The sequence below is a fragment of the Lygodium microphyllum genome, unplaced genomic scaffold (genome assembly GCF_053477565.2).
Source record: "Lygodium microphyllum isolate KBCC unplaced genomic scaffold, Lygodium_microphyllum_v1.1.10 scaffold_51, whole genome shotgun sequence".
Classification (NCBI taxonomy): Eukaryota; Viridiplantae; Streptophyta; class Polypodiopsida; order Schizaeales; family Lygodiaceae; genus Lygodium; species Lygodium microphyllum.
In genome coordinates this window covers 59,604-131,692 of record NW_028229534.1, presented here as the reverse complement: position 1 = coordinate 131,692, position 72,089 = coordinate 59,604, and the positions used below count along the sequence as shown (strand labels likewise).

General features: G+C 40.4%; 1 protein-coding gene across 4 annotated transcripts; it reads left to right on the top strand.

Moving 5' to 3' along the window:
• The first annotated feature begins 16,628 nt into the window (after positions 1 to 16,628).
• Positions 16,629 to 43,989, top strand: LOC148008888 (uncharacterized). Of its 4 annotated transcripts, none has more exons than XM_087673949.1 (4): positions 16,629 to 16,940; positions 22,732 to 22,781; positions 22,862 to 22,939; positions 43,889 to 43,909. In XM_087673949.1, exons 1-4 carry the CDS (start codon positions 16,694 to 16,696, stop codon positions 43,892 to 43,894), a joined length of 381 nt encoding a protein of 126 aa, XP_087530075.1. In that variant the 5' UTR covers positions 16,629 to 16,693; the 3' UTR covers positions 43,895 to 43,909. The 4 variants fall into 4 exon arrangements, with proteins under 4 accessions (XP_087530075.1, XP_087530072.1, XP_087530074.1 ...); XM_087673946.1 differs by having other exon boundaries at positions 16,634 to 16,940; positions 22,858 to 22,939; positions 43,889 to 43,989; XM_087673948.1 differs by lacking the exon at positions 43,889 to 43,909 and adding an exon at positions 42,517 to 43,168 and having other exon boundaries at positions 16,636 to 16,940.
• The last annotated feature ends 28,100 nt before the right edge of the window (positions 43,990 to 72,089 follow it).

Here is a 72,089-nt window from a genome sequence, read left to right as displayed (position 1 = left end):
TACCCATGAGGAAAACGTGGATAGCGAGTGAGATATGGGAAAAAATAGAGGTGACCCTTTCCCATATTGAAGTTTGTAAAGGGATGCACAATCTGACTTGAGGAGGAAATTTTGATACCCCTCAAGTCTTGATGCCCATGTAGGGAGCCGAGAATGCTAGTTTACCTCTCACACAAATACAACATGTGGAGCATTCAAGATACAAGCTTGGACAAAGAATCAAGCTATTTGTAGATCCCTATAAGGATTTTATAGGTTACCATAGGCATTGGATAATAAGGTACATGTGAAACACGAAATTTCAAACCACTTCAAGGTGTTTCACAAGTATTGTAGGGTATTGCAAGGTATTATTGAGCCCATAGAGGTGGGTTGAAATTCGTACAAGATTTCATTTATTGTTTACATGCCCTATAGTGATTGGTACAAGGTTTGGAGACCTTCAACAGGACTAACAAGTGGTTTTACCTATAAAAGAGGGCATTTATAGGGTGTTGGACTGTTCCATACAGCCAAAAAAATAGTTCCAAAATATTCTGATTTGATTTTAATGATAAGTTTGATAGCTCATTTTGAAAAGAAATACTTACCTTTGATTTCAATCAAAAAGTGCATTATTTGAATATTGATATCAAAAGTTATTGCCATTTTTGTGACAGCAGGTCTAGTTGGACAACACTTAAAAATGGCAAGGAACAAAGCTAAAAACAATGCAATTGATTATGTACATCAACAAATCAAGGATTCTATGGTTGAGCACCATCATAGGGAGTCATAAGAGTATAGGGCTTATAGCACTCTTGATGCAACTTTGTATAATCATGAGACCGGACATTTGGTGAGACATCTTGAATTGGTGTCAAAGATTGACCAAATGGTTGAACAAATGGCTCATTCAAGTGCACAAAGAGGAAATCAATCACACGATTCAATCCATCAGAAACTCTTTGGATAAGCTAGTAGCCATAATATCTCAATTGGTAGCAATGCAATTGGCTGATAAGGAGAGCAAGGATAAATCTAGAGTAAGATAGTCATTTTAGCATTTAAAGTGAAACTCATACCTAGGTATAATTGGAAAAGAAGGGATTTCTAGCTGTAGCTACAATGTTGGTGAACCTTCCTACGTAAATGAAGAATCCATTGCAAGTATTAGTGTGTGGGAGCTTTCGCTCAACCACCAAGACCCACAAACCGCTTATTGCTTCAAGCATTCCAAGCCGAGTACTAATGGCTACCTCTCACGTAACCGATGCACTACCTATCCATGAGTGTAGTGAGCTTACCTCTATGCCGATCGAGTTACCTCCTCTCCCATGCACTCAGGTAGCTCCAGGATTCAAGTGCAAGCTCCAAGCAAGCTCAATCCTCAAGCTCCATTGCCGCGAGCAAGACAAGAGAAGAGAAAAGAAGAGAAGAAGAGAGGAGAAGATAGAGAGCTTCTCCTCCCCGGTCCCTCACCCTCACACACTCACTCCCTCACACTCTCACACTCCCTCTGTCAAGCACAAGCTCAAGCTAGCAAGAACAAGAAGAAGAAGAGGAAGAGAAGAGCCACTTTTTGCCACACACAAGAATGAGCTTCTCATTCACTTTTCAACTTTATATACAAAACCCTAAATCCCTTTTGGGTGGTCATCCCCTCATCCCCTTTTTTACATGGCCGTCCCATCTTACCCATGCAATTTGTAAAGGTAGATGGGCGGTAGGAAGGAAGCTAAGAAGATAGGAGGACAATGGGAAAAAGGGGATAAGGGGATAAGTGTGTGGGCCTTTTTTCCCATTGTCCTCCTATCTTCCTAGCTTCCTTCCTACCGCCCATCTACCTTTACAAATTGCACGAGTGAGGCCCAGCGCTCTTTAAATTAAATCATGATGCCTAGCAACCTAGATGCAACATCCATAGGTAAGAAAAACCAAAAGAAGAAGAAGAAAAAAGTAGATGCAAAATTGAAACTCAAATCTAATGGCACCACAACATTGATAAAATGCAAACATGCCCTAGACATAGAGGCAAAAACATATGCCCCAAAAACAAAGTGGAAGGGAAAGGCAAAAGTTGGTGAGTACCCTAATCCAAATTAGTAATTAAAGCTTGTAGATAAGGTCAAGAATTGGGTGCAAGAGGCACAAGCACACCTTCAGTATGCCATACCAATTCTAGAAGATGAACTCTAGGAGCTCTCAAGCATGAGCCCCCTATCTCACCCAATGATCATAAGATTAGGATGCAATCGAATGCCACATATACCACCTCTCAAACCAAGTCACACCCCTATGAGTCAACAAGATCGCGAGCATTGGGAGCATGAAATAGAACATAGTCAGGAAGGAAAGCAAAGTGCTAGCCTACCGATTGGTCTAACCTCAACCTTGATGACTCTACCACTAGAACAATTGCTAAAGCAAAGCCCTACCCTTTGGGAAGCTCTGAGGAAATGGGTGTAAGAATCAAGGAAGCTAGAAGTGGCAACCGTGCAAGGCCATGATGCAAACACACATATTCCCACTAAACCCCATGTCAGGAACTTTGTAGATAAATGATTTTTGGGAAGGCACAGAAATGCATGCAATACTTCCATTCATAGCCTTGGGCATAGGACCAAGAATTAGTATCCTTAGTCATGTAGTCTTGTAGGCCTACGACAACCCACATATGGAGGCAATATGTTGTAACATCATGTTGGCTAACGAACTAAAGTGAGATCATTTAGAGTAGTGAAGGACTAGCCAATCAAAATTGTAGGAGTCTAGTTCTCTATAAACTTCATTGTCATGAAGGGGGTGGACAATGATATCCTGCTAGGCGGTCCCATCGAGGATTTTCACAACAACCTGATGTTCTCTAGCAATCGCTCGAAGGAGGTGAGGATTGACATGGACACCTAGAAGACCTCACTTGTCAACTTGGATGCCATCTCGACCTTGCTAAGAGGTGACACAAAACCCATGCCTAATTATGCCCCACTCACTAAATACATCCCTTGTCCTAATGATGAGCAAGACTAGATGTATACCCTTGCTACCATCATCGACTTGCCCTTCTTGAATGATGAGGTTGATTATAAGCAAGTGACCAATGTAGCCAGTAATGTGGAGAAATGAGAAATAAAGAATGGCATAGACTAAACCCCACCTTCAGTTTTGATTTGCATGATGACACCACACACTAAGACAACCCTTGGCATGTCCTACCATGTGCTTACAAGCAATTAATGAAGATCCTAGAATTCTTGAAAGAGAAGCTGCATAATGACCTTGGCATAAACCTAAAATTTCTCAAAGAGATTTTGGAAGCTCAACATTTTTTGAAGTGGAACAAGGTCCATGACTTGAATTAGCTATATAACTAAATTCTCTGTGAAAGAGACAAGGACTGGCGAGAAGAAGCAGTAACAAATGATGAGGACTCTAATGAAAAAGACACAAAAAACACATACATGGATTGTAAATCACAAGAAGAGGCCTCAACCATTGAACTCAAAACCATAGACTATGACACTGCCAAGTTTGCAATTGAGTAAATCACTGCCTATTCCAAACCTAGGGAAACACATGCACTACTTGTTAATGGAGTAGTCAAGATGGATCGTGACTACACTTGGCTAGAATATTTGAAAGTATTAGATTATGCACAAGAAACAAGCCAATTCAGTAGCATTATATAAAGTCAGAACCTCTTTTGACTTATAACCACTAGGAGAAACACCCTTGTAATAGTAAAGGATGTGATTTTAACTCCGAATTGGAGGCCACCTCAGATAACAACCTAGAAATTCCTTCTCTACCTAAAATTTGATGCACCAAGGGATCTTTTAGTCCACCAACAATGCAAAGGATTCACTAAATTCAAAAAAGGGGATCAAATACTAGTATTGCTGGGAGCCAAATGTCAAAGATAAGCCAACGAACCAATTGGGACCACGGGAATCAATTTAGCTTTGGAGGGCAAGAAACCTAAACAAGTTTGCATTGCTAACAACCTCATCAAAGACAAAGAAACTAATCTCATGAATCTCATAAAAGCATTCAAGGATGTGTTTGCCTAGTCACTAGAGAAAATGAATCTCCTAAAAGCATTCAAGGATGTGTTTGCCTAGTCACTAGAGAAAATGAAAGGAATAAACCCTAGCATTGTCACTCGCAACACCTCCTAAAAGCATTCAAGGATGTGTTTGCCTAGTCACTAGAGAAAATGAAAGGAATAAATCCTAGCATTGTCACTTACAACACCTCCATGGTGTCAAACACAACATTGGTCAAATAACCACAATACGCCACGAACCCCAAGCATGCTTATGCAATGAAGAAATTGAGAAACTCTTGAATGTCAAATTCATTTATGAAATTGAGCACACTGACTGGGTATCACCAATCATGATAATGTTGAAGAAAAATGGCAAGATCATCCTATATGTCAATTACAAGAAGGTCAATGCAGCAACAAAGAGAGACAATAACCCACTGCCTTACATAGAGCACATGCTAGAAAGGGTCATAGAAAAAGCAGCTTACAATTTTCTTAATAGATTCTCCGGCCATAATCAAGTACAAGTCTATCTAAATGATAGACACAAGATGGCGAAGGTGGAGTGGCGTACTATTTTGTGTGACCCATTCGAGATAGGAGATGCATTGCGAAATGATAAGCCAAGTGAGGCATTCTCTTGATTAGTAGAGGCATTAGAGGAGGTCAACAAACACAAGATGGTCAAGGTTGACGAAGAAACCACAAACATAGCATGCGATATCATGGTGGTTCATCTCCTTGAAGATAGTGCCATGCACGGATTGGGGGATAAATTTCCGTCATGGAACTCCCATATTGAAGCAAAGTCGGTCAGTGCCATGTATCTGGCTGATTGTGTTCTCAAGGACATAGAGACGTTACTTTTCCTTGCCACAACACACTCCATGGTAGAGCTTGTCGAGCAGGTTGTGGAGGGCCTTCTCTTTCTTCACTTCATTACACAATTGCTCTAGCACTGGGGATGACTTCCTCTTGTATATACCAATTGACCACTTTATTCATGAGAGCCAGTTGTGGAGTCATTTGGTTGCTGCCCATATTTTTTGGAGAAAGTCTCCTATACAAATCACCATTTCTTGGAACTTTGCTTGCATTATTTAAAGGGTAGTCAAAATTAACTGTAGCTCTAGTTATACTTCATTGACTTTCTTCTTCCCCATGCTAGTAGTTTCACCTCTTTTGGCCAACTATGCGCACCGATCTTCCTTGCTAATTCCTCTTCCCTCCTATGCAAATCTTCCTCCTTTCTATGTTGCTCTCTCGTTGCAAATTCATCAGAGCTTCTATGATAGTTGGAGTGAGATAGGATTTTTCTTGCCTTGACCATCGTGCTGCTAGCTAATACACTGGGTTTGCAATAAGTGAACATAGATTGGAATACTTGAGCTGTGACTCTTAAGTCTTCATCCTGAATGGTGCTGAAATAACAAGTCATTATTATTTGACCCTATATGTTCATTCCACATAGCAGTCACCAACGTTACCTTTTTTTGTTGGTTCATACTTTTCTTCTCTTTTATGTAGGCCTAGGGCAAGCCCCACTAATTTTAGTATAAGGGAAATGAGACAAAGTCCTCTTCTAGCTTCTTCTCTAATATAGATCCTTCTTGTCTTGGCTTGTTGTGTGAAGGTTTAGATGAAGGTAAAGCATCCTAATAATTGCGCTGATCCACACATTGCTTTGACATAAGTGGCAAGCCCACAGTTTGCTATGAGTTTCTTGGAGATATTGTTGCTTTTGATCATTTATCTAGATTTCCCAAAAGGTGAAACTTTAGATCCCCCACTCTCCATTGTTGTAGCTGACATCCAAACTATTGTTGTTGCTCTAGGGTGAAGACACTATTCTTTTCATTATATTTGTCATCCTTGATTGCCTTGACTCCTTGCTATGGCACATGAGTTTCCATCTGCACATGAAAACATTTGCATGAGGGCAAATACTGACAATGACAATTCAATTTTAGAGGCATGAAAAGACAATTGTCCTTAGTATTTCAATTTTGGTGAACATTGATATTTCAACTTTTGTGTTCCTAGTGTGCCCCCTCCCCCTTCTCTATGGTATGGAATACTTCCTAGGACTGCTAGGGTTGCAAGTGGGGCATTTTCAAGGTGTGCCTAGCACATTATTTATCTGCAAGCTCTATGGTACACTATGCTACGAGTTTTGTAGGAGCTAGTTGTAAAAATGAGGATTATATTCCAATGCTACATAAAGATCCATATCATGTAGACATATGCCAACATGCACGGTGTAGGTTAGGACATCTCTTAAAAAATCCCCTAAGTCCATTCAACTAGTGAGATGAAGTTCTTTCTCACACAGAATTCTATCAAGGTAGGGATGTAGCAAGATGTTCTCCTCAACTGGTTTGTTGCGAGTCATGGCAAGTACACAGAATGAAGTGGGTGTGACATAAGTTGGATCACATTCTACTGTCTTAATGGCTCAATCTTCTTCATCATTGGTCATGATTTGGCAATTAGTACGTTCCCATTGCACACACAAAGTGAACCATTTCTGTAAGAATCTAGACTCAAATTTAGTGAGGCAATCCAAGTCTACAAGATCTTTAGGTGTGGTTTCTACACAACTATGTTTGAAGGAGGTAAGGAGATGGCCCTTAAGAGCTTACTCACGTGAGATATGAGTGGCAATCAATTCCTTAGCAACTAAGGAGGCCTTTGTGAAAATGAGCTCAAATACCTCCCACTAGCATGGTAAAGAATTCATTGCCTATGTCATGGTCTCATCCAAGAGGCTGAGGTCTAGTCTATTGTAGTTGTGGGGAAATAGGGTGATGTTATCAAGGTGGCGAATGCATGAAACTATATCCCCACCTATCTTAAAGCCGTGTTAGTAGCTTTGTAGGCAAGTCTTAAACCAGGTGGGGGTTTTGGCCTTTCTTGGCTTCTCTCATAAATGCATGTAACTAGTTGGGTCAAGCTATTAGTAAGAGCTACAATAGAGACTCCATTGGAGGTGGTTTCTATGTCCTATGATTTGTAGGTGCCTCATGTATTTGAGCTAGAGGGGTTGCTATTAGGCATTGTCTCACTCTCTTTGGCCTCTCGTGAAGGCGAGGAACATGTAGGCCTTGTGACAGTTGTGGTTCTTTCATGCTGCTCTTTGCTTGGTTTATATATGTGTAAGAAGAGAGTTTTGGACTTGGATTTTCTATTGGGCTTTGTTGGTTGTCTATTATCGGGCATAAAGGGTAGAGGAGATACTTTTCTTCTATAGACTAGCTAGGGCTTAGTAGCTTGGGGTGGGCTTTATGTCTATCATTGTTTGGGCAACTTACATGAGTGGGGTGATTGATGTGGTGTTCAAACTAATCGAGTTTCAGGGAATTGTGGTGTGGTAGCATGGGGGAATTTAGGCAGCCAAATCCACGTGTTGCTAGCATAATAGCCTTGCGCCTATAGCAAGGATTTGGAGACCCACCTAGCTTGGTCGTGGGTAATTTAATGATGTTTTTTCCTTGATTTTGACCATGACTAGAGGATTGTGGCCATTGGATACAAGGTTGTGCAGCATCCATGTGTGCTATTTTTGGAATCCATTTTTGTTGTATCATATTTGGGTACACAATCTCACTCACTAGCCTACGTTATTCTGCTTGCGTTCAAAGCAGTTGGTTGAGCACGATACAACTCTCCTCCTTGGAGGTTGTGCCAAGGAGCTTGTTAATGTCCATGGTGGTGTACCCTTGCTAAAAGTTGTGATGATGCGTACATTGGAAAATTCTAAGTGTATGCATTGACTTTTGAAACCGACTATACACTTGCTTTGTTGCTTAAATGGGCATCCTAACAATATCTCATTTCCAACCCCTCTCTTGTTAGAGAACATGTAGAAGATGGTTGGAAAACTTTTAGTCTCGACAACCAACATTACTTGGAATTTTCCTAAAAATGCGTAAGGTGTGCCCCTGTATGGGTTCACCTTGGCAGTTGTTGGGACTAGCGTGGGTTTCCCTAGGCTAGGTCCAATCAACATAGGTCATGACATTACAATCTGTGCCTTCATCAATGAGGGCATTGACTATATGTTCTTGTTTGGCTATTAGTTTGACTTTAAGATAGGTAGCTAGAATTGGTTCTTCATCTTCAAGGTTGAGTTTTGTGATGGTGATAGCTTGAATGGCAATTGGTGGCAACTCCATCGATGGTTCATGCAATGAGTGCATTGGGGTGTAATATTTTTTTATTCAACTACCATTAAAAAAGCATATGCCTTCGTTGTCAAGTGTTTCTAGTTTGACATTACTATCCAGCTAATGGCATGCATGTGAAAAGGACCTAGCCCTCTAAATTTCATCTTTTGCTTATGCCCTTTGACAAAGTAAAGAAGTATAAGATCACCCTTCTCAAATTTTCATTGCTTGACATGTTTGTCAAACCAGACCTTCTGTTGTGTTTTTTGCAAATAAGAGCATGTCTCACCATAGTAATTGTGTTTGGACAATCATTCCAATTTCAACAAGCACTTGGTCCAATCCTTTTGACCTTCCCATCTTTCTTGAATCGCTATTCGACACAAGCTTGGAACAAAAACTCTATTGGCATAATTGCATCAATGCAATATGTCAATTTGAATGGATTTTAGCTAGTAGCAGTCTTATAGGCTGTTTGATACACCTAGAGCAATGTGATGAGCTTATTGTCCCAATCACTTTGTGAAGCTGAGACGATCTTGGTCAGCACATTGATTATGATTTTATTAGTAGCTTTACCTTGGCTGTTTGCTTGTGGATAATAGGGGGTGGATTTTCAATGTATAATCATGAATGTGGACTTACCTCATTAATGAAATGTGTAGAGTGATTGCTTACAATGTCAATGGGGCATTCGAATCAAGAGATCACTTGCTTCCATAAGAACTTGGCTATTTTTCTAGCATCGTTTCTTCATGTAGTCCTAGACTTGGCCCACTTAGTCAGGTAATCGATTGCAACGATAATATACCTTCTCTACAAGTATTCATTGTAGGACTTATAGGCCTGTGACAAAATCTATTTCCCACTTTTCAAAGGGTTGTCATGTAATTATTGGCATGAGCTCCATTTTGTCCTTCCTTTGGGACCTTTGTGCATTTGCATTTGTCATAATGTTTCACAAATTTCTTGCTCTCTACCTTGATCAAGAGGGCTATTAGACTTCATGTTTGATGTCATTCAAGCTTTGGGCATTGGTCTTGATCATTTGGGGCTGATTTCTTCAGATTTGGGACTGTCATAAACTGTCATAACAGGCTGAAAACAGGGCACCACACTTGGCATTGGCATTTGATGCTTATACTCTACTCCGGTTACCTTGTTTGATGCCCATATGCGGCCTACATGATGCCTAGTGCCTTGGGAATGTATGCACATGATTATGCCATGATTTTGGCCTGAAATATTGGTTGATTTGGGACTGCCATTTACTGTTATACAGTGCTGGAAACAGGGCAGCCACACTTGGCATTGGCGTTTGATGCTTATACTCTACTCCGGTTACCTTGTTTGATGCCCGTATGCGGCCTACATGATGCCTAGTGCCTTGGGAATGTATGCACATGATTATGCCATGATTTTGGCCTAAAATATTGGCTGAATTTTCTCAATTTTGACAGTCAAACTTGGCTGTAATAACAGTGGGCTGAAGGTACTTTGGATGCTTTGTCACTTACCTATTGGTACCGAATGTATGCTTTGGGATTTGCCATCATGTATCTGACATTTGGGGACGACTTTGAGCTCATGTTTGAATCTATGGAATGTATTTGAGCTACGCATAAGCTCCAATGGGGTTGGTATTCACTGGCATTTGGACCCACTTGGCATGCTCTTGGACCACTTATGCCTCATGTCTATGCTTGACAGTTAGGCTTCATACATTACATGCTTTGGTTCGTGATATATGCCGCTTGGTTCGTCTATGCTTTACCAACATTGGGAGCTTTGCCTTGGATGTATTTGAGCATTTCCGACTCAGTTTGATCATTTACTTGGTTGCTTCCATCAGTTGCTTCATGTATGTCATGCTCTTGGGATGCATATGACGCATTGACTTGGTCACTTGTCACTGGTACTTTGTCTTGGGTTTCTTGAGCCCTTGAGCTCGTTTGTACGCCTTTTGTGCCAATGGGAGCATCTTGCATGCTTACTTGACCTTGAGCAGGGATTACATGCTATTGGAGCAGTTACATGTATTGGAGCAGTCTATGTCATTGAGCAGTTACAGATGTATTGAGACTTTGGGATTATACTCTGACAATTGGATGTTGCATTGAGTATATGTCTTGGTTCACAAGATGCTTATGAGCTGAGTCTCAGTTTTGGATCCGCTTTACTTTGAGCAGACACCTATTTGTGTCAGGTTTTGGCAGTTGCAAATACATTTTGCCTGGATTGTCTGGGGGTGTGCCTCTTACTGGCATATGCTATTTGACATCTCTCGGTGTTATGCTCATGTATTTTCACTGTCATTTGGCTTTGCTTTGTCCTCTTTATGCCCGCTTTGGACCTAGCATTGTTTAGTTGACATTAGATCCAGTTTTGGGACAGTTTGCTCTCATTATTGCAATTCTGAAATTTATTACAGCAAGCATTCATTGGTGGACTGAGCAGTATTTTTTATGCTGAAATATCTTGATTTGGTGTACCGCATCTAGTAATAAGTGGGCAGCATCTTTTGGCACACTTTTCTTGCCATTTGGAGCTCATTTCAGCGGATTTTGAGCATTTTCTGCAGTAAAACAGCCAGCAGTTTTACATTGTCTGTGCATTTCTAGCCTGCATTATGGCATCCTCTTCGACTGATAATGCCATATTTAACATCACCAAGTTGGATGGTACCAACTACTCTTATTGGAAGAGTCAAATTTGGTAGGTCTTGGTGCAGAAATTTCAATTGTATTGTCTCTCACTGAACAGGTACATTATAATGTATTTGAGGAAACACAGAGTGCATGGGATCTATGGAATAATATCAAGAATCTTTATGATAAGAAAAGTCCAGCGAGTCAGATGTACTGGTTGAAGCAACTTATGGATCTACGCATGAAGGATAATGTGACTATGTCTGCTCACTTGAGCCAGTTCCATGCTATACTGAAGAACCTGACTTCGCAGGATATCACCTTTAGAGAGGAAGTAACTCCTCTTTTCTTGCTTGGGACTCTGAATGAGTCATGGGATGTATTCCGCACTGCCCTATATGCCTCTAGTGCTACTCTGAAACTGAATGATGTTGAGAGTGCTCTTCTGCAGGAAGAGGTTAATCGCAAAAACTTGGATGCCTCTCGTGTTTCACATGCTTTGACAGTTAGAGGCAGGAATGACAGGAATGATCGTGGTCATGGCCGTGGCCGTGACTCGCAAAAGGGTCGGTCTAAATCTCGTGGAAAGTCGCATAGTAAGTCGTGTGGGCGCAATGCTAATGTCACTTGTCATCATTGTGGGAAAAAGGGCCATATCAGACCACAGTGTCATGAGTTGCGCAATGAGAAGCACAAGGATAAGGGAAAAGAGAAAGTGCAGGAGAAGTCCTCTGATCGCAGCATAGTACCTGCGAAGTCCAGCGTCAAGATTGAAGAAATTACTGTCACGCAGACCGAGGATTCCGATGGTAGTGATGAGTTCATACTTGCAGCTAGTTCTTCTGATGCCTCACACTTGACTGAGACACCTAGTATGTATGCACAGTGCTGGTTATTGGATTCAGGTGCGTCCTTCCATGTGACGCCTTACCGTGAGTGGTTTCACTCTTACCGTACTATATCTGGATCAGTCAGACTTGGAGATGATAGGTCTCTTGATATTGTGGGCTGTGGAGATATTCAGTTGCAGTTTTCCAATGGCAGTTCCTTTTTGCTCAGGGATATACGTCATGTACCTGCGCTTACGCGCAGTCTTATGTCTGCAGGACAGTTGGATGATGCAGGGTTTCATGTCTGTTTTGGGGATTCTGCCTGGAAGATTACCAGAGGCAAACTTGTGCTTGCTAGAGGCGCCAAGGCTGGCAGCCTCTATCCTCTTGTTGTATCTGGGTCTTCTGTAGACCATGTTTTGGCAGTGGGCTCTATCCCACATGTATCACTTTGGCATGCCCGTTTGGGGCATATGTCTTTGAAGGGAATAAAAATGTTATTTGGTTTGCAATATCTTCCGTCTTTGGACTATGCACGTTTTGACTCATGTGATCATTGTCTTTATGGTAAGCAGAATAGGTCTACGCATAAGAAATTGGGTAGGCCATGCATGAGTGAGCCCTTGGCTTTGGTGCATTCAGATGTTTGTGGGCCCATGCCGTGTATGTCTATGGGTGGCGCGAAGTACTTTGTTACCTTCATTGATGATTTTTCTAGGAAAGTGTGGGCTTATCCCATAAAGCAAAAGTCTAATGTCTTGGCAGTCTTTCAGCGTTGGCTTGCTCTTGTTGAGAACCAGACTGGGTATAGGCTGAAATGCCTTAGGACTGACAATGGGAGAGAATATGTCTCACGTGCTTTTGAGCAGTTTTGTGATGACAGGGGTATTAAGCGCCAGTTGACCGCCCCTTACACCCCCGCCCAGAATGGTTTGGCTGAGCGCATGAACAGGACTATTCAGGAGCGTGTCCGCTCTATGCTTAGCCATGCAGGCCTACCACAGAGCTTTTGGGCTGAGGCAGTTAGTACGGCAGTGCATGTCATAAACCGATTGCCTTCTAGTGGATTGGATTTCCAGGTTGCAGAGGAAGCTTGGGCTGGTAAGCCACTCTCTTATGCTCATCTCCGTGTCTTTGGATGTGAGGCATTCTGCCATGTGCCCAAGGACAAGAGGAGTAAGTTGGATCCAAAGAGCATTAAATGCATCTTTCTTGGTTATGGTGATTCAAGAGAGATGGGCTATCGCCTATGGGATCCGCAGGCGTGGAAAATAGTACACAGCCATGATGTAGTCTTCCATGAAGACAAGATGCACAGGCAGCCTGAGAAGGTGGTTGAGATCCGCAGAGTGATCTTTCAGGAGGAGCCTAGAGCTCCTGCACAGCCAGTTGAACAGCCTACAGCTGCAGCAGATGCTCATGGTCAGGGTGTTGGACAGGCAGCTGGGCAGGCAGCAGAGCCTGCAGTGAGACGGTCTGCTAGAGACAGACGTCCACCTGATAGATTTCAGCCCTCTATGCATTATGTTTTGGTTACAGATGCAGGAGAGCCTTTCACTTATGATGAGGCTATGCGCAGGGGTGGCAGTCACTCCTGGGAGAGGGCTATGCAGTCTGAGATTGACTCCTTGCATAAAAATGAGACTTGGGATTTGGTTGCCTTGCCTAAGGGCAAGAAGGCTTTGCCATGCAAGTGGGTGTACAAGCTGAAAAGTGGATAAAAGGTGAAACACAATAGTTTTAATAGGTTGTCAACTAAATTAGTAGATAATCCACTTTATCCTTAAGAACATCATTAAATGTAGAACATCAAGTAACTTAAGTATGTATTGTGCCAAAGGAGCTCATTAGCAGAAGGTGATCTAGCTAAATCCAAACAATCTACAGTATGGAACTTGGAGTCCTCAATGGTCAGCTATGAAAGAATTTGCAACATCAGATAGAGGCCAGTAGGATACTTCATCTTGAGCTATCACTAGATGGTCTTGTCATCTATGACCTCAACCATAGTCATAGTAAAAAAGGTAGCTCACCCTATGAGGAAAAGTTAATGAAAGAATATGAGATTGACCCCTAGCTAGGGTAAATAGTAAACAACATTCAATGTAGTGAGATGTAGGCCTTGGTTACTATCAAAATTTGCTTCTACCTTTGCATTAGTCCTTGGTAAGGAAGCTATTCCTATAACAAAAATTTCTTACGACAAATACATGTTATTTGTAGATCCATTGTCCACGATCCACTTGGTTTGATGGCTACATGCAAGACTGGGCAGGCCTCTTTGGAGGAAGAATCATCTAGAGGCATCTCATACGCATGGCCAAGCTTGCATCTTCATGTGTCTCCAAAGAGCTAGGGTGGGCTTGTGCACTCAAGTCCATCGATGGTCCAATTATGTGATACCCCAAAAGGCCAATGAATGAATGCTATTAATGTGGTATTCTATCTCCAAATATGGCAAGAGAAAGCTTGTGGAATGTGGGGGAATTATCTTTAGGTCAAAAAGCTCTTAGAGTTGAATATATCAAGGCTTTGAAAGATGTGGATGGAAATATGCTTTTCCAAGATGACAAGATATCTAAGCCTAACTACAATTGTAGGTTCTAAATTAGAGTGTGTCGAGGGGTGCTAAGACATGTTGAAATTCCTAGTGGTGTGTATGGAAGAAAAGTTTCTAGTTGTTGTGGTCTTAATAGTGGATTTACCTTTCTTTTTAGGTGAGATTAATTATGTGGTTTTAAAATAAAGAACTGCAAATATTCTACCCTTGTAGAGTTTTTCTAATAGCAATGGGATGTTTGTAGGTAAGACTTGTAGGAATTATGCAATGCTATATAGAATTAGGATGTAATCTTGACTTAAATCGAGCAATTGTAGCAAAGATGACTATGGAGATCAAGATAAGAGATTCCATACGTGAGGAGAGATAGGGCACATCCGTAGGAGATGTCCCTACCATCAATGCTTCCATTGTAATGAGCTAGGACACATCCAAGCTGACTGCCCTGATCTAAGTCCAGAAGACATTGAGCCTCGAAGAAAATGAAGCTACACAGGTGCAGTCTATGGATATATAGGCGGATTAGATGAAGACGAAGATCCACAGCCCACTAAACCTTATTAGGAGGACTAAAACTCCTAGAAGCTTAGTCGTCATGTAACACAATTGAGAATAAATCCTCCTCTTGTACCTATGGTTAATTCGAATAATATGAGTGCACTACTTGAAACATTAAGAGTAGCATAGCGGATGCATGGTGGGTCTTAACCCACCCTTGAGAACCCCCCCAACCAAGGGCCACTTTCACAGCCCTTAGACCCCAAAATAGGTATCCCTGATAACTCCCACACCTTGCAACTTGATGAATTGTGCCTTGAGTTGCAACCAACATAACTACTCTATCTAACCCAAAGGCTAGATCCACAAAGGTCACCTTTTTGCCATCCGATCACATAGACCTCATCTGACATTCAAGTTAGGACCCACCCAATGTCTATACTCACACATGGCTTCTCCTCAGAATGGGGGCCTTACAACTTAGAGCACCATGGATCATTGGTGGAACCTTATGAGGGTGGGGCATTTAGTATATCTAACAAGCCCAACCAAAGCATCAATATGTATGCTAAAGCCCAACTGTTGTGATTTGTTGTGTCCTTTGGGCAAGAATATCAACACTTCAATAAGGGTATGATTGGATGTATGCCAATGCCCAAAAGAGGATGAAGATTCCATTGAGCTTGGGAACTTTAGAGAAGGCAAACAAATTTTGATACCCCATTTCTTATCAAGTTTTGACTACATCAAAACTTTGAGGGGCCATTGGTCTTGAATCCTTTAGGAATAAGACATATAAGTTGGGTTTTTCTTTGGTTTTACCCTTGGTCTAGCATCAAAGCTTCTAGGCGAAGTATGTCATGATATAGATTGGGAGGACATAGTCTTCTCAAGGGGGTGAAAGTGGGGATCAAAGGTTCAAAAGCTACAAACATGGTTGTGTAAGTGTGGAAAGATTTGCTAGATGGCTATGAGTGGATTGGGAATGCAAATCAAAATCAGAGATGCATCTTTATCCCACCAATATGGTTGACTACATAGGCCTATGAAAAATCTCAATTTTTTTGTTTTTCTATGACCAAGACTAGAAAAGTCATTGCATAATAAAGGATTCAAGAAGTGGTTTCACTTGTGAGATGAAAATGCATTCATTAATGAGCGTAGAATGAATTACTTAAGAAGTTAGTCTTAAAGCTTGTGAGGCTGGTTGACTAAGGTCTATGGTGGATAAGAAAAAGATACTTGGCTAACGTCACCTTTTAAGAGACATAATAGTTATGTAAAGGATATATAGGTTGCCCTTCTAGAGAAAACCTATTAAAGGATTGCAAATGAGATTCCAACACTCTAGAGGAAGCTAAGACAATGGATGGTAGTAGCTAGTTTCAGTTGCAACATTAAATCTAAGCGTGTGGTGTTGGATGATCAAGTCAAGTTGCATGATGAATCTTGAAAGTCAAGCAAATCTTGAGGATATTGGTAATTGGGTCAATCTAGAGGTGTAGGAATAGAATGCTTCAAGGAGGGGTAATGCTTAGTAGTTAGTAGTAGAGGAGTTTGATGGTACAAAGATGCAAGCCTCAACCTCCTGAGGAAACTTTGAAAGAAAGTGGCATGGTGCCAAGGTTTTATGTAAAAGGCTAAAAGCCTTGCAAACTTTTGTTTTCACTTTCTAAGATTCCAACTTTGATGTTGAAAATATTATATAAATATGAATAACCATTTTCACATTTGAAAAAAATAGATAATTCCTCCACTTTCACTATTAACTTTTAGAATTAGATAACTGAGACCTTCACTATAACCGTTGAAGCTAACCTCCATTCTTGTAGGCCATTAGGATTAATCTTAACCTCTATTGTTGTAGGCCGTTAGGATTACGTCTTTTTGTTAAGTATATTGTAAAAAGATATATCTTTTTTTGAACCTGTGGTGTGAATAGTCCTTTGCGTACTCGTTGTAAAATGTCAGGAGTCATGGAAGCAGCATCGTCTCTCCGGATTACGATGAATCATTCGCAGGGTGGCGGAAGAAGGAATAGTTCTCTTGGCCTCCCACCTTTTCTAAGCGCAAACAGGTTCAGACCTCTTACAAGAAGAAGACACAGCGTCAGAAAGCCTGGACTGGACGCAGCGCGAGCCTCATTGGACTTGCCGAGCTTATCAGCACAGGAGCCTGGAGTATCCTGGCAGGTCATCACTGGTGCTATCTGTAAGTGCCCTCGACTGCTTTTCATAGCTCCTGCGGCCCCAAACACACACACATACACATATATATGTCTCGTTTCTACATGTATCTGGGTCCAAGTGTTTTGCTGATAGGCAGGCACATTGTGGAAAATAACAGTATTAACAGGTGGTCAACTAAATTAGCAGATAATCCACTTGATGCTTTAAAAAATGTTACTAAATGCACAACATCAGGCAACTTAAGTGCATATAGTGCTAAAGGAGCTCATTAGAAGAAGGTGATCTAGCTAAATCCAAACTATCTATATTATGGAACTTGGAGTCCTCAATGCTTGGCTGTGATAGAATTTGTGACATCAGATAGAGGCCATTGGGTATTTCATCTTGAGCTATCACTAGACTTGTCATCTATGACCTCAACCATAGTTATAGTAAAAAAGATAGCTCACTCTATGAGGCAAAGCTAATGAATTAAACCCTAGTTGAGGCAAATAGGAAATAGCATCCAACGTAGTGAGATCTAGGCCTTGGTTAATGTCAAACTTCACTTCTACTACTACCTCAGATCTTGATCAAGGAGTTATTTTTGCAAGAGACATTGGAGGTGTTTTCTCTCGTAGCAAACAACGTGCTGTGTGGCAAATTTTGCATTCTAATGGTTGGGATGTTTTGTGTGCGATGGAGTATAAGAGTCACAGAGAAGCTGGAAGAATACTAATTTTCATGGTTTCAAGCTCTTCTACATTGATGTTCCTACAAGGACTTATTCTGTGTGTTGTTAATTGTCCATGAGAAGTTTCAAGTATAAAGAAATACTCGACAATGGAAAATAAACACAATTGTATGACAACCAAATGCAAAGACTGATAAGAAAATAGAATTAGAGTTAGGGTCCCAGAGACAATGAACACTATGAATAATGAAATGAATGAATTTGAATATAATACGATCCTCACTCCCCCTAGACATGCATCTATGGTCGCTTAGACACATGGATATTCATCCTTTGCTTATGATGCACCTCTCCACATTCCATTGACTACTTATATGCAAGGATTTCCATCCTCTACTTATGGTGCATCTTTAGAGACTCCATGGGCCACTTCGACGCTTGGATTTCCATCTTCTACTTATTGTGTGCCTACCCATCCTCCCTAGGCTAGTCATACAGTTACCATGCCTACGCCTAATTAGCCGAAACACACAAATGGATACACACATCTTGTATGCATGGTAGGCAATTTGGGGTAAGTTCCCAAGTGTACAATTCCCACTTTACAATTCTAGAGACCCCTCGGTCTCCTTCGCAACAGGATCAACCTGTTATTCCACCGTGGTTCAGGTAGCTTATGCAAGATTCTGGAGCCACTTCATTTCTTGAGACATTGGTAGATCAATGACGATCAGCCAGGATACAAGCACAATAGGGGTGTTCACTTTGTGCAAACTATGCCCTTATGTCATAGGTCTTAGAGGATAGAGAGCCTACTACCATTAGGAGGCTTTGGCACAAGATGTCTGGTGCCGTGTTATCCAAGAGGAGCTTGATTCCATCAAATGTAATAAGACTTGGGAGTTGGTTTTGTGTCAAGGCAAGTGGAAAGTGATGGTTGGTGTGAAGTGGGTCTATAAGACCAAACACTTGGTTGATGGCACCCTAGACAAGCACAAAGTTAGACTTGCTGCCAAGGTTTTTGCACAAAGGGCAGGCCATGTGAGAGCACATGATGTGAGAATGGAAATGCAAAGAGAGAAGGGAAGAGAGAGATTGATATGAACACAGGAAATAGGACAAATCTGCACTGATTTTGACATGAAATGCTGAATACAATGTGGATTGATCAGTCCTTGCACGCAACCCAGAGCATCAATGAGGGCACTAGATCAAGCTGATGACAGAGAAATGCATAGGCTGATGGAGGGAGAGTGTTGAACCTGCAAAATTGAATGAGGCCAAAACTTTTTTTTTTTTTTGGGGGAAGGGGGGCTACTTTAGACAGAGAAAGCAGCCCCAAATTGGCCAATCTGTTGTAATGATAGCTGACTGCAGCGTAAAACAGGCAACAGCCCAAAATGGGCCAATTGCTGCTGGGGGGGGACTGCAATTAATGCAGCCGCCTGCCCCAAACTGGATCTTCATCCCACATATGTGAACGCAAGCTAGACAGCATAAAAACTGAAATGCATTGGCCTAGAAAAGTGGCAGCTAGTGTGAACACACTCACAAACATTCTAAAACTGAAATGCACACCAATGAAAGGGCCGGAAACAATTAGAGCTCCTACATCTCCATTAGACTTTGATGGAGCTCACAATTGGGAGATGACCAGCGTGAAATAAAATAGGCTAACATCCCCTCTGAGATCCTTGGGAGTGTTTGAAGACCCAACACCTCATAGTGCTTCATTATCCTCCTTAGGACAATAGACCACTACTAGGTTGGAATCCACAATTCTCTCTTGAACATAATGGTACCAAACCTCGATGTGCTACGTGCAGGCATGAAATATGAGGTTCGTGGCCAGAGCGAGGGTGCTCATTATTCATACATAGCTCTGTGGCATGGAGATGTTAAAACTCACCGCTCCACTACATGTTTTGCCTTCTTTGTAAGGTCAAGGAGCTATCTCATGGAGCAACAAGAAGCAACCTATTGTGGCCTTATCTTCTATGGAGATTGAATATTGTGTCCTTTGCTCTACCGCTCAGGAGGCAATTTGGCTCGTCAAATGTTGGTGGAGATTGGCTTTCCACAAATGATGAACCCATAGAGCTATGTGTGGATAACCAAAGTGCCTTGGCTTTGGCTAAGAATCTCATATTTCATGCCCGCCCAAAACTCATCGAAGCTCAGTACCATTATGTTTGGGGGTGGATTGTAGATTTTGAGCTAGTAGTGGTCTACTGTCCCAATGTAACTTGCCTGCCTATCGCCAGTCCAGGCACATTTTTAGCGGTCCATCAAGAGATGAATCTAAGCGATACTGCCCAGCACTCCCATGGAGTATTACGGGGATTGTCGCCTAGGGTTTCTCGAGTCCACCTCTCGCAATGGAACGTTCGTGGCCGAACTCATTGGGATCGACTTGAAAATTTGGGTCCGTAGTGGTCAAGGTCTCCTGATAACATTCTAGCGTCGGGTCTTGGGCATCCTACTTTTCGCAGAGATACCCAAGCCGAAGCAGATCCATGCCACACTTGGTTCAAAGAGAATGGAAAACGAGAGGGATGCATTGCTCAACCTCTCTACCTGTAGGGCATAGTCCCATTCCGGTCCCCTAAAACGGTATGAACCAAGGTTCTAACCTAGTATTTTTCTAAGAGTCGGATGTCAGTAAAACCTTGTGAGAAGCCTTTAGTTGTTTGGGACCACCCTCCCGTAAGGCGGACCTGTCAGGGGTTTCGCCCATTTGCTTCCCTCAATAGGCGTTCTTTAGTTATTTAATTAGATTCTACCACAATTATGTGTGACAATTAAAATCAACTTCCTTAATTAAGCCTTTTAGGGAACAAGGTTCGTTCGCGTAATTTATAGCACGGACACGAATACAGAGCAAGCAGTCCTTTGACAAACAAGTTCAAAAAAGTTCCTTAACCTATCTTCAAGTTAATCTTTGTCTCCTACCCATATAGGAGAAAGTATATGTTCCTTTTGCCTTGTTGAAGTAGTTGGTCCAAATCACATGGCACCACAATTTCTATCCTTTATCTAGAATAGGATCTTCCAACGCCACAGACATTGGGGCCACGGAGGTCTTCAACTCCATTTCGGACTTGGCAAGGGGTGTTCAGAGCTTCCCTGACTCGCAAGCTGCCTAGGAGTGAAACTTTATTCCCGTGGTTAGCCTTTTCACCACTCAACTTTCGGCCCATGAATCGAGCAGTGCCCTTTTCGGGTTGATCCGCGGTGCGATCATGGAGCTGATCCACCCATCCAAAGAACCTTTCCTTAATTAATTAATTTAAGAATCAAGAACAGTCAAGGAAGTTAACCCTAATATTATCTTCCAAGAAAACATTCCTTTATACCCATGGCAATTTGTCATCATAGACCCCTGCCATGAATTTACCATCAATCACAAGCACTTGGAATAATCATCCAAACGACAATTCAACAATCAGTTAAATGTAAAAGCATTTAGGATGTTGTTTGATCAACCAACAAAACCAATTGTATTTTTCCAAACAATGCAAAAATAGACGCGATAATATTTTCATCTGCATATTTGCTCTCCCCCTTGGGATCTAAGAGCAAGTTTTGCTTTACGCTCCCTTCTTTTGCCTAGGGTATCAAGGCTTCATACAAGCATTACCTAGTAAGATCTGATCAAGTGAGTACGAGAGGATACTTATCCTTATTTTTCAATTGAGCATCCAAACATTTGAACTTAGGTTCAAATTTCAACATCTACCAAAAGTTTACCTAGTCTCTTAGATTAAAGTTTTGTACGAAGCTTAGGTAAGTCAATCCAAGTTTCTAATCGGCAGGGTGATGGTGGTGCCTCACTTCACCCACCACTCATAGATACATGGCGGCAGGGGTTCTTAGTCCCCCAGGTGGCCCGTGAACTGGGCGAGGTGGCCGGGGGGATAGTAGACCATGTGGCCTTCCCCCTCATCATCGTCATCGTTGTTGTCTTCTCCTCTTTCTCCCCCGCCACCTGTTCGACGTTGATAGGGGGGAGGAGATAAAAAAATTTGCCTTAATTTTAGTGGAACATTATAGAAGGGGTTTCTATGGAATACGCGAAAGGAGGGGGGGGGGGGGGGTTATTACATCCTCTCCTCCTTAGAGAACTCGAGATGTCCTCATCTCGAAAGACACTGGGGGCTTCATTTTGGAACCTGTGGGGTAGGATCCATCAGACATTCGTTGCGACACTCTGATCACTCATAAGCATATGGTCTTTCAAAACACCAACTTATTGTATTTGAAATATTTGAGTCTGGTTTACAAGAGAAAAGTTTATTGTAGTTACATCTCATGAATATCTTCTAGGTTTTTTCCTAGGTATATGATAATTTCCTGGTAGGTTCTGGATCATTGAAGCTTATACAACTTCATTTCTTGTAAGTTCAAGTTATCTTTGAGTGTTGTTGGGACAATTGACATGGATATGTCCAATGTTGTGGCACTAGGAGCATTGATATTTAGGATGCTTTGGACATTCCCTTTTGAAATGACCTAGCTCCTTGCCATAGAAATAGCATGGAGCTTTATCACTTGGGGTCACAAGATTCTTGGTTGTCTTTGGCAGGATTTTCTTCTTTAGACCAAATTGCCCTAGGATCCTTTTAGCGGACCGAAGTAGTTCTTTATCTTGGAAACTCTGTTTCCAAATTGTTCTCTTCTTAGATTTGGACTGAGATCCATGGACAATCGGCTTTGCTTGTAATACTAAAGAATACTCCCAAGCTTCAACATTCTGGTAAGACCCAATCTATATTAGTTGAGAAGAAACATAGTGCACTACTGCTTCTACATACCCATTCATGAGATTGTCCTTTAGTTATGTGCAGGCTGGTTTCACATGCCCCCCAAACCGTCACCCAAAACACACAACCATCAAAACCACCCCCTTTCCAAAAGAGAACAGCAGCTAGGTGGGTAAAATCTATCAATAACAGGGTAGTCAAACAACAGCTGGGCATGACCAAATGGAATTGGGCACTTTTCAACTTTGGGTTTTTGAGCACCATCAATTTTTAATTGTTGTTTCTTTGTGCAAGTTTGCTGTCATCTTCACAATTTCAAATAAGCTCGTTTTTGCTGCTTAAATATAAGCAAACCTCATCTCGCTGATTATGTGCAGTTGGAGTAACTCCTTTTGTGATAGCTGGGATCGAATTCAGCAAAAGGATTGTACGTTTACTTATGCCAATTATTTTTATTTTTTTAAATTGGTTGTATGAACTGAAAGAATGTTCAAATTTTGTAGTTAGCCCAAAGAAGATGCAAGGTCTGCGGAGGTTCAGGGTTGGTCAAAAGAGATGAATATTACTTCCGCTGCTATAAATGTGGTTAGTTGATAATTTCACCCTTTGAAACTTGTGAACCATATCAATGAGCATATATAAAGCTGGCAAGTTTTGTTAAGAATAGGTTGCCTTTTCCTTGCAAAGAAAGATATGAACAGTAACTTGTAGACAGACCATAAGTACAGTTTTGAGGAATTTAAATGTGAGGCAGGTTCATGATTTTATGCAATTCTTATTGTTTTCTTAGGAATCAGCTCATGGATGTATTTTGCTCATTACCAGGACTTGAACAGTGCATGGTGAATGTTGAAATCAATATGTTTCATTATGAATGTTTTTGCCAGCAACAAAGTTTGTAGTGATGGAGGCAGACTGGGCTTCCAAGAGAGAGGGGGAGAAAGGGATAGAGAGCTGTAGCATCAATCCAAGAGCATGCACAACAATTAGTAAACAAGAAATGAGAAGTAGGAAAGAAATTAGGACAAAGGGAGACCATTTCAATTATGATATAGGTATACAAATGCCACATGATGGAGCTAGCGATACCTCGTCACAATAAGGTGTGATATAAAAGAGTCACCCAAATGAGTCACAGTTATCTCCTCGCAATATGATATCAAGAAAGCAGCAAGGTACAAAAGCCAATTAAAAATGATCGAGAGTGTGATAGTGTGATACAAACAATATATATAATGGCAAGCAGTGGGATGGTTATAGGCAAAAAAAGGAGAAGTGGGAAGGCCAACGAGAGAAACTTTAAAAATGCTTGAGTGTCTTCCCACCAACCAAGTGGAATACATAGTATGCACAAGAAGGTTTAAGTGCTTTATATTAATCTAGTTTTGAAGACTCCATTTTGATTGCAGCTTGTCAGTTGAGTGTTGTGCTAAGTGTTTAGGATCCATGGTTGTGAGGTATGAAAAGTACGATGTGGTACGGTACAATAAAATATGGTACTAATTGGTATCTTAAGTTTTTTAAAGGTACAGTACGATAAAAATATGTTATTCTCTCCTAAAAGCTACTTAAAACCTTATTTTTTCGACAAAATAGGTAGAGAAGTTGCTTGATCTCAAACAACATAATCCCATGATAGATCATACTAGTACAAGAAGCATTGAACTCACCCCAAAGTTCGGATCGGACTGGAAAAGAAGTATCTGTTAGGTTGGTACCTTATGTTATTAATACGTGTGGTACAATACCTATAGTATGGTATCGTATGAACCCGTTCCTATGTGGTACTGGTGCAACTATGTTGGGGTCCCAAAAGCAAAGCGAGTGAGTGAAAAATAGGGTTTTTATCAAAACTGTACAAATGTAGACCAAATTGAACAAATGGAAACATGTTTAAAGAAAACTCCAATTTGGTCAATTTTTATATAGAGCTCCTAAAGTACCTCATTGGCTCATTGTAAAGCACGTAAGCAAGAGATGACTATGATTGCTAGCGTCCCCTCTTAGATCCTGGGCGTGTGTGAACTCCAAAGGAGCACAAATGAGGAAGAAGTGAAGGAAGTGGAGAGCCTTTGTCCATTGTAGGATAATATATAGGTTCCAACTCTAGATCTAAGATCCTCTCTTCAACTTAGCAATATTTGGCTTCAAGTTTATTTGTGTGAGTATGAAAGAGAGGGTTTGTGGCTATGGTCAAGTGGGCTAGGCAACCTTGAGTGTCACATCAAAGAAGTATAATCTAGCATCCACCTTAACCATTAGAGCATCTTGAACTGCAGAACAAGCAGCTTTGTATTTTGACTTTGTAGAAGAATGAGCAACAATGGGCTATTGCTTGTTGCCCAAACTATCGCACTTGATCCTAAAGTAAATACAAAAATGTATAGTGTATCTCTTTGTGTCTATGTGATTTCCCAATGTGAATTTGTCCAACTAATTAGTGAGATCTACTCTCTATACATGATCCATGTGTCGAGTGCAAATACCACAATACCAATAATGCGGCGTGCTAGAGAAAGTGGAGGGGCCTTCACAAAATTGAATTGATAGATGGTGGCTAAAGTGTAAACATCCAATTATGTATTGAAATGAGTTAAATTGGGGACTTACTAGTCTATCATGCCTAGTGACATCCACTAGTATATTCAATACATGAATGGGATGACTTGGACATCGGCTCTAAGAGGTAAGAAAGGTGGATAATAACTCAACTACATATCACTATTACAAGATGAATATGCCCTTAAGAGGCTAGGATCTATTGTCTCAAACTCCTTGTAGAATGGTGGCTAAAAGTGTATTGCATGAGAAATCTAATGAAGTGGTTTTTGGAGACCACTCACCCAATCCTTCAGGGGAGCGATAAGGCTGGGGAGGAGGGGGTTGTTCTTATGTTACATGTCCAATGACATGCCATTGAGCTAATTGTGTATGAGGAGGAGCAAGTGGTGCAATCATTGGAGGCATAGCCCCGTTGGATTGTCCAAGGAAGTACTGCTCGCGGATGCAATTGTGGCATGTTGTGGTGTTTTAGCTGGAAGACTGTCATAAGGACATCTATTTTTGAAACCTCACTTAACATGTGGATTAATTTTTAATCACATGATTAAGTAAATGTTGCACATGTGAGGTGCAATTGGGGTTAAAGTAAATTTACGAGCTCGGGACCCAAAGAAATCACGGGATGTCAAAGGCAAAAGTTGCTATAAGTTATGCCGCACATGTTGTTGGTGGTATCTGGTGCCAATTGTTGGCTTAGGTCATTCGTTTGGCCATAAGTGTTAGTTGGTGACACTAGAGAAGTGGCGTTTAATGGTACCTAATACCAATCTGATGGTTAAAGATGGCGCAGAGACACTCGGGAATGGAAGTTGCCTAGCCAATTTAATTATTGGCCAGTCAGATTATTTTTCAAGGCACCGAAATAATTATTAGATTAATTTTCAGTATTTAAATACTGAAAATTAATATTTAATTATGGATAATACTGAAAAAACCATTTGGGAAGGCTGCCACTTGTCAAAAATGTCCATGCAAGACTGAAAAATGTCTTTAGAGACTTGAGAGAGGCATTTTAAGTATATTCAGCTTACAAGAGAGAGAGAGGAGATGTTGCTGGTCTGATTTGCAGCCATTGGAGGACCTTCTGAGGCAGCCAAGGGCAGGAGAAGACCAATCAACAACAGGTGACAACATCTATAAGCTTTTGAGATAGGGCAGCAGCAGTAAATGACTGATTTTTTTCAGTTCTTTGCATCTAAAAACTGTTGTGGCAGGGCAACAGCTGCATTTGACCGATTTTTAGTCATTCTTCGTGACAAAACTCTGAATTTTCTCTCTCTATAGCTTTCTCTCGCATCTCTCAGCCATTTCACAGCCTTGCTCCGAAGATCTCAGCATTTGGACCCTTGGAGGCTGAGAAATCGCAAATTTCTCTGTTGTAAACCCTAATTTACATTAGAAATTAGGGTTTAGCAGCAGCCTTGGGAAATGTGCCAAAAATTGGAAGCTCCAAGACTTGGATTAAACAAGGCTGAAGATGAATTTTAGCTAAATTCAGGTGGAGGACTAGCCAGCCATTGAATTTGGGGCATTTCCATCGTCTATGAAGTGGGTGAAGGCCAATCAAGTACTTGAATCAAGGGGCAAAATAGATTGAAGACTTGCTAGTCACTTTGGATAGCAAGGGGTGTTTGAATTGCGAAGGGAATTGGGAGAATCCCATTGTAAATCAACTTCTTCTTCAATAAAGCTAAAGAAATACCGAAAGGGGTGCCAATTTTGGGGCCAATTGGGTGTGCATTGTCCAAGATCAGTAGGTAAATTTGTATTTTCAGATTTGCATTTATTGTTTGCTGCTGTAATTAAGTTGTAATAAGGGATTTACTACCCATCCACAGAAGGAAGGCTGGTTACAAAGACCTTGGGTCTTAGTATGGCACTTCTCATCCACATGGCCCGAAGGTTGGCAGTGTATGCAAAACTTCTTTAGGGTTGTTGCAAAAGAGGTTTGGATTCTTTGGTTTCTTTGGTTCCGTCTATTGAGAGTTATTGCCACCTTTACTTTTCCCCTCAAAGAAGAGGTTACTAGAGCTCCCCTTTGAAAGTAAGAACAGAAAATAGGACTCATCCAATTCTTCAGGGGAGCGATAAGGCTAGGGAGGAGGGAGTTGTCCTTATGCCACATGTCGAGTGCCATGCCATTGAGGTAGTTGTGTACCAAGAGGAGGAGCAGGTGGTGTAACAACTAGAGGCATAGTCCTGCTGGACTGTCCAGGGGAAGGAGCCTGTTGTGGTGTTTTAGCTGGAAGACCTTGGACCTTAGTATGACATTCCTCGTGTACATGGCTCAAACGTTGGCAATGTATGTAAAACCTATTCTTTAGTTATTGTCACGTTCGGTTTTCCGGGAGTAACCACCTATATTGAACCTACTTAACTTTCAAAACTCCTACAACTCATAATCAAGATTGATTTGTTGGGTTTGATCTCTTGCCACATAGTAGTCAAGGAGATGGCTCCAATGATTGGATGCTAGAAAAAGATGTTGTAACTATGAGTGAAATACAAGATATAAACCCTACATTAACTCAACATTTTTTGGAGCATTGTGAGCTTTCCATTGACAGATATAGTCAAGGTGAGCTAGTTGAGGGTTTGGTATAGACGTTAGGTCAACTATGAGGTTCCAAAGACCTTGAGACTCTAACACTTGTTGCATAAGGTTAGACCTGTTAGAGATTGTTATCCCCTGGACAGGCATTTTCCTCAGTTAGGCTGTGTACATATGTATTTTTCCAGCTGGGCAGTCATTTGAGAGTGTTTCGATGTGTGGAGCAAGTTTATCATCTATCAGTGCCACGTCAGCAGCGAGATATGCAGGATGCAGTTGGACTGTCATGTGGCAGTCCAGTCGGACAGTATGCAGTACAGTCGGCTGCAACCTGATAGTTTTTTGGCATTTTCAGCAGGCTATAAATAGGCTATAAATAGCCTGACACCAGCACACTCTCTGATACTTGCAGTTGCAGATTTCAGGACAAAGATCGGGCAGATTGCAGCAGACTTCGAGGTGTACAGCAGAGAGACATTGTCAAGGTCGAGACACACAAACATACGCACTGTGCCTGTGTACATATCTGCATTCTTTTGTATACATCATACTTCATATAGTAGATCTTCTTGTTCTTTTGTCTCTCTCTCTCACCCTACTCTCTCAGTCTTGGTCCCACCCTTCCCCGCATCCCTGTACTCTAACAAGACCAAGTGGTAAAATTCGTCCCATTAGAACAAGTCGAATCCGTAAAGGCATTCTTGGCCTTAGCAATTGGAGTGGTAGTGTTGAAAGAGAAATAGGATGGATAGGGTGGTTACAGTGGGGGAGTGGAGTATACATGGGGATTAACCTTGGAGTTGCCACGATGCAAGTAGGATGTGCGCACAACGGATCCATAAGTGGGTGTGGATTGATTGGGCATGGGCGTGGTAGCCGCATGAGTAGCCCAAGGAGGATGTATAGGCACACTATAAGGAGGATGGAAATCCTTGCATCAGAGTAACCCATCGAGTGTGCGCGACAGTGCACCATAAGCAAAGGATAGATATCCCTATGTTTGAGAGGCCGATGGAATGGATGATGCATGTCTAGTGGGAGTGAGGGGGATACCCAACACAACCATCCTAGGATAGACGGGAGTGATCACTTGTGGGTGTGTGTAAGGTGCAATGTTAACAGGGGGGATTCTTGCTAATGATGTACTAGGGTACAGAGTGGTATGCACTTGTAGGTAGTTGACATGTGTATTGGGTTTTCTCACTTACGCCGACGCTCACATAGGAGTGTTGATGATCAATAGGACACTGGGGCACTTTTTACTCGGTAGGAGAGGTTTTTTCCCCTAGACTTATGGTATTAGTTCGTATGTGCTTATGACACACACTTACGGGCTCTTATCGTGTTCAGGTGTGAACACCCCCTACAACCCTAAGGTTTAAGGGTTGTATCTGGTTTTTCAGTTTACACTCTTTCAGTCTATTGCATTGGGTGTCGTACTTCACTCTCACATTGTCTCCTGATTTCTGCGCTGAGTTTCGATCTTGCCTTCATCTCACATTAGGTATCAGAGCATTGGCTGTGTTCATCTCCGCTCAGCTTGTGGGAGCTCCCTACTCAGTCTAGTTCTACTCCACCAGCTGCCTCACCAACAACGCCTCAGTGGAAGACCACAAGAGTCCTCTGCAGCAGCTCAACTTGCTTCTTGGAGCCACCTAGCCATACGCCAGCTGTCCCATCAGTCATGTTGCCTGTGCCTACACCGCATGTACCCTGCTCGTCACACCTAGCACTAGTGCTCTGCCAGTCTTCAACTGCTTGCGTCTGTGGCAAACGTAGCCCCTGCACCGCCCATCAGTCACGTCCCCAGCACCTCTCATCTCTGGAAACGCCGCCTCTGCAGCTCATAGCTTCCTCAGGCCGTCCGTTCGCCATTTGCCATGCCCTTCTAGATACAAGCAGTCCGCTCGCTTGTGGCATTACTCGCCACATCAATCGTTAGCCTTCTACGCCTGCAGCCTGCAGTCACCACGCCTGTGTGCAGCTGCCACACGACTGCGATTGACGAATTTGCGCCAGCTCGCCACAGTTCTAATGCCCGCCAACTCACTTGTCCATGTGCTCGTGTCAACCCGTCATTTGTAAGGTAAATTTAAAAAAATTCCAAAATAAATTTCTGGAAGAGAGGGTTTCTACGCAAGCAGGCATATACTTCTAGATTTTTGTCTGGGACACAGAGATGCAAATTTCTAGGCACATTCATAAAAAAATTTGAGGCTTTTGTTTTCTTTTAGGACATTGGCACATGTACTGTAGTTACAATCATTGATAGATTGTTTTGAATAAATCTAGGGCAAGAAATTTCGGGGATTTTGCTGATGCAATGTTGTTGAACACTGATTGCATCTTGGATTGCGTGCATTAAAGACAGTTTTGACAGAGTGCACCTTTGTATAATAATTGCAGACAGTTATTTCCTACAATTTTTGGAAATTTTCAGATTTCCAGTTTGGTCCGCTTCGGCATTGCTCTTTTGCCTCTTTTGGTAATTGATTATCATGGCAAATCAGGGAGGAGATGTCTTCACCTATGTATCCAAGGAGGACAGATTGGATGGAAATTACTATTCACTTTGGTCCTTCATGATGAAGAATGTACTTGTGGCGAAAAATCTTTGGGATTATGTCAATGGAGAAGAAGCTAGATTTGGAGTTGCGGCTGTAGCTACTCCTCCTCTCCAGGAGGACATGCACAATGGGCACCTCAGCTTGCTTTACTTCAGCCACTCCCACAAAGATCAGCAACTCAAAAAGCATGGGATACACAGGATGCACAGGCGTTGTTGCTGATTGCATTGGCAGTTCAGCGGTCAATCATCCCCCACATTCATCAAGCAGCTTCTTCACGAGAAGCTTGGCTAACTTTGGAGCAGATGTTTGCAGGCAAGAATGAGACTCGCATCTCTTTCTTAAAGAAAGTGCTAGAGACATTGAAAATGGATGAAGGTGATTCTATTCAGGATCACTGGAACAAAATTCAGAACTTGTGCGAGCAACTCATGAATGTTGATGAGTACTATTCAGATGCACAAATGATATCTACCACTTTGAACTCATTATCTCCTTTGTACTTGGCTTTTCATATAACCTTAAACCTCACCATGAGGATTGTTGCACAGCCAATCACTTTTCTTCAGTTAGTCAATTTGCTTCTAGAGGAGGAGCAAACAAGAAGAAATAGTGGTGTGGATGCCATAGCCTCTGAGCAGGCTTTTATGGCTAGATAGAAAGGCAAAGACAGCCAAGTAAAGAATGCTCCGCAGAGTTCTAGGACTTCTGGCACATCACAAGCAAGTCAAAACAAGGGGGCACGTAAGCCAGAAAGGACAAATGCCATTATTGCAGGAAGCTAGGCCTCTACATCACCAAGTGCAGGAAGCGCATAGCCAAGGAGGAGTCGTCAAGAATGTCTGTTTCTGATGCTCCTTCCACTGCTACTAAGTCCGCGCCCTTTGTTGCAGACAAGGACTATTGCTTTTGCACATGCAATTATGACACTTCTTGGATTGATCGAGCATTTAGCTCTACTGAGGATGTAGGCACTTGGTTTTTTGACAGTGGTGCTTCTAGGCATATTACATCTCGCAGAGATTTATTTGCTTCTATTGGTGCAACTCCAGTTGGCAAGTCTATATAGTGTGCCAACAATGTATCATACCTTGTTAGAGGTATTGGGAAGATTGTGCTCATAGCCATTGATGGCTCTATTCTCCACCTTAAGGATGCTTTGTTTGTGCCAGGCATAAAAAAGAATCTACTCTCTATTTCTTCTTTGGCACGTTGTGGATTGCAGGTCACATTTGATGATGACAGATGCATGGTGAGAGACAAAGAACACATGACTTTGGTCTTGACAAGCACTTTATGTCATGGGTTATACGAGTTGGATGCTCTTTCAGTTGATTAGTCTTACTCTTGCTATGATACAAGCAAAGTTATGGCATGCTAGGATGGGGCATGTGAACTTTGGCAGCTTGATGCTCTTACAGCGTACACAGATACTAGATGGATTACCTCTTCTGGAGAGACCTCCTGAGCACTTGCACGAAGGATGTATTTTGGGAAAAGTGCATCGTTTTTCGTTTCCCTGTGATGTTGCTTTTAGAGCAACAGCCAAGTTGCAGTTAGTGCATTCAGATGTATGTGGGCCTATGCAGACAAAGTCATTGGAAGGATGTTACTATTTTGTGACTTTTATCGATGACTTTACTCGCTTTTGTTGGGTCTACTCTTTGGTCAAAAAGTCAGAAGTGTATGATGCATTCTTGGCTTTTATTGCACTTGTTGAAAACCAGTCTGGTTGTAAAATTAAGACTCTCCGTTCGGACTGAGGGGGGGAATACATGTCCTCTATGCTGAATTCTTTTTTGAAGCAGAACGGCATTGTCTATCAGTACACTATTGCTTATACTCCACAGCAGAATGGGGTTGCAAAGAGGAAGAATTAGTCACTCATGGAGATGGCCATATGTATACCGAAAGCGAAGAGCTTGTCACAAAATTTTTGGATGGAAGCCGTCATGTGTGCTTGCCATGTTTTGAACAGATGCCCCACCAAAACTTTGAAGAAAATTACACCTTTTGAGGCTTGGAACAGCTGGAAACCTTCTATTGGACACTTTTGTACCTTTGGGTGCCTTGCATATGCACACATTCCAAGGTACTCAGAAAAAAGTTGGATAACAAGGCTGTCAAATGCATTTTTGTGGGATATAGCAGTGAGAGCAAAGGCTATAGACTCTATGATCCTGTTTCTAAAAAGGTGTTTGTCAGTAGGGATGTACTATTTGATGAAAAATCAGAATTGTCCCTGGTTGGTTTAGACACATATCAGGCTGCCCGTGATGTATTTGAAGGGCTGTTGCCCATTACATTTGGTGATTCAGCTGGAGTTTCAGCAAGTGAACTCAATTTTCAGTCAGCTACTCCTTTGGAAAATGCAAAAAATCAGCCATTGGCTGATCTGAACATTCAGCAAAGTGCTAAAACTGAAATTCAGCAAGAGCTTATGCACAGTCAGAAGGCAAGACAAATGCCTTGATGGTATTTATAGACTATGAAAGATAGTCATCTGGATGCACTCATGGCTGGTCGTACTAGAAGGCAAGCTCGTATTCATGATATTACACATACCATGGAGTTCGTTATGGCAGCAAGCACCCTTGATGATGAGGAGCCTGAATGTTTTGAGGATGCACAACAGAGTGTGCATTGGATGGTGGCAATGCAAGCTGAATTGGATTCTATCACTAAGAATCAAACATGGGATTTGGTGTCTTTGCCCTTTGGGAAGAAAGCCATTGGAACAAAATGTATCTACAAGCTGAAACGGAATGCAGATGGATCCATTGACAAATATAAGGCAAGGCTTGTAGGTAAAGGTTATGCACAGAAGAAAGGCATTGACTATTCGGAGACATTTGCTTCTACTTCCCGCATGATGACCATCAGGTCTATGGTCGCTTTGGCTACCCATTATGGATGGACTGTGCATCAATTGGATATTGAAACTGCATTTTTACATGGGGAACTTCATGAGGAAGTATATGTACAGCAACCCATTGGTTTTGCAGTTAAGGGATCGGAACACTTGGTTTGTAAGTTGAAAAAAGCTTTATATGGTTTAAAACAAGCTCCTAGAGCTTGGTATGCAAAGATAGATGCTTTCTTGCTTAGCCAAGGGTTCATAAACAGCTCATCTGAGTCTATCCTTTACGTATGTAAAGAGGGGGGATCCATGTTGATCATTTGTCTATATGTTGATGATCTCTTGCTTACAGGGACACATGTTGATCAGATTTCAGCATTTAAACAAAATTTGCAGCAAATTTTTGATATGTCAGACTTGGGGTCTTTGCATTATTACTTGGGCATTTAGTTTATACATGATGCTAGAGGTATTGGTTTATCACAGTCAAGATACATTGGTAAGCTTCTTAAGAAGTTTGGCTTACAGGATTGCAAGTCAGTCTGTACACCAATGGAACTTGGACTAAAGCTGTCATTACATGATGATAGTGATTTGTTTGATATACACACATATGCTCAAGCAGTTGGATGTCTTATTTACCTATGCGACACTAGGCTGAACAAACAGTTTGCAATTTCAGCCCTAAGCAGATATATGCATCAGCCACGCATGTCACATTGGCAAGTTGTTAAGCGTGTCTTCCGTTACTTGCAGGGTACTAGATCTCCTAGATTGCTTTATGCCAAGGGGAGAAAACTGCAGTTACATGTTTACAGTGATTCTGATTGGGTTGGTGATTATGATTCATGTCACTCCACTAGTGGCGATTGTTTCTTTCTTGGCTCGTCTTGCATATCTTGGCTTAGCAAGAAATAGTCCAATGTTGCCACATCATCATGTGAAGCTGAATACAAGGCAACTTTCACTACCACAGTTGAATGCGTATGGATTAGACGCTTGCTAGCTGATCTGGATGTACAAAGCCAACTCCTTTGTTCACTGACAATCAGAGTGCCATTGCAGTGGCACGGAACCCGGTGTCTCATGCATGCACGAAACACATTGAGATACATTATCACTTTGTCAGAGAGAGGCTACATGCAGGTGATATCAGCCTTGTCTATTGTCCTACCATGAGTAATGTGTAGACATCTTTACCAAAGCTCTTCCTCGTGACAAATTTGAAGCATTTCGCAATGCTTTAAATTTGATCTCCTTTGGTGGCGGATGATCCTTGTACTCTTGATCACTCTTCACTCCAGGGGGATTTGTTGGGTTTTCTCACTTACGCCTCACTTATGCCTACGCTCACATAAGAGTGTCGGTGATCAATAGGACACTGGGGCACTTTTTACTCTCGGTAGGAGAAGTTTTTTTCCCAGACTTACGGTATTATTTCGTATGTGCTTATGACACACATTTACGGGCACTTATCGTGTTCGGGTGTGAACACCCCCTACAACCCTAAGGTTTAAGGGTTGTACCTTGTACTTTCAGTTTACACTCTTTCAGTCTATTGCATTGGGTGTTGTGCTTCACTTTCACACTGTCTACTGATTTCTGTGCTGAGCTTCGATCCTGCCTTCATCTCACAATGTGGTGCTAAAAAAGAAAGTGGTAGGAATGGAAACAAATGATCCTAATCCTATTGTGCTGGATGAAGATGTGGAATGTAATCTTAAGCTATTGAAAGGAAATATAAGAAAATCTGCAAAAGAGGGCCAGATGGGAGGGAATTGAGAATCAGCCATACCAATTCCATGCTCAAATGGAACACAGGATACAATGTTAGGTATATGAGCAGATGTATGTTTGCATCTACAACCTCCTCTATTAAACTTAACACAATCTAACATTTCATGATCCGGATCCTACATGCTAGAAGAAACAAGGAAGGCTTTGTTTCATATGACTCAGAAGGGTTATATGAACCTGATACCAAGCCTAGCTATGATGAAGAAGATGTGTCGCTAGTCATCTCTAATGCAACATGTTCTCCCTGAGTGGAGAGGTGGCCAGCCTCACCAAATTGATTTGACTGATGCGCAAGGCTCCTAGGAGTGTTTGGAGAGTGGGGTGAATATTTGGTATGCAATAATTCATTGAACTCCGCTTCCGTCATGAGCCTTGCATTTGGCGAGAAGAAGAAAGAGATGATGTGTTGTCCTCCTCGTTGAGGCCATAATGCCTCCTCAGGACCTCCAATTGATGAAGCCTAGAAAGACACTGTGGGATCCCAAGAGGAAGGATTTTGAGACATTGTGAATTGGTTACATGTTGCCCATGTATCTCGAACAAACCAAGCCTCCACAACAGCTGTAGGATACTTTTTAGAAGAGCACCGGCTTTGATACCATGTGAAGATATGCTAGGGTTTGCGCAGAGAAAACACACAAACACGAGCAAAACACAATAACTCGGACAAAAATGCAGAATGCAAAAAACACAACACAAAAGCAAGATAACCCTGAAGTGAATGAATGAATGAATGTTGTAAATTCAAGAAAGAGTGTAGAAGATGCTCAAAGGTAGAACTGTCCAACAACTGACTCTTGTGGGAGTGGCCTGAGGGAGTAGTTAGAGAGTGACATCCATTGAAGATGGATCCCAAGGCCTATAACCACCAGTTGGAGCCGAGATGATGCTGGAAATGGAAGGACAGCAGACTGGAAACCGAAATGCAGCAATCTGGAGGAATGGAACTAGTATACGCAACAATGTACTGCTTGGAGATGATGGTAGCTGATCACATGCAACAACCTAGAGCTGGGTGAAAGCTGGAAGTGGAAGATCTGATGCAGGGTGGCCTGATCAGCTGTAGAATGCATGCTGAGCAGGTGACTTTGATGTGCTGGATGCTGACATCAGCTGGCAACAGCGAATGCAGCAGATGGGCATCTCTTGAAGACTGGAGGGCAGCTAGAAATTGGACACCTTGAGGCTGGACAAGGTGTGGCAGCAGTCACAATGGGATGGACAGCCATTGGATGACGTGGGCTGATGGCTGAACCTGCAAAAAAGGATGAGCAAAGTGGCTGGGCAGTCTTCTATTCAAAGTTGTGGATCCTCCCAAAATTAGGGTTTTAGCTTATAGGACACAAACTTTGGTAATCAGTGAGTATTGGGGCTGTTTTAAAGAGCTAATGAAGATTTAATGTGTAATGTATCTTTTTAGCTTAACGCTTGGATGCTGACGTGAAGGTTTTGTTAGCAATCTTGTTTGTCATGCCTTGTCATCCCTTGCCTATGAGCCTCAATCAGACGAGGACTTTTGGAGCTTTGACAAGTTTGTCATGTGTTTTGACTAGGGGAGGCTACTCATTCTAGAGTGGCTATTTGGGTGCATTTCTTTTGTTTGTTGGGTTCTAGTGTGTTTTCCATGGGCACTTTTTGCATTTCCCATTCTGTCCACATCTGAGAGACATTGTTCTTGCTTGTTGGATTTTTTGGTGGCCATATGGTGTTTTCTAGGCATTTATTATTCCACAACCAGCATTAAATGCTGTTCGGCCAGCATTTATGGAATTTTCAAATTTTAGTAGGCCAATTTAGGAGTTTTGTGGATATTAATAGCCATTCCCCACTTGGCAATCATTTGGAACATCATCTTCCTTCCTTGGCAGGTGCACACTCCAACTCCATCATCTTCCTCCGTCTCCAGTGCAACCATCATCATCAGCCCGATTTGGTGCCCTCATTGACACTATGGGCTGCATGCGGGGATTGATCAGTCCATCATTGTATCAACATTCTTCTTCAGTCAGTGCAGTATTCTCCTCTCATTTTTTGCTTCCTCTCTCTCTTTGCTTTTCTCTGTGTTTGTGTTTCTCTTTCGTGGCGCACTCTCACATGGTATCATCGCCTTAGTGAGGGCACAATCTAGAGATTTCTTGCAAAACAACAGGTTTTTATCACGGAGGAGCAATTTGTGGTATTGGCACTTTGCCTTTATTTCTTGACCGTGCTTTGAGCTCCCTTTCACAGACCCATTATGTTCTGGACTTGGGGTTTCCACTCCTCTCAGTTTATGGCCTTACTAGGCTTGGTACCCGGGTTGTCTTCATCGAGCAAGCCGTTTGTATTGAGGATTCTACTATAGGGGCTATTATCATGATAGGTTGGTAGGAGAGCGGGCTTTACAAGCTCCATTTCCCTTCTCTTATGCAGGGTCCTCTGAGGTAGTTGTCTCTTGTTACACCCATTCTTGCTTGTGCACCTTCTTTTCCATAGGTTCCTTCCCATCCCCCACCCTCTCCTTCGGTTGCTCCCTTGTACCCCCATCCCTTTCAAAGGGGGACGATCTCGGTAATGTGGCTGTGGATTTCCTAGCCCCTAGTGTTTCAGAGAGGGCTTACCAGGATCGTGAGGAGCCTCTTCATCAATAGTCTTCATCGATAAACTTCATCAACATTGGCATTCCTCTTGCCATCCGAGGATCCATTACTTCCTTGGCCTTCTGCCACATCGAGGATCAAAGAGGGGGTGTTAGCAGTCTTGTTTGTCATGCCTTGTCATCTCCTGCCTGTGAGCCTCAATTTGAGTCAAACAAGACTTTTGGAGCTCTGACAAGTCTGTCATGTGTTTTGATGGGGGAGGCTACTTATTCTAGAGTGGCTCTCTAGGTGCATTTCTTTTGTTTGTCGGGTTTTCCATGGGCACTTTCTGCATTTCCCATGCTGTCCACATCTGCTGGACATTGTCCTTGCTAGTCGGATTTTTTGGTGGCCATCTAGTATTTTCTAGGCATTTACTATGCCATGGTCAGCATTAAATGCCAATCAGCCAGAATTTATGGCATTTCCAGATTTCAGTAGGCTAGTTTAGGGGTTTTGTGGCTATTTATAGCCATTCCCCACTTGGTAGTCATTCAGATCATTATCTTTCTTCCTTCCTTGGCAAATGCACACTCCTACTCCATTATCTTCCTTCGTCTCCGCTGCTGCCATCATCATCAGCCTGATCTGGTGCCCTCACTGAAGTTGTGGGCGGCGTGCAGGGACTGATCAGTCCATCATCATTGTATTAGCATTCTTCTTCAGTCACTGCAGTTTTCTTCCCTCATTTTCTACTTCCTTTCTCTCTCTCTCTTTCGCTTCTCTTTGTGTTCGTGTTTCTCTTCCGTTGCACACTCTCACAGGTTATAGATGCCACCATCAGACGGACCTGACCTGTCTGGCATGACATTTCAGAGACTGATGTAAGATCTGCCTGATGTCATTGTAGCTTAGATGTGTGATGTAATGCTCCAATGTTAGCACTCAATGCGCGAGGTCTGATGTTTAACGGAATGTCTAAGTGAAAGTGACTGCTTGTCTTGTCACACATTTGATTGGTCACATGAATGCAGTTGTAACTCTGCCATTGATGCCTTTTTAACATAATGCTGTTGTAACTATTCCTGAGCTAGACGTGTTGTGACTCAGGCAGATCTTAAAGTAAATGCAGTAACCTCAAGAGTGACACCTATTATAACTGGACATGAGGTTGTAGATACTCAGTGTGAAATCTGCTGTTACAGTGAATGCAGCCCTGAACACTGCTGCATGGAACAGTGAATGCAATTTAAATGCAGTAGGGACTGAGTATATGCAAATGCAGCAGTGTATGCAGGAGTGATTGGGTTGGTTTATTGGCCTGTTTTAGATGTAACTTGCTGTGGAGTAACATAGCAGGGGCCAGTCCAATAGACTACCTCATGGATTCTCTCAATGTACTGCAGAATGTTCAAGAGTTCACCATGTCAAGTAGACCTATTAGACTAGCAGCAGACCAAGCATACTTGGCTTTCACCCTATGACTTCACTTACTCAAGATATGACATGCACATATCTCTCTCTTGATACCCAAAATATCACTTCACTGGAGATACATCCGGCAGATATGGCAGTAGTGTCTGACAAGCTGTCCACTCTGGATCCAGATGCATCACTTGAGGAACTCTCTAGAGATTATGCTGGCATTCTACATGATGCAATAGTCAACGTACAAACACTGGGTAGACAGCCCTCCCCACACCCCTTGGCTCCCCAAAGTAGTTGGTATGATGATGATTGCCGTAGCATGTGAAACAGATTACAACAAGAGATTGCTCTTGGTCACATGATACAAAAATAAGCAAAAAGGTGTAGAGGAAAGAAGTGTAATAGCCTTACCTATTTGAGCCAGTTATGTCAACTATTTTTGGGATAGGACGACAAAAAGGCACAGAACATGCTATAAGAAAGAGGGCCACCATCCCTCTGCAACTCCTGAGAGCTCGCATGTGTATGTGAGAAAGCTCTGTCATGCTCAGGGGCCACCAATGGTATCACACACCATGACAGTCAGAGACCAGTTACATGTACTTTTTTCACACGCAATATAATTTCTGATGCCATTGCTGGATTGCAAAACATGAAAGGTCCAAGATACAAGATGGCCTAGTGGGTTCGAGCGTTTCTCATGTGCCCGGATACACTGTCTCCACTCTTTGTTCACATCTATAATAGAGCTAGTTGTGAGGGCTCCGCAAGCAGCTGGACTGACAACACTATTGTATGCTCTTCAGGAGTGGAGACCAATGATCCTCACTAGTTACAAGACTACTATTATGATTGGTCTCTGCCAGCAAAAATATACGCGCTAGTCATTGAAACTGAATTGAGCCACTGGGCAGATTGGAACATACATATAGCTATGGGACAAGCCAGCTTTAGCCTTTAGGAAAGGTTACATGATCCTGGAACGTGTGCTTACACTTACAGCCACCGTCAAGGAGGGACAAGCACATGAAGAGAGAATATACTATTGCTTTATAGGTTTCAAAAAAGTGTCCATGGACCATGTTGACAAGAAGTATATAAGACCTTGGAGTCACAGAAGAGCTATAGTGGGGGGTAGATGATTTATACGAGACTGCTAAGGGACAGTAGGGGCACCAAAAGGGATGTCAAAGATAGTAACCAGCACCATTGGGGTTAAACAAGGCTGCCCATTTTCAACTACACTGTTTGGACTCTATATAGGTGTGGAGGATTACATTGATGGGATTGCGGAACCTGGCACAGGGTTGGTTGGGGTTCTTGATTCCCCTCTTACTTTATGCAAATGACATTGTCCTTATCTGAGATTCACCAGAGGGTCTGCAACAGCACCTCGATGCTCTGCAGATTTTGTCATGCTAGAGATCTCTTGGTAAATCTAGGGAAAGCAAAGTGATGGTATTTAATAGAATGCAAGCTTGGGTGACCAGACCAGAGTATCAGTTTGCCTTCAGTGGAGAGACTTGAGATCATTAGATATTATATATGCCTTGGTGTTACATTTACAAGGCCCACATTTTTTCACAAAAGAAGTGGCTGATGCAAGACTATTGCGAGAGTTGCCCTGGATGCATTAGAACACTAGTGTGCATACATACAGTTGCAAGAGGCCTGAACTAAGCTATGGCTATTTCATACACTGGTCACACTGACACTTCTTTATGGTGCTAAGCTTGGGGAGCCAGCCGCTCACATTAGATTAGATCCACTTGCAGGACGTGATGTGCGAGAGAGAGTACTATGATGCCTGGTAGCATATGAAGAGTCCATTGGTGATGATGATAGCCTGCATAACTCATAGCAAGCCATCTGTTCTTGTGATCACAATGGCTTTCTTTAAGATAACAATCTTCCATCATAGGTTATGGGATTTCTTGCACCAAAGGTATCCACATTTGTCAGTTATATCCTCCAAACAGTTGGCTGTACACCGTAACACTTATTGTTGGTATGCGTATGAGCACATGGCTGAGCTTACACAAGATCAAGATAGATGCTTTACAACCTTTCAACTATAGCCTTGATTGCCCCCACCTTTCTCTCAGCTGTTCAGAGCAGAACCAGGTGATTAGGATGGACATTGTATGACTAGACACTGAGAGGACTTGTTGAACCCAAAGCAGCCACTTGGTAGAAAGATGCTACGATATCAAACACATTTTCTTCCTGTTTGAAGATAGTTTCATCAAAAGACCATCATATATGGACATCCAACTTTCACATGGTCTTAGATGTTCCATTGATTGTTTTCGCACCTCATCACACCAGTTGAGGATAGAGACACAGAGGTATGAGAATACAGCCCTAGAGGACCATATATATGGAGTTATGTGGAACCAAAGTTGAGCCAGAGGAACTCTCCACTCATTGATGTGCTTGTGCCACAAGATTAGAGGGAGATGCCTTTTTTGGGAGGGATTTGGACCCTTAGTGCAAGTCATGGAGTATGAGGACCTAAGATGTTTGTTTGGCACTATTCCTATTGGAGCTTCAACAATGTAGGGAGAGGTAGATAAGCGGCCTCCTTGGATCCACCTACATAGAGAGCATTGACATAATTCTTGACTAGGATGGCTAGCATGGCTAGCACCCTGCTACCTCCACAAGCGAGGGTTCAACCCAGGCTATACAAGATCTTCATGGTGTTATCCTTGAGCAAGGAATGGCTCTCTACAAGACGAGATGACCTAGACCCCCTTGGAGATGAAAAGGCCTCCCCCACCATCGACAAATCTTGGCCATTGTCACCCTCCCTAGAAGGCATCCATTGAGACACCTCACCCTTGACATGGTGGAACATATACTACAATAGCCCATGAGATGGACTCAGCTAGGCTGGCCTTATGATGCCATAGTGTAGTCCTTGATAGATGATTACATCAAATCCTTTTGCTCATTAGTGATTACTTTGCTTCATAGCTTTAGTCTTCATGTTCATTCCATTCTCTTGTCATAGTTTACACAATCTCATAATGCCCCTTAAGTATAAATATTTTATAGCTTATGATGAGATCTCATGACACATGTATCACATGGTTGGGCATCACAGGCCATCTTGGCCTTTTGTGACATTAATATAGTTTCTTTCTTTCTTTATCTCTCACATTAGGACATGGACTCGTTTTCTTGTGTGTTGATGCATGCATGTGGATGTTCGAGTGCACACATGTGTGGGTGTCTCCTTTCCTCCCCTCACACCTGCTTTTGGCCACACCCCCCCTCTCTCTCTTTTTTTTTCCGTAAAAGGTAATTGTATTAATTACGAAAAAAAGGCTAACCTCCTTCGGGAGGATCTTACCCCCCCCCCCCCCCCCCCCTCTCTCTCTCTCTCTCTCTCTGTGTGTCTGTGTCCTCTAGACGGACATACTTGTGTACACTGATGGCTCATTTAGATGATGAGGCATACACACATTGCACACTAGATATGATTTTTCACATTTTACTTTCTTGATACCACGGGGATATTCTCTTGTACATGGATATGTCTCATAGGCCAATTTGGTCTTTAGTAGATGCTAATATTTCTTTCTTCCTTTCTTTCTTGTAACCCCAACCCACCTCCTTCCCTGCCGGCACCTTTCTCCCCTTGCCAAAAAAAAAAAACAAAAAAACAAAAGGGGGAAAAAAAAAAACTCCATTCACCTGCTTGCATGGGTATGGTATCATCTTACTTCTTAAAGATAGGTTTATACATTGTATTAGTAGAGGAGTTCTTCTTAAATGCTCAATAGCTGGAACGTGATACCTATTGATAGTAAAGCCAGTTATTTGGCATTCAGGTGGCTTCCTTCCTTGGCAATCTTGGAGGCGTTTCTTTACAGGAAAGTAATTGAGTTTCCTTGTGGAGAAATTGGTTCTGTATTGGGAGAAGACTCCATCAGCTTCACAACGGAGTGAGATTGTCAGCATTCTTTTGTAATGTTGGTTCCAAGCTTTGTGTTGATTTCAATTACCCCTTTCTACAAGTGATGTTTATAGACCATGCAAGCAATTTGGTGGTGCTATTTAATCGACTTATAACAACATCCATTGCTAAACTTATAGGAATGCATGTGTTCTCAGTCTCCTAAATTAGTTTCTATAGCTTAAACTAATAACATTTACGTTGTGGGCGAGCGTGGCATTGTACGTTTCCCCATGTGCTTGGCTAATAGGAGGGTAACCCAAGTTACTTTACTTCTTAGTCATGCTACTAGAATTTCAGTGTCAACATTTGAAAACTGCAATGTAGGAGACTCTGAAATGCTATCTCAATCCAATTGCGAGGATCAAATTAAGTACACATGGCTTATGTGCTCCTTAGTACTAGTGCAATCACTTCCCTCGTCATTTATTTGCAGCCCACTTTAGGACCATAGGGCCTTATTTTTACCTGAGGATCGAGATATAGTTATTTGTGCTGATCATATGGAAGGAAATTTATCCTTTATACACTGAATTTCCTTGAGAATTAAGTGTATTTGAGAAGTGTAGTGAGCCATAAAATGCATGCATGTACTTGCGTGACATTTTAAACAATGCATGTAGTTTGGCTAATATCTTGTGGGTTTTAGGATTGGGGGATTTTTAGATAATGACTTTTGCATGATTAAAACTTTTGCAAGTGAATGGCTTGGGTGTCCTTTGAGAGACCTTAATTGGAAATGTTTTGTGTTTGAGTGAAAGTCTGTGTAGAAAAAGAATGGGGTTTTCTCTTATATCATGGATGCCAAGTGAGCACAATTATTGATTGGCTACATGTATAGGAAACCTTCAAATATCAATTTAGGTTGTGAGTTGCAAGAAAGGGGAACTCCTATATCTTGGAACATGAATAGAATATGAGGGAATCAAGTAAAAGCTCCATGGTTCTTGCAATAACATTGTGTCTCATAATGGTTGTCCTAGATGTCCTTGCATGTTAACCTCGTGTCCTTGTTGTAACTTTTGAATTATGAGGATATGGTTATGTGCATAAGTAACGTTGAATCAAGAATACAAGGCATTTGAGTTGTCAAAGGGCTCTTAATCAAGAACTAGTTGATTCACTTTATTGAACCATGGAAGGATTTGAGCTTTGGGTGATACAAGGTGTAACCATGTGATGAATGCATTTGTGAATCAAAGTTAGTGTTTGTGAGGTATTCGGTTTTGATGCACTTATATGTGTAGGTTTGATTTTAGTAGTGGGCACTTCAATATACCATTTTTTTAAAGGCATCGTGAAGAAGGGACATGCTAAGGTTTGGAACTTGTAGCCTTGTGTTGGGATATCTTCTCTCAATGTTGCAAGATGCAACCACCTCTAGTGTTAAAGCCTTGTATAAAACACATTATTTTGTATATTTGGCCAATTTTTTATATCTAAATGCAATAATGTTCTCCCATAGGACATAACAAATGAGTAATTGAATAACTATGGGAAACCTCATGGACTTGAGTTCACCTTTTCATCAATTCTAGTTTTCATAATATAATATATGTTAAGTCACCTTTGGAGTCCATGAAGATCAACACTAGTCTCTTTCAAGAATTTCCATGCGTTCTTGCCTTCAAAGTGCAGATTATGCTAGTAGCCCTAGATCTATCAAAGGATCCAAGGAACACACATGATAAATTTAAAATTGAGAAAGTGCCATGTTGATTTAAGGATAAAATTCTAACAAGTGCATTATAGTGAGCCATTAGTGCTTAGGTTAAAGGAGAATGTGTGCTTTAGCAACGAGAAGAATAGATTATGGAATGAAGAACATGAGGGATGCATCATAGGGGTGATGTGTTTTTAGTAGACACATTTGTGTTATTGGTATCCCCTTGCTGGAGTATCTATATGTATTGCTCCTTTGCATCTACCTCTCCATGGAGAAGCCTTGCATATCTTGCCCTCCTCAACCTTATGCATTGCTTCGATTGCTTGAAATTCCAAGGATTTGGGTTGATACTTTGTCTAGCCACTAACAACCCTCATAGCATGGGTCATCCATGTAGTTGCCAAGGAAACATTCAAAATAATTCATACAAACCCTAGAAAGAAGCCAAAATTTGCAACATTTTTAAGACAAATCAATTATTTTTGTACACGTATTAACGATTGTTCAATCTAATACATTGTATATGTGCTCATGGATGGGAAATTTGATGGCATGGTGTAGGACATCAAGAGATTGATATACAAGACAGTGCGAAATTTTTATTTAGTGTTGAAACCCTAGGATTTCCACTAGGTGATTGTTTGGACTATTTTAAGGTCGAAGCATAAGAAAAAGGAGGATAATTTTGATAATTTACCATTAACAAGATATATATACTTGGTGGAAAGGTTTTTGAGATAAGAGGCAAGGGAAGAAATTATTAAGTTTGGTCAGTAAATTTAATAAATGGCTAAATTACTCAATCAGTTAGTTAGGTTAGTACTTAGTTAATTTATATTAAAATAAGTATAGATTAATCTAATAGGTTAGTACTAAATTGATTAGCAAAGATGGTTAATAATTAACCATTAGAGCTAGTAGTTAAGGTTAATGATAATAGGTTAGTAGTCTATATTTATTAGAGTAGAGTTTGTAGGATGCTAGTTAATTTAGTTATGCTATTTTTTTCATTCTCCTTCAAAAGGTTCTCAACATTGTACAAGGATTGATATTAGGTTCCTCCTTCCTCAACATTAGTATTCATAGTTTTTATTTGTATTTGGTTTTGCATTTTTTCCTTGTCCTTAACGCTGGCAAGAAAAGAAGAAAATAATTTAAAAGGAGAAAAAGAAGAAAATAATATTGAAATAAGAAATTCATCAAGAAGAAAATAATAAAGAAGAAAATGATAATGATAAATAATAAAGGAGAAAAGGGAAAAAAAACAAACAATAATATTTTTCAATAAACAAAAAGAAGAAAGTAGAGAAGAAGGAAAGAATGTTAGTTGTGGGGGTGTGGGGGGGATAATAGACGTTAGTAGTAATAGTTATTAATGATAGCATTTTCTTCATTAACATTAATACTATAGAATTGTGGTAGTAGTAGTAGTAATAATAATAATAATAATAATCTTAATATCGATAATAATAATAATAGGGGTAGTAATAATGATGATGAAATTGTCTCCTCCTCTTCCTTCGTCTCCACCACTAAAATCCAATCCTCAACGCCATCTCTTCCTTCTCTTGCACGGCAGCTCGATGCATGCCAAAGAGTTAAAAGCCTTTTCTTTCACCTTTGATTATAAAGGTTTCTATCAAAGGAATTCATATCACAAAGAGTGTCCATCTATGGAAAATCCCCCCCCCCCCCCCCCCCCCCCCCCCCCCCCCCCTCAAATGTGATCGGAGACATTGAGCAGGGTTGGATCCTAAAAACAACTCGCAACAATGAATGTTTGTTTCTATGATGAGATATGGAATCTCTTGCCTCTATTTACATTTTTTTTTAAAATGGCTTCGACTTATCTCTTCTTAGGTTTTTCTCAAAAAATAGTCAAAACATACAAACCTATACATCCATTTTAATATAAAATTTTGTACCCCTTTTTCATTCCCCTCTCCATTGACAACATGATTCATTGTATACGCTGTGTTTAAAGGTCAAATTAATCCCTTTGTCAATTTTACTTACTTTTCACTTTAGACCAATGATTGAAACTAGAATAGAAAACAACATCCCCAACTAAACGTACATTCAAATTCTTTTTAACCTCTTTTTAAATATATCTAGAATCACCCTTTGCATTGGGGCTTCCCCATACTACCACCATGCACATATTTCAACTGGTGCAATTAACAATATTTATTTTTTACTTTTCATGCAAAAGAACAAACTATTTAACTCGAGAAATGTAGGTGCTAATTTTCATTATATTATTTATGATGCTTGTGGATTTTATACTTAATGCACAAATTACCATTTCTTTTGTTTTTACATCTTTAGGGAAACATTGAAAATTTCAAAGAAAATTTTAGCAATTAAGTAGAAAGAGCATGAACTTTACTCTAAAAAATGTTCATAATCTAAATGCCCCGACTTTTTCTATTATACACTTTTGGATGAAAATTGTAGGCATTTTGGAAGGTATTTTCTTTTTAAAAATTGCTAAATATTGAATCGAATTAGGTACGATATCTCAAATCTAAGAAATTGCAATGCATACCAAACCTTTAGAAATGAGAAACTTTGAAATCTTATGATCTAATCGTTAGCATTTTGAATGGTGTAAGTAAGTACAAAAGGCCAACATTGAATTATTATTATTAGGAGACAACTTGTTATTGAGATAAGTACAAGACCCCTGCTTTACCTTTAAACTATTGAGATAAGTACTGGGATTAATTCGACCTTTAAACACAACGTATACAATGAAGCATGTGGTCAATGGAGAGGGGAAAGCAAAAGGGGTGCTAAATTTTATATTTAAATGGATGTATAGGTTTGTATGTTTTGACTATTTTTTGATATTTAATATTTTTTGAAAAAGACCTAAGAAGATAAGTCGAAGCCATTAAAAAGAAAATGTAAATAGAGGTAAGAGTTTCCATATCTCATCATAGAAACAAACAGTTCTTTAAAGCAAAACATTTTCCTAAAAAGAAATCCTAGACATATTGCCCCAAGATTGTAGGGGTACTTTTATGATGAGGAGTCTTATTCTCGTGTCTCAAACCACATGACACGACATGACAAGTGGTTTACTGAGCTAAAATCATGTGCTAATGGCTATGTATGTATTGGAGATTATTCTCGGCATGACATAATACACACAGGGATTGTTCCTTTGGTTATGCTTGATGGCAAGAAAAAGCACTTGCATGATGTATTGCATGTACCTTCGATCACCAAGAATCTGCTATTTGTAATTCAAATGGTTAGGCAGAACTTGCAGGTATGATTTCATAGAGATGGCTGCTTCAAAGAGAAGTATGGCAAAGGATGTAGATTGGTTGCTAAAGGCTAAAGACATGGTAGGATGTTTTGCACTAGATGCAAGCATACATGAGTTGAATGCTGCTATGTTTGCTCATGATGGGGCAAGTATCCAAGACATTGATATATGGCATAAATAGATTGGGCATATAAATGTCCAAAAGCTGAAAAATATGCAGCATAAGGAGCTTGTTACAGGGCTACCAAGATTTAAGTATAATGATTTGGGACATGTATGCTCGGCATGTCAGTTTGGAAAACAAGCCAGGTTTCCATTTGCCAGGAATACATGCAATAGCAGTAGCCTTTACAGCTTGTGCACTCAGGTATCTAGGGACCTCCGCATAATGCATCACTTGGTGCGTCTCAATACTATGTGACATTTGTGGATGACTATAGCAGGTACACATGTATATAATTCTTAAAGCATAAAGATGAGGTGTTGGACATCTTTATGGATTTTAAAGCTCATACTGAAAAAGAGCTTAACTATTATGTCTCATGCTTATGATGATCTGACGGTGATGGAGAGTATGTCTCAAAGGAGTTCGACAGATACTTAGCAAAGCATGGGATCAAGAGAGGCAATTGACTTGGAGCTAAACTCCACAGTAGAACAGAGTTGTTGAAAAAAATAACAAGGTGATTATGGAGGCATCCAAGGCCATGTTAAATGAGAAGGATATGCCTTTGTCTTATTGGGTTGAAGTAGCACTTATGATTGTCTATGTTATAAATAGAACACCTACTATAGGAATACATGAAAATACACCTTATGAGCAGCTATATGGCTACAAGCATGACATACGACATTTAAAAGTATTTGGTAGTATTGCCTATGTTCATGTTCCCGATGACAAATGGAAGAAACTTGACCCTAAAGCAGTGGTGTGTTTTCATTGGATACTCACAGGAAAGAAAGGTATATAAGTGCAATGTTCCGACTACACAAGAGACATTGCTTAGCCATGATGTCATATTTGATGAGTTAGCTACTTGGTATGGTGCTAAGAAAATTGCAATGAAAATGGACAGCAAGGCACTTCTTCTATCATTGGACCCATTCAAGATGCATCTAACAATGTAAGTCCTTGGACGGCTCCGGCAGGCTATGTAGCCATGGGTCTCCATCCCACTAACATTGATACGTCGGTGAGGGGTAGAGATACAGGAAAAGAGAAGGTTTCTAATGTTGTTACACGTCCGTTGACTTCAGGATATGACTCTAGTGAGAGTCTTGATAGCGAGTTTGGCATACCTATAGTGGTTACACCCGGAGTTAAGTAGAGATATGTACCGCCTCCTCATGAGAGAGTTGAATCTAGTTCACCTTTGTTGCGGAGATTGCAGAGAGAAAGGAAGCCTGTGGATAGGCTTATCTACAATGGATACTCAGTGAGACATTATGCATACATGACAAAAGTGCTAAAATACAAAGAGCCTACATCTTTTGCAAAAACAGTTAAGGATGAGAATTGGTGCAAGGCTATGGATGATGAATATGAGGCTATGCTGAAAAATAGAAAATGGGATTTGGTTGAGTTGCTTGAGGAAAAAGTGCATATTGGATGCAAGCGGGTCTATAAAAGTAAAATGTAAGTCTGACGGCTCACTAGAAAGGTAGAAAGCTAGATTGGTAGTGAAAAGGTTATGCCCGATAGTATGGGTTGGATTATGAGGAAACCTTTAGTATGGTTGCTAAGGTGACAACTGTACGGACTATTATAGCATTAGCTGCATCCAAAGGTTGGAATCTTTATCAAATGGACGTTAAAAATACTTTCTTAAATGGTGATTTGGAAGAAGAGGTTTATATGGATCAGGCAGAGGGCTATGTGCATCCCGACTATCTGTCGTATGTATGCAGATTGAAGAAAGCATTGTATAGCTTAAAGCAAGCCCCGCGAGCCTAGAATTCTAGCATTATTCCTACTTGCAGACACTTGGATTTTAACTAGGAAAAGTTGATCACATCTTATTTACCAAGAAAATAGAGATAGGATATGTGATTTTGGTGCTCTATGTAGATGATCTAGTGATCATTTGTGATTACCCCGGGGGGTCCACTAGGGTTTACCGTATGGTACCACGTGAGTGTAAGGGAGGGGGGTTATTTAAGGGAAGGAATGTACATTTTATAAGGTAAGGTCCCATAAATAGGGGATAGATAAGGGGTATTTTCATATATTTCTTACACGCAGGTGACGTCTCCTTATTACTACTAGTGAATCCCCCGTGGTGATGAAATATAGGCATTGACATAAAAGCTATGTTGCAAAAAGAATTTCAGATTACAGACTTGGGAGAGTTGAAATTTTTCTTAGCCATTGAAGTTATGCATACACCTCATGGGATATGGATGATACAAAAACAATATGCACAAAATATGGAGAGGTATGGTATGCTGGAATGCAAACCCATGGATACACCACTGGAGCAAAATGTAAAGCTGGCTATTGATACGGGAAATGTGAGAGAGAACGTAACTATGTATAGACAAATGGTTGGTAGTCTGATCTATCTCACTATCACTAGATCACCGAACTTGAGTTATGCAATTGGTTTGATAAGCCAATTTATGCGGCAACCAAGGAAACCTCACCTAGGTTCTATGAGGAGGATTTTGAGATATGTGAAGGGTAAATTGCCTTATGGGCTGTTCTATGAGCATGGTAAGCATGTTGAGCTTACATGTTATTGTGATGCAGTAGGGCTGGTTGTATGTATGATAGGAGATCAACCAGTGGATATGCATTTGGTCTTAGAAGTAGCATGGTCAGTTGGAGTAGTAAAACATAACCTATTGTGGCTCTCTCCAGTATAGAAGTGAAATTCAGGGGTGCAACATTGGCTGCACGTGAGGCTACTTGGCTAGTTAAGTTGATGGATGACTTAGGGATTCGTGTGGATAAACCAGTTAAGTTGTATTGTGATAACATGAGCAGTGTGCTCCTAGCAAGCAATCCAGTTTTTCTTACTAGGTCAAAGCACATAGAGGTACATTACCATTTCATCAGGGAAATGGTGCTTGGAGGCAGAATAGACCTCATACATGTGAAGACTGAAGACCAAGTGGTAGATATCTTTACCAAATCCCTTCGTAGAGATAAGTTCACTCATTTTAGATTGATGCTTGGGATACAAGAAGTGACTTGAGCTTGAGGGGGAGTGTTAAGATATGCAAGCTCAATCTACTTGAATCTATCCAACAATAGATTAGCTAGATGACATGTGTGGGTAATAAAGCCGGTCAAACTTAGTTGGTGTAGTTAGACTAAGTCTCTTTACACTGCTTGAGTTAGGTTGTAGTACATCATACTTTATGTTACTCAGTTAGAGTAAGTGTGATGAATAATGAAGAAGAAGATCATTGAGAGTTGTATGCTCTCCGATGCCCCTATCCCTCTCTCATCCTTCTAACATAGGGCATGAAAGCAATAACAAGAAGGTAAGAAAAAGTTTAGGAAAAGAGAGTCTAAAAAAAAGAAAATCTTTTAAAGGTAAGGTGAGTAAAATAGAACATCCTAGCATGGGACTACCAAAACCAAATTCTCTTGAACAACCTTTAAGCCAACCCTTATTGTCAATGCCTTTAGTAGACCCTAAAATTCAAGTAGGAGTAGCATAATTTCCAAAAAGGCTCGTGTAAGCCAAAGAGACTAATGAGTGGGAGGATAAGTCTAGTAAGGCCGACATTATGTGGGAAGCACTAAAACATGTCTCTCTAATAATAAACCTTAAACAATCATTAGAGATAGCATCTACTCATTGGATATAGCTCTATCAAAAGTTAGTAAGACAGAAAAATGTAAAAGCTATTCTTAGTGCACCTAGGGCATGTGCAAGTGCATGTAAGAAAGGAATGAATGAAAATGTGAAAATAGTGGATGTGTTTATGTATCATGCAACTCTAGTGAGAGCTTGTCAATACCATCAATGGGTATCTTTTAAAGGGATTATGACTTCTATGAACTTAAATGGTTGAAGAGACAATGCATGAGCTAGGGTTGAAAAACTGAGGGCGTATCCATACAGTTTTATGTATGGCTGGTCAAAAAATAGTGTTTCTCTTAGGGTTTCTTAGACATGTGGAGTGTAATGGTAGGATCACAATTCTACGTGGATTACATAGTGGCTTACCCTCACTACTAGGCATTAAGAGGCATAGCGAATTGTGACGGGTGGGGGCACAAAGAAAAGCTTGGCAAACATCGCCTTACAAGGCGCCCACTTTTTTAAAAGAGTGCCCACCACCACAAAAAAAAAAAGGTGTCACCTATGGGACTGGTCGTGATGTCATTCAAGCGATGAGCAAGTATTGCTTAGGAACATTGGCTGAACTACGCAAAATGCATCGTCATATATACAAGAACTGTAGCATCAAACATTCACTAAAATGGATGGCATATGCAATGCCTAAAATTTTCTCGTTTGAGGTCATGGTCCATTAAATCAAGCCAAGCGACAAAGAAATTTTCTTAAATCAAAGCTTTGCGGGGACTATGTGGGGCTTATCCAAGCATGGAGAGAGAGAGAGAAAGAGAGGGAGAGAGAATATCAAGGAGTAGCTTTGTATTTTTTGTAGCCTTTTTAGCTTCATGAGTGCTTCCTACTTGTCTTTGGTTGTGCTTGGTTGGCCAAAAGGCCTCTTATGAATATTTCAATTCATTAACCCAAACTTCTTTATGAAAAAAAAGAGGGAGAATGAAGGCTATCTCAATCACATTGTTGTTGTCTCCTTCGTCAATTCCATAAAATTTTGTGCGAGAGAGAAAGAGAATCAAGGATACTTCAATGATAGTCACTAGATCTTTAGCCAGCTTAATAGATTTTTTAATATATTATCACGATGAGAGTGGGATTATTTCTATCTTTGATGTAGGTGGACTGCAATACATAAATGTTTGTGGATTGGGGAGAGGGCTAAATATTTACACATTTTTACGTAAGCTCTATTTCCCTTAAATAAAGTTAGGAAACTTCTTCTTAAGAATAGTATGAGTTTACATTGGCATGGCCTGAGAGCTTAAATGGTGTTGAGATTGATTCTAGAATGTGGTGACACTACAAGGACCGTACTGAATGTTGAATATTTTAAGTGATCCTACAATGAAGACATACTGAGATGTCTCAAAGGTTCTTGGACATGAGCTTATACTTAAGGCTCATTATTTTGATTTTTTTTCGAAAAAAATGTAAAAGATACAACTATTATGAAGTGTTACAAAGCTTTGTTTAAAAAAACACGCATGGATGAGTGAAAAGCATTGTCAAGCTTTTGGAGAAAAGCTTTGAGAAAAAAGGTTGGGGCAACAGACCATTATACAAGGATGGCAACAGCGTGTTTTATGGGGAGGATTACACATGATTAAGGAGGTGACATGTTTTATGGGAAGGATTACACATGATTAAGGAGGTGGCAGGAAGGGTCAATGATAGAGCTAGGCATGTACTCTGCCGGTTGTTCGCGACGCTCCAACAGGGGAGCGGCATTGAGGCTGATAATGGAGTATGCTACTACTGAGAAGGAGTTGGCGTGATAATTGCAGGAGATGGCCCCTGGACCCATTTCCTTTCGAGGGTTGGAGTGAGTCAATTGATATGACTGACTGTCTGGAAGGTTGGTATCATGTATGTTGAGATGGCCGATTTTGTGGAGCGAGGATGATCAGGAGTTATAGTCGTCTTGAATGTCAACAACGTATAACTTTACCAAAAAGCGATGGACGGAGGGTGGCGATGCAGTTTGGGAGCTAGCCGTGTTGGAATATACCATATGTCTTTTCTTGATTCGGAGTGGAGGGAGCATGTAATATAGAAAAGACTGCAGCGCAAATTTGTGAAGCTGCTTCATATAATTCCTCATGTCTGAGCCGCAAATCAATAAGCTTGAATGCACAGGCCTGGAAGGAGAAGAAATGGGGTTATGAAGAAGTTACTCATTCAGATTCTCGTGCTAGAAATAGTATAGTTCGCTCTGTCATGGCCGGAGTAATGACTGTCTCCACCGATGAGATGTTGAGAGAGTATCATTTGAATTTGGGATGAGGTTGAATATTGCAAGGTTTCACATCCACAGATTGGGTTTAACTCATGAAAGATTGGGCAGCAAGTATGTCTAGTTGAAAGTGAAGCAGAGGGTGGTTCTACATGTTTTGATTGGAAGAGTCGCCGTTCTCTCTTGTCCACATAAAAAACTATGAATAGTTATCTCTGAGTATAACTATCAAAGCTGCAATTTGGAGCGGTGGAAGGAGTTGACTCCTTTCGCAATAGAGAGCACTAAGGGTGTTATGTGATCGTGAGTTGTAGCTATTGAGGCAGTTCATAAGGCAAAGCTACGGGAGATGTGATTGTTTCGACTGACTTGACTTCGATTTGGAGCCACATCCACAGAGGGCAAGTAGAATATGACTAAAGTATCACGCTATTCTCGCATTTGTCATCAACATGTGGAGCTACATTATTCCGAATCCAATATTGGACAATATATTGTATATGTGGCACAACGGGATATTAAGGTCTACCTAGAGCTACAAAAGCGAATATTGATGTATTTGTGGGTGTCTACGTGGTGGATTTGGGATTATTGGTGTCTACATGGTGGATTTGGGATTATTAGAGTTAATCGATCTTGTCTTTTCGTAGTCTCCTTGGAGTATCTTGCCACATTGTTGTAGTCAAAATTCGGGTTATTAGAGGCTAACACCAAGTCACAAATTCATGTTGGTGATCCTTTTCTCTTGTGTCTTTGGGTTGTGTGAGGGGATTATCCTCGATTACCACTCGTGTGACAATGTCTCCTCCAAATAGTGTGGGGTATCTAGCTCAAATTGTGTTGTAGGCTCTAAATATCTAGAAATGCAGTGCTACTCGCTCTCTACCTCCGCTTAGCATAATTTGCAAATCCGCTCAACTCTAGGGATGTGGTTTGCTCTCAAGGCCTTGATCTCAAGCTAGTAAGAGGATATCCTAAGCTAGCCAATGACTACTCGCCTCTCGTGTGGCATGCATACTCTAGGTATCTAGGTCTCTCAATGAAGCCATCCATGGTAGTCTTTATAAAGTAGTCTATGTAGTAAGACATCTTTCGTGGAAGGGTTTGCGTGGGTAGTAGCCATGTATGTTTTCTATGCAATTGGTAGAGATCCTATCACATGACCAAGTTCCTCTCTTTGTGTGGGAGAGGTGTATGAAGGGGGGGTCAACATCATACTAAAAGGGGGAGATGGTCCATGTACATCCCATATCTTGTAAGCCACTGCTCAACCTGTGCTTGCATACCATGAAGTCTCCTATCCTACTTTGAGTTGCCTAGAGGCCTCAAAGGCCCTCCTAGGTAGTCTATCTAGATGCATGTCACATAGTCTATGTATGAAGGTGATGGTTTGAAAGAGGGCCTCCATCATCATGGGGGGGCAACAAACTCTGCTTTAATAATCTCATGTGGTATTGATGGTTTGCTATGGATCATCTGTGGTGAGAGCATAATAATATGTGGTCTCTGGATCTATGTTTGTAGGTATGTAGCCAAGTCAGGGGCCCAAATAGGTGCACCATACATCATTGTTTGTGTGACCAGTGTATCAAATAGCCATCTCTATGTGTGAGGCTCCTAGAGAGAGAGAGAAAGAGAGAGAGAGAGAGAGAGAGAGAGAGAGAGAGAGAGAGAGAGAGAGAGAGAGAGAGCAAAGAGTAGAGAGTAGAGGAGAAAAAACTAAAGAGAGGAGAGAGAAAGTAGAGAGATGAGAAAGTAGAGAGCAAAAATAGAGGATTGCTAGAGTAGAGAGTAAAGACAATAGCTAGAGTAGATACTTTACAGTTGTTAATCTAAATGTAAGGCCCTTCTTGATTACCTTCTTATTGATCCCTTATTGTAGCTTTTTTACAGAAAATGTAAGATGAAGTGTGCTTTTTTCCTAACATACAAAGCAATTAGATACTTGATTTGAAGGCATTTACAAAGGTGATCTTATATTTTGATTGACCTTTATAAAGGATACCAACTTCTTCTACTATATACAACTTAATACATCAATAAGAATGGAGCCTAGAGATTGTACCCATTTGCCATTTTGATGAGTATTAAGGGTCTCCTTCGATAATAATCCCATGGACTAAAACATTCTTGTCAAGATCATAATCACTATCACCGAGTATTAAGGGTCTCCTTCAATAATAATCCCATGGACTAAAATGTTGTTGTCAAGATTATAATCACTATCACTAAGTTATGATCCTTGAGGTTGGTATTATATATGTAGATCAAAGTAACTCTTTATTAGACTTAGGATTTATGTTCCTCTTTGCCGTTGTATAGGGTTTAATTTATTTATTTATTTTTTTACTTGTTTATTTGTCATATGAGGTAACCTTAAATCTTTGGATTTTCATGAATTATCTTTAACTCTTATTTTAAGGATAGCCGAATTGATTGTACATAGTTCAAATATTTATAGGACTTACCTTCCATGCAGTCTCCACCCCATCATCTAACCAACTGGGATATACTTGGACTGTCGATCTTGATTTAGATGTAGTATATGTAGAGTTTTATAATTTAGGTATGATAACATATTTGAAAGACAATCTAGCCCTCACCTTCAATAATAAAGTATATTGTTAAATCTCTACCATGTTCCTTGAATATCAATATATAAGAACATGTTGATGATTGGTGAATTTCTACAAAGACTCAATCTCAAGAAGTGTACAAAGTCTTTGGGATATCTTCTTCTTTGATCCTAAATTGGTAAGAGCTTGATCTTAGATCAATCTTTGAGAAGATTTTTGCCCCTTGAAGCTTGTGAAGAAGCTCATTGATCTTAGAAATTGGGTATTTTTTGTTGATTGTCACTTGACTCAATCCATGAGAATCTATTAAGAGTATCATCCTTCTTCTTTTAGCGTAAGACCAGATCTCCTCCATGAGTTACTTGGCCAAATGTAGCCTTGATCTAATAGCTATTTAAAGCCAATCCATCCCTAGAAGGCACTTTCAAGTACGTAAGTTTATGACACATAACCTCATATTGGTAGGCTCATCACCTAGATCAAATTCCATATTTCTATGTTGTTATGAAAAAATGACTTCTTTTCCATTGTGGCTAGCTCTACTAAAACTTTAGATGTAGGTGCAGTCTCTATCCCTAACTTATTTTTAGATTTTGGCAAATAAAAGAGTAGGTCCTTCCACAATCTATTAAAACTTTGAAGGATTTACCTTGATAATTTGCAGGACTTTGAATCATCAAAAATTGAACATTCAGTCCTCTCTTGTTGAGGCTAGCATGAACTATTCATCTTTTTATTTCAACCTCCATCGTGGGCTCTTCCTCTTGAGGCTTGTTTCTTGAAAGTGACTGCATCAACCTTCTCTTTTCCTTTGACTAGCAAATGTCTATTCTGCCCACAAAACTTGATGGAAGGTTTGATTTAACTTCGAGCACTACCTCTTGAAATGCCATGGCTCATAACAATGGCAACACCTTTGAGTATCATTTTTCTAATTATTGAAATGCCCTACCTCATTATAATGGTAACATCTTTGAGGATCATTTTTCTAACTATTGGGATGAAGTTTTCTACTGCATTGGCCTTAGACTTCTTCCTTAGGCTACAACTCATTGTTAGCACTAGGCTCATTTCATTAAGACACATGGTCCCTTGTTTGGGGAACCTTGCTCCCAATATCTTCTACTCTTTGTTTTGGATTGGATTTTGTGGTATAAGTGTCAAGATTGTGGGAGAGAAGGAAGGAGTCTCACTTGTAGCTTTCTCACTTACACAATGGGGGAATACACACAAAGGTGGAGGCTGAAAACAATTTTCCTCTTCTTGGTTGTGTAAGCCAAAAGAACTCTCATACAAAGAAATAGAAGAACCCTATATATGGGTCTCAAACCAAACTCAACTAACTAAGGTGGCATACTAACTGAACCACGAATTAGAGTAGATAAGGATAGCTGTCATCTAGCTATTATTCATGGGCGGTGTACCAACCGCATCTGCAACTAACAAGTCGGTGACATAAATGCACAACGGTCACCCTGGCATATCATGAGTGGAGCTCGATATCTCAACACTCCCCCTCGAGCTCAATCCCAATTCATGCACACCAAGCAGGTCTCTGAACTTGCGCAGCTTCTCTGCGCCCAATGCCTTCGTAAATATGTCAGCTACCTGATCCTCTGTGCCCACATAAACTAGATCAATAAGACCTAGTAAAACTCTCTCTCGCACGTAGTGATAATGCACCTCAATGTGCTTTGTTCTAGCATGATAGACTGGGTTATTTGCCAAGTGTATACTACTCATGTTGTCACAATAAATGACAACTGGCCCATCTGTAGACTGATGCATATCATAAAGTAGCTTATGCAACCAAGCTACCTCACATGCAGCCATTGCTGCATCGCTGTACTCAGCCTTTGTGCTCGACAAGGCAACTGTAGGTTGTTTCTTACTGCTCCAAGTGACTGCAGCACTCCCAAAAGAGAACACATATCCACTGGTAGATCGTCTATCAGAAATACTACCAGCCCAATCAGCATCATGTATCCATGCAACTGTATCTGAATCCCAATCTCATAAAATAGCCCATACTGCAATGTGGACTTCACATACCTGAGTATGTATCTAGCCGCATCCAAATGCGGTTTCCTTGGAGCCTGCATAAACTAACTTACCAATCCAACAGCATAGCTCAAATCTGGCCTAGTAATAGTCATATAAATCAAACTTCCTACTATGCGTCTGTACATAGTAGAGTCTTCCAGAAGCTCACTTGCATCTGCGCGCTCAGCTTCAGATTCTGCTCCAAAGGAACTGAAATAGACTTACAGCATGTCATCCCATATTTGGACAGCATGTCCAATCCATACTGCCTCTGCAAGAGCCATATTCCACTTGGTGATCTTATCACCTCAATGCCCAAGAAATAACGCAGCTCTCCCAAATCCTTCATCTCAAACTTCTGCTTCAATAGCATTTTCACATGAAGGATATCTTCATCACTATCACCTGTGATAATCAAATCATCAACATAAATGACAAGCAGCATAATACCTTTCTCTGTTTTTCTCACATAAAGTCAGAAATTTGCCTTGGAAATCTGAAAGCCAATAGTGACAAGATACTGTCCTATCTTGTCAGACCATGCTCTAGGTGCTTGTTTCAAGCCATACAAGGCTTTCTTCAACCTGTAAACAAACTCGGGATGAACAGTATGCACATAACCTGGTGGCTGCTCCATATAGACCTCTTCTTGCAAATCACCATACAAGAAGGCATTCTTTACATCCATCTAATGTAAAGACCATCCCTTTGATGCAGCCATAGCAATGACTGCTCTTACGGTTGCCGTCCTTGCAACCGGACTGAATGTTTTTTCATAATCAATGCCATATGTTTGTGTATACCCCTTGACTACTAATCTTGCCTTGTATCTATTCACAGAACCATCTGCATTGTGCTTCACCTTATAAACCCACTTACAACCAATTGCATTATTATCTTTAGGCAAAGGTACCAATTTCCATGTAGCATTTGCTTCCAAAGCATCCATTTTTTCATCCATGGCTTTCTTCTATTTTTCTTTTCCCATGGCTTGCTCAAAAGAAGTGGGTTCTGGTTCCTGTATCACTTTGACTATATAAGCATAATGAATGGCTGTAAATCCATCATATTTCAGCCTATCCATAGGATACCTAGCTCTAGTAGACCTGCGCAAAGTAGGCTCACTTCCAGTGCTCTCAAAACATCCCTTGTCTTACTTACTCCAGGTGTAACAATAGAAAGAATACCCAACTCATCATCAATGCTCTGTTCTGAGCCACTGGATTCACCATCCACATAAGAGTGACCTGCATTCACATCAAACATGGACTGGTCTACCTTCTCTTTTTCTTTTCGTGAAACCTACATACCACTATCTGCATTGCTTTGAGGAGATTCTCCTAATCTCAATCTACATGTCCATGGCGAAGAATGTGAACCACTGCTAGAGGACACTCTAGGTCCACTAATATTTTGTGACTGCTGCTGTGAATTCTGCGCAGCATTACCATTTTGTGCATCTACATCATCAATCACATTTACTGGTTTATACCAGCTACTCATCTCATCAAAAACAACATCTCTGCTCAGTATAAACTTACGAGTAGAAGGGTTATAGCATCTATACCCTTTCTGCTGTAGAGAGTAACCAATAAAGATGCACTTCTCAGCTTTTGGATCCAGCTTGGATCTCAACTCATCTGGCACATGAACATAGGCAATGCAACCAAAAATTTTCAAATGAGAAATATCTGGTTTCCTACCAGTATACCTCTACTCTGGAGTCATCCCATGTATTGCTGCAGTGGGAGTCCTGTTCATTATGTAGACTACTGTAGCAACTGCTTCAGCCCAATAAAAATCTGGCAAGTCTTTTTCATTGAGCATGGCACGAGATACCTCTCCAATATGCATGTTTTTCCTTTTTGCAATTCCGATTTGTTGTGGGGTATGACTGCATGAATATTGCTGCTTTATGCCATGCTCCTGCAGGAACCTTGCGAACTCATTTGAGAGGTACTCTCCCCCTCCATCTGACCTTAGGCATTTTATTTGCAGGCCTGTTTCTTTTTCAACCATAGCTTTAAGAGTTTTAAAATGCCCAAATACTTCACTTTTCTTTTTCATAAAATACACCCAAACTTTTTTGCTATAGTCATCAATAAAAGTGACAAAATAATGACAGCCTCCAATAGATGCAGCTTTAGTAGTCCACATATCAGAGTGGATTAATTCCAATGGCTTCTTACTCTCTTGAACATGTCTAGGAAATGGTTTCCTTGCCTGTTTTCCAAATTGACAGGCTTCACATACGTTATGCATTTCTGCAACCTTGAATTTAGGCAATCCTGCAACAATATTTTGGGCCTGCATTGATTTAAGTTGCTGTACATTAACATAACCAATGCGTTTATGCCAGATATCAATATCTGCAACTACACCGGTCCCATGTGCAAACATTGCTGCTCTCAATTCAGGCATGTCTGCATCCAACGTAAACATTCTGCCCTTCTTCTTTCCTTTTGCTATCAAGCGACCTTTATTTTTCATATCCTCAACAAAGCATCCATGAGAATTAAATCTGACCTGCAAGCCCTGCTCGACCATTTGACCAATAGAAACCAGGTTCTTGGTGATATTCGGGACATGAAATACATCCGATAGGTATTTCTTTTTCCCATCCTGTATAGACAAAGGAATTTTCCCAATCTGCACAATAGGATGTGCAGTATCATCACCAGTCTCCACAAATCCTGGTTTTTCCATTTTCCTTGCGTCCTGCATCCATTCTGCATGACCTGTCATGTGGTTTGACGCACCTGAGTCAACATACCACACTTCATTGCTTTCTTCTGCACTTGTCACAGAATTGTTCATATGTTGCACCATAAACAAATGCTCATTTCTGTCATCACCCTGTCTACTAGAAGATGCATAATTTCCTTGTTGCAATTTTTCATTCATGATGTCATTCTGCTTTTTATAGCAGTCTTTAGCCGTATGACCCATTTTACCACAGTAGTAGCATTCAACATTGATGTTTGCATTTTGGCCTCTTTGCCATCCACCACAACCTCTTTGGCTCCCCCTGCCTCTAGAGTTACCGCGTCCTCCTCCATAGGACTGGTTTTCTTGAGTTTGCTGCATATTCTGATTTCTACTACGGCCTCCAGATCGGCCTCTTCTACCTCTGCCTCTACCTCTTCCAGCATTTGAGTAGAAGACAGTTTCTTTTGAAGTTCCTCCTGAAGAAGATGCACCACCATTTCTCTGCTCCTCAGAAATTAGAAGAGCAATCAACTCCTCAAAATCAGGAAATCTTTCACGGACGGAAATGGATGTTCGGAACTGTACATAATCCTTTCCTAAACCATTCAAGGTCACGGAAACTAAATCATCATATTCCACTGGCGACCCAATGGAAGCAAGTGCATCTGCAATCTTCTTCACCTTCATGTGGTAGTCATTGATGCTCATACTTTCTCTTTGCACATTGTGCAACTCTTGCTTGAGCTGCATTTTCCTGGCTTGCATGTTTGTGCTATATATTTTTGACAAAGTATCCCATGCCTCCTTTGGCGTGCTTGCATCCTGAATATGCACAATCATAGAGTCTGAAATACTGATAAACAGCCAGTACATAACTTTTCTGGCTCTCACATGCCATCCTTTAAATGCCTGCATTTGCTGTTGATTGGGAACATCAGGAAGAACTTGTTCTTCTTCATTTCCTGCAACAAATTCCCAATATCCTTTTCCCATAAGGAAATTCGTCATTCTAAACTTCCATACTTAAAAGTTGTTCTTGTCAAGCTTTTCAGTGACAATCTGTGAAAGAGAATCAGACGCCATTACAGAACACTGCAAAAAATTCTGTCATTGTAAAAAACACAGCTTCAGCCTCACAAGGGCAAATCTGCAAAACTGACGAAAGTGGTATTTGACCACACAGTCACTTCCTAGTGACGATTTTGCATCAACATGCAACAAGGATGATTCTGTAACTCCCAATGTCTCTGCGCACTGGCATACGATGCAATTTCTACGGTAACTTTTCACCGACCTATAGAACAGTGGTCGCACAGCATAAAACAGGGCCTTTTCCTGAGTGCGTGCAGAAAACTTCCGCCTCCAAAACAGGCCTCGAAATGGCCTCAAATCAAAAAAATAGGGCGGTATATACTGCCCTCTTGCTACACCGCGAAGGGCATCTCAATCTGAGACAATGCACTCTTGCACTTTCTAGCTGTGCTACCTGCAGAGACTTGCTCCCAAAATAGAAAAATGAAAGCAACACTGGTCCTCTTACCAGAACACCGCGAACTTTGTTTGCTTTCTTGAGCTCCTTACCACGAACAAGGCTCTGATACCATGTCAAGATTGTGGGAGAGAAGGAAGGAGTCTCACTTGTAGCTTTCTCACTTACACAATGGGGGAATACACACAAAGATGGAGGCTGAAAACAATTTTCCTCTTCTTGGTTGTGTAAGCCAAAAGAACTCTCATACAAAGAAATAGAAGAACCCTATATATGGGTCTCAAACCAAACTCAACTAACTAAGGTGGCATACTAACTGAACCACGAACTAGAGTAGATAAGGATAGCTGTCATCTAGCTATTATGCATGGGCGGTGTACCAACCGCATCTGCAACTAACAGGCCAGTGACATAAATGCACAACGGTCACCCTGGCATATCATGAGTGGAGCTCGATATCTCAACAATAAGGACTTTGCTTGAAGCAATGCATCTTAAAGATCCAAGGATCACATCGCTTCAAGTAAAGTAGCCAATGGGATATTCTATCCATAATAGAACTTGGCTGCATGTTGAGTAGTATCCATAGATGTGCCATACTTTTGAAATATTATGAACCAAGAATAGTAGGTTTCCAAGCTTAATCCCAATTGGCATAAGGTGAAGAACTCATTCATTTTCATACTATGATAAGCTGGTGCAAGGTATCTCCCATGCACAACTTCTTTTAGCTACTCCCATAGCCAACTTAGAAGTCCCATGATCTCTGCACAATTGCTTCCATCATAGTCGAACTTCCCCTATCAACTACTTGAGCTTGGCTATCATGGCTAGATTTGAGGGACTAGTTCCAATCACAAGAAAACAATCCTCAATTGTCTTGACTCAAACTTCGGCATCCATTTCCACATCTTTTTCCTTGCCATCAAGCTCGGGTAGCTTGACTTGCTTAAGAATAAATTGCTGCTCTTCAAGCTTGATAGGGTTTGGAGTAGGCTAAATTTACCATGCACATAGTTGATGTTCACATAATTTATATTTATTGAAGGCTTTGTTTAAACTTTTACACATTGGCAATATAAGACTCAACAAATTATTGATCTTACACATATGGAAGAAAAATTAGACATATCTTTAAATCCATAGTTCCAATAACCAAAAGGCAACATATCTAGGTAGGCATATTCCAATTACAAAGCTTATCCATGAAATTTTGGTACATCAATGGTTTTATAAACTAGAGGCTCAATGAAAATATATAAAGTTTTGCACTTGGAGGGAAGATCACAAAAACCATCTTTACAATAATTAATGTGACATCCTCTGGAATGGTGACACGCTCGATTGAAATAAGTTGGTTTACTTGGCCATAGATGTAACGGTTTTGTTGAATCTATTGTCTATCTACGTGGAGGGTAGGGTTTAATCGGGACTCTTCAAAATAACTAGTTTAACTATCTTAAAAAATTTCATCCGTTTAAATTTATTAAGGTTATTTTGAATATAGGCAAGGCAAATGGCTTTTATGAAATAGTATACGCTACTTCATATCCAATGCCGCTCTCAATACAAAGGAGAAGGATTGTACATGCGCTCTAAGATTTACATAAAGTCATCTTACCAATAGAAATTTAAAGAGTGCATATCAGAAGTGAACATAGCCCATAACATTAGGAATCTCTGCAAGGCTTCATCATTTTGCAAAATCCCATAATTAATTTTCACAAGAGGTCAATAAGTCAATTGTACCTTATACGAGCTTGCAAATAGTTCTACTGAATTTTTATAACTATAATTTTCTTTTCCACTTTGATACCACAAGTGACATGCCTATCTAACAATTTCTTGATGGCATGATTTCAATAGTTTATCAAGAGATGCCACCTACATGATGTCATTCGAAACTCCCTTGCAATCTCACGGACTTTGTTGCCTAGAGTCGCTTAAGGTTATCTCATACATGAAGCTTCACTTCATTCTCACAAGGGTCAACCTATAACAAGGTTCCTAAATAATTTCTAAGGTCACCTAACCATTAATCTAGCATCAATTATGGGGAAATGCTGGTGTACGTCAACTAGAATTGAAGTACACTTGTACCACACTTCATTCAAAGAGAGCTAGAAATGAGTGAGAGCTAACACATCAACCCCTTTGCCCATCAGGCCAAGTCTTATCCCAAGCCCCTAAAACAACATGAGGTTGGGATCTAAGAGAATTTCATATAATAGTCATTGTTCGGCTCCTCCTAAATGTTTTTATAGCTATCACTTTTGAGGTAAATCTCTCAACTAACCGAGACCACCCTACCATAGGAGGATGGATCTCGTCGAGGTACCCGACCTTCCACTTCCCTTTTGTGAAGAATTTGCTTGATTATCTAATTATCTACCATGTTTAGTTTGAGACGTAAAAATAGGTTCCTTTAAAACCTATTAGAAATAATGTTCATTCACGTAACTTAGTCACAACACAAAATCAATTGAAGACAATCCTTTTAGGAAAATGATTCTTTTATTTCAAGCTAGGTAACTTTATTTTAGTATATTAGATCACCCTTCCATGTATAAAATTCCCTCAAAGGTGAGATACCACCAATCCACTAGCTAGCATCAAAGCCTTTTGGGAAAACCCACTTGGGCCTAGAGGGAATTATAGCTAGAGCTCCCCTAGCACCCTTGTCATTTCCTAGCAAACATTTAATCCCTACGAAGTGACCTCTCATTTTTGTGCCAATCCTAGTATCAAGAGTGGACAAAAATAACCCCTTGGTGCATAGCCTTAGGGCAAGACTAGTGTGCATTAAAGTTCAACTTGATTGGTGCAAACTTTAATCAGAATACACAATCAATAAACAACCCTTCCTAATGCATTAAACCATCCTTGAGATGCAATCTATGCAATTTGGGATTTATTCTAAGTATCATCCTTCCAACTTAAGGTTCCACTTAACTTATTAGACTATCATGAGCTTAGGGGAAAGCGTCAACCTAACCCTTTGAAGAAAATTTAGATTTAAGGGCCTTTATCCTTCGCTTGAACCATAGTCCCCTTTTTTGGGTATACAAAGTAGAACTTCATGATTTATTAAGAATATGAACATCTCTTTACATAAGAATCCTTGAAAGGGAATCCTTTAAGCATTTATAGTTCCCCTACATTTTTATCATATTGATCTACGTATCTATCATTTATCTTGAGTTTCAAACTAAGGTTTAAGCCTTACTCATATGAGGAAATGGCATCCCTTTTCGTTAGGATATGCATACCTTCCCCAACTAATGCTTCTATGACTAATCCTTGATTGAAACAAGTGTATAGTCAACATTTTACATACTAGTTCAATATAGCTATAAGTATGTTATTTAATATTCACTTAAAAGTACATTAAATTACTAATAAAGTAACATAACAATAAATACTAAGTTAATACCAACTAGCTAAACCATGTTAGGTTTAGTGTAGTTAAAGTTGATAGGTCAAGGTAATAATATCTATATATAAACTATGTTAAGTGAACAATGCAATATTTCCTTGGAATAGCTAAACCTTATGGAAGATTCTAACTTTTTTTGTTTTTCGTATTATTGAACTGTAAAGAAAAGTAAAGAAAAGTGCATATCTTCTTGAAAGCTAGGGGAATGACACCTTCCTTCATAATAATAATAAAACAAGGAAGAGACTCGTGCTAGCTCTTTGACATGCTACTTCTATGGTACATTCATGTCCTTTTTTTGGTTGTTTTTATGCTTTTACAAAGTTATAAATCAATTCTTGAACAAAAAAACAATGAAATGTCAAACATGCAAGCATCATCAATGTACTAACAATATGCGTAATTAATCATGCAACGTCAAATGATTTTCTCACAAAAGACTATCAAATGTATGGCATAAATGCAAGTTTTGACATCTCTCTCAAGCACGATCCTTATCCTTACATGTTGATAACACATGGTGGATATCGTGAGATAAGGAAATGTCCATTGTGTTGTGCAAGCAAAACTATAACAAGCACAAGGTTACCCTATTGCTAAACTATATGAAAAGGATTCTCTACACTGATCTGCTATAACTAAAACTTCCACGCATCATAAATGCGTTGATCTCCATGTCCAAAACAACAAAGGTAATCATGAATAGAAAGCTACACCAACAATCAATTCTTGACAATCCTTTGGTGCCTTGGAATAATGCACCATCCGGTCAGCCATCTATCAGACTTAATTTTATGAGATCCGGCACTGCTGTTGACATGTTCACTTTTGATATGGTACTTAATCTAGTGCTCCAATAATACATCATAGTAGCAAAATATCCACATACTGACTTGGAATTTCCCATTTTGGAAGAGAAGAGTCACAATATGTTAAAGAATTGGAAGATACCAATGAGGCACAATCATCAATTAACATATGGAATCCAACTAAGCTAGAAAATGATGAAAATCAATTGGTACTATTATCTCAATTTTTTTAAGATGTATATACATTAATATGTTTGATTTCAACATTCATTTGACATTTATCTTTTTTTACAATTGGAGATTGAAGATTTTGATAACTTATTAGGACGAGGTAAAGGAAAAAGAGTCGGTATTTGTTCACATAAAGATGTTGCACTTGGCCATTACTTAGCAAGGATTGATCCGCATGTTTTCTTGGTATTTCATAACATCTTCTCAGAGGAAGCAACATGGCCTATAATATGTATTAAGGCACTTACAATGCTACTTGGTTTCTCTGGGTTACAATACAATGCACACAAGGTGATGCTTTTGGAGAAGACTGTGACAATTAGGATTTTTGGTTATGGTCCTGGTTTCTCTGCTTCTAGAGCAAGATACTTTCTGGCCCTCTCATCTTATGCTTTGGCAGCAAATCGAACTGATATAAAATCAATAGTTGGCTACAAGAGAAGAAAATTTCTGCGTTATAGAGGAAATATCCCGGAAAGGGAGGATGATGTAAAGGCTCCTAAGAGCTAGCTTTGTACTTTCCTTTCTTGAATTCTCAAGTTGAAGTATTCATTCTTTGAAGTTGTCGTCGAAAAATACTATGAATTCTTAAGTTGAAGTATTTATTCTTTGAAGCTATCGTCGAAAAAACCAATTGAATAGCTCCTCAAGAGCATTACTTTTTGTGACTCCACCTCCATGTCTTGTGCTTCGAAAAAAACTTGTACGTGCTTGATAGTGAGATTTTTCCATGCCTTGGCCGGTATAAGTTGCAAGGGGGCCTTGCTCCTCCACAAAGTAAGGCCCATGGATATGAAGGATATGCTGCAAATTCATAAGAGTAACAATCAGTTTCTGCCAATGGAAATTTTATCGAAGAAAGCTTGGATTAAATATTCTCTCTTACCAAATAAAAAGTGATATCTTTTTCTCCCCATTCCTCCTTTATTGCCTGAACAAGATTTGTAATCAAACATTTGAACTCTTCTGGATACGGGTACGTTTTCGTTTGTTGCTTGAGGAGCTTTAGGAAGACATCAACGTGTCTCCAAACCTCCATCCTTAGAAATGCAAGTTGTGGTGTGATTGCAACGTTTGTCGTTATCCCACACAGCTCTCTCCAATGCTCCCAAGTAATGCTCACATGTTTTCCTGTATGGTTACCTAAAAAATGTCTAGCTTTTGAGCCTCCCATTGAGACATCAGCCAAGACATCTCTTGTTTTCCCTGAAAGTGTTGGATCTTTTCTTAAATGAACTTGACCTCCATGAAAACCCATTTTGGAGAGTAATGCCTCACATTTGTCAATACACTCATTCGATAAAGACAAAGGCTTAATTGAGTATGCATAGTCAAGATGCAACCTGAGAAGTTTATCAATAATCCTAATCTCTGCATGCAAAGTACATATATGAACATTAGTAAGAGGAATTGAAAGAATTGGATCCCATATATCTTCCTTGTTTTTTTTTTCCTTAGATCTATAGAGTCTCTAGTTGGGGCTCTTCTTACAGGGTGCAAGTTGCTTCAATTTTTAGACCCAACACTTTCCATGCAATAAATACAAGGATATTTTGCATTTGCCCCATTACATATTCCAAGCATACATTTGATAGTTTTCAAGTCATCGCTCATGTGCCATTCCACATTAAAATTACCAACCCCATCAACAACTAACATTTCTCCTTCACTTTGAGACTTAATAATGTTTGGAATACCTGTGTGAATAAACAACCATTTCAGTGTTTCATGATTCTCAATTGGTACCTAAGCTGCACCAACCCACCAAATCTCCATCTCAGACTACTGGAACTTATGCACTGGTGCTTGACCCCCACCATTGTTGTATTCCAATGCCCTGTTCATGATGCAAATGCTGACTCTTTCCATATTTTGTCCTTTTTGAATCTGTGCTTCATCTAACTTCAAGGCAAACTTTAAAACACCGTGACATTCCTCTAACATGAGTCTATACATGTGAACCATTGCAATATGCACTCTTCTTAGATCATCCCATATATTGTTAAATACATTGTATTCAAAACTAGATTTTCTTTTTGTCTTTTCATATGGCATAGATGCTTCAATATGAATGTACTCCCCGAAAACTTGTGGAATCTTACGATTCATGGCAGTCCTTGCAATTGATACTCCTAGGGCTCGAGGTAACCCAAATGCAGTTATTCTATTACATTTTAGATTTTTAAACCATAATCTTGAGATAGCCCGATAACCTTTTAGACTAATGCCCACAGTGTCACATGTCTCTACAATTTTGTTGGTTACAATGTGTCCTTTAAGTCCTTCACTAATTCTTTGAGAGTTGGGCCTCTCAAATCCATATTTTGAGGTGACCTAAGAATCCCCAAAATATCATTCTTATTCATGGTCTCTTTTTAAAAGCTCATTCTCTCCTCACTCTCTCGAATATTTATACCCGACATGTTGGAGACATATTTTTTTGCAATATTCAATCTTCTTTTATTTGCTCTCTCACATAAGCTAGTTATATTTTTTAATGGTCTCTTTCTCTCTCTTAATCCTATTGGAGTTTTCTTTAAATGTGCTAACTTGTCTTGTAATGACTTATTAGCATTTTCCAAAATGTCAATCTTATTTGTAAGCTCAGAAATGCTTGTCTGTGCAATAAATAATGCTTTTTTCATTTCATTCATCTGAGCCATGTATGTGTAAGATGCAGAGTATAAGCTTTTACAATACCCAAGCATCCCATTATAACCTTCCCCAACATATCTCACATAGTCATGAATATTAAAAAAATTAGGAGGTTTACCTGTTGAAGGATCCTTTGGATAAATATTTCCATCTACCCACAAATCTATATGTTTCTTTCCTTGAGTTCGCAATCTGTTAGTACTCGACGATGTATACTTCTCCAAGATGAATAAATTGGATCTAGTTGGATGGTAAGTTTGTATTTGCATGTGCTCGCATTTGTATCACTTGCAGAGGTGTTACTAAACATTTTAGTAGATCAACAATCACAGTGATAAGAAAGTGAGCACAAAGAAGAGAATGGCAAAAGAGAATGGAGAAAGAGAGTGTGAAAAGAAGCTGCGGGAGTAGACAAATTGCGATATAGGTGGACATTTCTCGAAAATACAAATTCTCCCAAGTTCCAAGACAAAAAACGGTCGAAAAGATGACACTGACATAAATTAAATTTGAGGGACAATTAATGGCTCAGCTCTTTGATGAATTCAATATTCTCTCATTAATCACATCTGAGCAACTAAATTTGGTGTTTTCATTCTTTCAAAATCTCAACTAATTAGCAACTTAATCATTTTCTTACAAGTGCCTTTTTTGAAGCGTTTTTGGCCCTAGTGGCTTGCAATGTGGAGTTCCTCCTTTGTTAGGATCCTATCCAAGTATGGATGTAGCATGATAGTGTCTTCTAATGGTCGATTTCTTGTCATTGCTAATACCCTAAATGAAGTTAGAGCCACATATATTTGGTCATACTCAAAAGTCTTGATGGCACATTGTTGCTCCACATTGGTCATGATTTGATAACCCTCTTGTTTTTATTGAATGCATAGAGCATACCACTTGCATAAGAAATTGGACTCAAATTCAACTAATTGTTGGAGCTCAACAAGTTATTGTGGTGGCATGGGAATCTTGTCATTCTTGAAGGATGTGGTTAAGCATTGGCTTAATACTTGTTCTCTTGAAATTTCATTGGGAATCAACTCTTCTACAATGGTGGAGGCCTTTGTGAAGATGAATTCATATTTGCTAAGAATATGGCAAGGAACATACCTCTTTTGCTATGTGATCATCACGTACGTCTGGGTCCAAGTATTCGTAACTTGTAGTAGCAAACAATGTGAAAATTGAGTCCAATCGTCAAATGCATGTTACTAAGTCATCTCCTATGTCCATGGCTATGTTGGAAGCCAATCCAAGAATGGATCATCATTGCTGCGATAGCTTAAGGCCCACGGTGACTTTGGTTTAGTTGGACATGACAGTTTGGTACGTGAAGTTTCTACTCTGGGATTCTCATTGGGTTTAGTGAACATGGTTTGACAAGTTGATTGGGTTTGAATTTTGGTTGATGCTTTGTCATCGGATTTTGCAATGGTGATCACATCAAAGTTATTAGGTGGGAGGTCATTGATGATTGGTTGCTCATTGACAATTGGTTGAGCTTTTGGTTGATAGACCATTGGAGCACTCATGGATTGAGAAGCTCTAGGTTTTTCTCTTACCCTGTTTTGATTTACGTTTTTGGGCATTATTTTTTGGAACCTGAGATTGAGGGTCATATATGCCACTTGCGAGTTTGGACAGCCACACCAAGGTGTTACTTTCATAGTAACCTTGGGCATGTAATAGAGCTTTTGGAGCCCAGTGTGGCCTAGTCACCTATGTACCATAGGAGCACCGACTCCTCCGTTTAGGTCTAGAGTGTCAGGCATGAAAACTATGAGTTCCCAATGATTGGCTTTTGTGAGGCTATGGTCTACACTTGGGGACCCACTTGATTATTTGGTGCGTAACTTTGGGTGTAGTTTCTAGATACTAGTGGGATTTCACAATGTGTGGATGTTGTGGTGCACTACCTCCCTTCATAAGGTCGGCACTAGGGTTAACTACTACTGGTGGCACTACTACAGGCTTTTGGGTGGCTGTGGTGCCCTTGTTGAAAGTCGTTACTATTCTAACATTGCCTATAGCAAGGTGGATGCGCTGCAAGTCAAAGTCAACATTATAGTGAACTTGTTTTTTGAACATACGACCCAACAATGATTCCTTGCCAACACTTTTTTTGCTAGGTAGTACATAAAAGATGATAGGTAGGCTCTCAGCCTTGATAGAAACCATTAGTTTGCACTTCCCCAAGAGTGGATAGGACTGCCCCCCAAAATGGGTTGAGTTTTGCATTGGTTGGTTGCAATTATGGTTGGCCAATAGTGGTCCTATGGTCATATGTTAGGATATTATAGTCAGCTCCCTCATCAATTAGCACATCAAAGGTGTATCTCTTTCGAGTGGTCACTACTATACACGCAGGTGGGCTAGTGCTATTGCTTCCTCATCCTCATCCTCTATTTCAGTGATAGTTGTAACTCTCACATTCATTGGTGGTTCTATCGTTGGAGGTTCATGTAGTGGATGTGATGGAGGATAATACTTTATGTGACTTTCATTGAAAAAGCCTATG

Excerpts from the sequence above, each read along its gene's own strand:
- LOC148008888 (XM_087673946.1), top strand. The coding sequence starts at position 16,694 with ATGTCAGGAGTCATGGAAGCAGCATCGTCTCTCCGGATTACGATGAAT. Across the intron at positions 16,941-22,731 it reads GGTCATCACTGGTGCTATCT|TTGGAGTAACTCCTTTTGTG; the intron begins GTAAGTGCCCTC and ends GATTATGTGCAG. Across the intron at positions 22,782-22,857 it reads TCGAATTCAGCAAAAGGATT|TTAGCCCAAAGAAGATGCAA; the intron begins GTACGTTTACTT and ends CAAATTTTGTAG.